The sequence below is a fragment of the Gopherus flavomarginatus genome, chromosome 1, assembly GCF_025201925.1.
Source record: "Gopherus flavomarginatus isolate rGopFla2 chromosome 1, rGopFla2.mat.asm, whole genome shotgun sequence".
Lineage (NCBI taxonomy): Eukaryota > Metazoa > Chordata > Testudines > Testudinidae > Gopherus > Gopherus flavomarginatus.
In genome coordinates, this window is record NC_066617.1 from 331,364,224 (window position 1) to 331,436,312 (window position 72,089).

At 42.2% G+C, this 72,089-nt stretch overlaps 1 protein-coding gene across 1 annotated transcript; it reads right to left on the reverse strand.

Annotated features, from left to right (window-relative positions):
* Positions 1-27,491: 27,491 nt before the first annotated feature.
* FGF9 (fibroblast growth factor 9) lies at positions 27,492-58,917 on the reverse strand. Its single transcript, XM_050937346.1, has 3 exons — positions 57,868-58,917; positions 50,449-50,552; positions 27,492-30,774 (listed from the first exon to the last, which is right to left on the reverse strand). The coding sequence occupies exons 1-3, from the start codon at positions 58,142-58,144 to the stop codon at positions 30,529-30,531; spliced, it is 627 nt and encodes a 208-aa protein (XP_050793303.1). The 5' UTR covers positions 58,145-58,917; the 3' UTR covers positions 27,492-30,528.
* Between the last annotated feature and the right edge of the window lie 13,172 nt (positions 58,918-72,089).

Consider the following 72,089-nt stretch of genomic DNA (forward strand, 5'->3'; position numbering starts at 1 on the left):
TAAATTTGGTGCTTGTTTTCCTAACTTGCCTTCAGACTCTTAATTACTACTGTTCTAAACATCTCAGTGTCATAGTACACTGGAAGTTAGAGACAGAAAACACCTGTTAAGGTCATGCAGTTCACCTCATGCCTGATTCAGGATTATTCCTACGGTACATTTTTGAGCTTGTTTTTTCCCCAGTGTAATTCTAAAACTCCTAAACTACGAGAGTTTCTCCTTTCCCGGTGAAGACTGTAGAAAGGGCACCTTAGAAAGGAGAAGATCATAAAATATTTGAAAGAAAAGAAACAAAGAAAATGTGCTATTTCAACACCAAGGCTAGATTTTGGTTTGATGAAAGCCATAGAAAGATTCAGCAAAAACAGCTGTGTTCCTCTTAGTGGTTGGACTTCAAACCTAACGTATGCAGCATATATGTTATACACAACACATATATTGTTTGAAACTCCAATGTAAATCAATGTATGTATCACAGAAGCGCACCTTGGAACTACATAACAGAGAGACCATTATCCTTGTGTCACTCTGCATCACATTTTCATTTGCTCAGACAGGATGAAATTGCACTCAGTACAGTGGGCATGTGGAAAGCCCTAGGCTTTGCTTATGCTCCACTTAAACAACAAATAGAGCTTTGCAAGGGTCTCCTCCACCAGGTTGAATCTCACCTACAGTGCACACTGGGGCTGGCGGGAGAATCCTAGGGTCAAATTATCCCTGTCTTGGTTTGAAGGCCAGATACACATCTCAACATACTTAAAATGTCCTTCACTAAACAAGGACACTCCACCAGAGAAGTAGATCACATCAAGGAATGGGACACCCAAATAAGCCCTGCTTCAATACAGAAACCCCCCTGCCTCCAACTGCACACCCCAGCTGACACTTACCACTGCACACTGGAGCCCCTGGAGAGTATCATTAAACAATTACTCAATGGGGACCACTTCCTGAAATAAATCTTTCTCCAAACCCCTCTTCTGCCCGTCAAACACCGCCCCACCCCCACCCCCCAGCACATGCCCATCCTCACCAAGCTCATCATCAGAAGCAAACTCCTGGAGATCAGGACACACCAATTCCAAGCACCACTAGATCAACAGATGTAAAACCTGCTCCACTTCTACAACGATCAATATCCCCACAACACACCTTTCATGATCCCTGACCTACATATGCCTATTGCAATCTGTGGTGTACCTCATGAAATGCACTAAATACCCCCCAATAATAATTATGTGGGTGAAACCAGACAATCACTAAGCTTTCAAATGAACTCAAACAGAAAAATGATAAAAGATTAAAAACACCATCTCACCCATGGGTGAACACTTCTCACAAAATGATCACTCCATATCTGATCTCTCAGTCCTGGTCCTCAAAGGAAACCTACACAACACTTTCAAAAGACAAGTCTAGTAACTTAAATTCATAACTTTGCTACACACTAAAAATAATGGTCTTAATAAAGATAATGGATTTATGGCTTGTTTCAACAACCTGTAACTCACTAACCCTCTTGGCTTATGACTGCAGGGGTGTTAGTGGCCATTTCACCTTGAATGGTTCCTTGAAATATGTAACTACTTATGCTCAACAATCTGTTCCGTTTTGTATTTAGCTGTGATGCTCTGGGTATGTCTACACTGCGGTTAAAAACCTGTGGTTGGCCCATGCCAGCTGACTCCAGCTAAGGAGCTATTTAACTGCAGTATAAATGTTCAGGCTCAAGCCATGGCCTGGGCTGTTGGACCATGCTAGGTGGGAGGATCCCAGAACTTGGGCTGCAGCCTGAGCCCAAATGTCTATACCGCAATGAAACAGCCCCTTAGCCTGAACCCCATAAGCTCAAGTCCCCTGCCACAGGCAATTCACAGGTTTTTAATTGTAGTGTAGACATATCCCCTGAGTGCCATTCTCAGACCTGAAGAAGAGTTCTGTGTAGCCTGAAAGCTTGTCTCTTTCACCAACAGGAGTTGGTCCAATAAACAGTATTACTTAACCCATCTTGTCTCTCTAATAGCCTAGGACCAGCATGGCTACAAGAACACTGCAAACAACAAAAACTCAAAACAGTTCCTAATCCAGCATCTAAGGGCAGTCCAATACAGAGCTATGAAGATAAGTGTCCCACTGGCACCTTCAAGCCATCTTCCTGACCCTAGGCTACTGCAGCAATTACTAGCCCCCTGCCAGCTGCAGAATGTGTTTGCTGCCCAGCCTTCTCTCCATAGCCAGCTCCCAGTCTGCTGCCTGTGGCCCACTGCTCTGGATCCCATGCAACCTCCATCTTTCTTGTGAGTCCGCTTCCCTCCAACCTCAGGTTGTACTTCCCTTTCCCATCCTCTGGCAAGAATGGAACCATCTTCTGACCACATATCAAAGTGAAGGATAACACAGCACCAATAATGAGCCAGCAGGTTCATTACAATTTCTTCATTCTGCTCAAAGATCCCAAGTACCACCTTCAAGCTTATTTTTCTTTCTAAACATTGGGTTTAATGCAAAACATGTATTGTAATAATACTGGCCTAAGTCAAGACCTGGATTTTTTTTCTGCCTGGCAGTGTTTGCACTGCTTTGTTTATCTAGGTGTGTTTCTTTGTTTCTCTTTTTATACAAAAAGGTCATTTTAACAGGGACAGAAAGAGTTTTGCAATGCTATTTTGGAACCTGGGAATTTCCCACACTGTAACCAAGTGCATTGCCAGCATTCCACGGGTAAAAAATCCAGGAACAGGTGGGGAGAAATGTGACTGTCGGCAAGGAGTGGGAGATGATTGTGTTTCATAACAGTGTCACCAATGTGCACCACAGCTCTTACTTTATTTTGCACATATACATCTGTGCATATATTCCACTATTATTGCAAGGAGTGTGAGTGAATGGCTCACATTACTGGTAGCTGGATATTGAGTCCTTCACCCTCCAGTAGACTGATTCAGATGTGTCCAAAGTCAGTAGTGACCAAAACATGATTCCTAAATTGTCTTTCGAGGATGCTGAATGGGATTGTGGCTCCTGCAACAACCCCTTACACTGCTGCATGGGTGCACAGGATCCATAAAAGCCTTGCAGCCAATCAGGGTAAAGCACAGGACGCCTCACATGCCCTTATGTAAGCTGCAGGTGAGTATGTGTAACAGTCCCCCTCTGTACTCAATGTGCAGAGGTCATGAGTCCGTTACTGCCCCTACTAGAGAGCCTTGACTAGCACCCACTTATGTGATGGCCACCATCTTGGCAGACATACCAGGGATTGAAATGGGGACCTCTGGAGTTAAGCATGAGTTGCCATAGCTTAAGATGAAGAGTCAAAGCTGTCTAGGTGGGTCTGCAACAAACTCATATTTTCTGTGGATTGGCCTCAGAGGGGTGCCTGTAACACACACTCATCATGTGGGCACAAGGGAAGGGAAGTCCCTGTAATATACAGCACCGCGGGGGATTCCTGGGGCTGCAGAGCAGCCCATAAGCAGCGTTGATCAGGGCTGCAGTAAAGGATAGCTGCCCAGCCCTAGGCCCGGGGCTTCACTTGCTCTGAGAATAGTCTTAAAGCCACTTTTTTCTCCTCACAACCCAGGCAGTGTCTTCTTATGTACAGTTGCTTGATACTTTTTGTGGGGAAAATGTGCAGGTGGGCAGAGGAGGGGTCTATTTTTTGTTCTGGTTGAGAACACGTGTGTGTGTGTGTGTGTGTGTGTGTGTGTGTGTGTGTGTGTGTGTGTGTGTGTGTGTGTGTGTGTGTGTGTGTGTGTGTGTGTGTGTGAAGTGTTTTTTATCAACATATTTTGAAGAAAACACTATTATACTCTTCTTTCATTCTCAGTACAAAATAACTCATTGTAATTGTTTTTGTCAAATAACAAAAAAATATGCATGTAAATGTTAAATTCAGATATGGGGGTGGAGGTTGTTTGTGGGGTTTTTATTTTATTGTTGTGACATACACCATATTTTGGCCAGCTTTGCTTCTGTGCTGTGCCTCTGTGCCATTGAGGTCTGGCCTAGAGTGGCCCTAACCATTAAGACACTGATGAGAGTGTCTTCTCTGATCTCTACATCAGAAGATTTAAGCATCAAGGCTGAAGCAATGCAGAAAACAGCTGAAAAATTGAATCTTCTGGCAAAATCAGAAGACTTAACAGCTCTGGTCAATCCCTATTAGTATCATTATTATATTAATTAATTATTATTTTATTATTGCAGTGGTGCCTAGGAACCTCAATAGTGGACCAAAACCCAGTATGCTAGGCGCTGTACAACCACAGAACAAAAGACAGTCCCTGCCCCCAAAGAGCTTTTCCAAGCTAAGATAAGCATTGCAATGCCTACCTTTTAGGTGCTCTGCCACCTACCAGAATTCACAACCCCACGATAATCCCACCAAGCTCCCCATACAACACATGAGGAGAGTTAAGCCTCTAAAAATGGGATTCACGGAAATCATCAGGCTGAGTGAGGAGCTGCCTAAGCTAGGAAATGTCAAAGAAAGAGGTGGGACCTCGCAGGGAGTTAGGCTAGGGGAGGCACCTACCTGTACTCCTGTGAACCCTCTCGTGGAGTTAGGCACCTAAGCAAGGTCAGCCTTTTCTCCTGAAAATTAGAGAAAGAGGAGACTGTGTCCCCCTTATAAATAATAGCCTAATAGTTAGAACACTCACCTGGAATGTAGTACCATGTTCAATCCCTACGCTGCTGGATTTGGATCGGACATTCCCACCTCCCCAAGGAGTGTCCTAAGCACTGGGATATAGGCTCAGTCTCACTCTGTCTCTGGCCCAGTGACTATTTCAGCAATTACACAAAGCGGAAGAGCCTCAACAGGAGAGACTGAGACCCATTCCAGAGTATTGTAAAGCTGCGAGCTTAGGCACTCATTTGCAAATTGGGAGCCCCATCCATTCCCAGTGTATCTAGGTTAGTCTCAATGGCATTGTTCTATGTACTGAGGTTTTCCCCAGGTAGTGCAGCATTCTCTGATTTGCAGTGCATCTCTCTAGTCTGCATTCCTACTGCATATGGAAATCCATTTGGTGTTCAGGGAAATTCTGAATACTGAGGGAAGAATACACAATGTAGACGTCCCCCTCCTCCCTCTTGCTTCACCTGGATCATGGGGTTGGATGAGACAGGAGTCCCAGGGAAGCAGATAGGAAGTGAGGGCCGGGCCATGATCCCCTCCCCTAATCAGCCCTCCATACAATTTATGAAACCCGATGCAGCCCTCAGGCCAAAAAGTTTGCCCACCTCAATCTAGGTGTTCCTTTTCAACAATACAACACAGAACCGGCTCAAGCCCCCACCCAGTAACTTGGGAAAATTACACACTTCCCCATTGCAAGCACAGAGTCTGAGTGTAGAAAATAAACTTTTAATGAAAGGAGGGAAATCACTGAACACTAATTTGGGGAAATGCCTCAAGCAGGATTCATAATTATAAAACTGTGAGCAGGATGCCCACTCCAGAGTGAGTGGAGCAGTGCCTTCCACCTCATATTCTTGAGTTCTACCACCAAAAGTTCCTTTACTGTGCCCCTCTGTGCTCCCTCACCGTACCCCACTCATAGTGGTTGTCCTTGATCAGTGAGGACCCAGAGTTCAGAGGTGCATCTGTGTGAGTTCATTTTCCACTAGGGGAAGAAGCCACTTTGTCTGCGTCACCATCTGAGTACTTGCTCTGGCTGGCCACCCCCCAGCTGCGGTTCCTCTCTGCTGGTCACTCCACCAGCTGCTCCTTCCACTCCACTGGCCACCCTACCAGTTGTTCATTCCACTCCACTCACCACCCACCATTCTGCCACCTGCCTCTCTGCTGTAACCTCTGAAGGTCAGTTTCTTGAGATTCCACCCAGCTCTTAGTGATTTTCAGCTCTGAGGCTGGGCAGAGATTCTGACCCAACATAAGTGATTGTCAGCTCTTTTAAGCACTTAAAATAACCAAATGCTTCTACGAAGCCTATTCAGCCCAATCTTTGAACAGTAGGGAGAAGTAGGTTAAACCAGCCCAGAGAAATTTAGGGAGAGTCCACCCCTCCTGGCTGAGACACCTATCCCTACCCCTCTCTACTGTCACAAGGGGGCTGGCATTTGAGCCCCTGGCTTAATAAGGTCCTTTCAACTGAGGGTGACCTCCTCATTTGGGACAAGTTAACTCATAGACTCATAGACTCATAGACTCTAGGACTGGAAGGGACCTCGAGAGGTCATCGAGTCCAGTCCCCTGCCCTCATGGCAGGACCAAATACTGTCTAGACCATCCCTGATAGACATTTATCTAACCTACTCTTAAATATCTCCAGAGATGGAGATTCCACAACTTCCCTAGGCAATCTATTCCAGTGTTTAACTACCCTGACAGTTAGGAACTTTTTCCTAATGTCCAACCTAAATCTCCCTTGCTGCAGTTTAAGCCCATTGCTTCTTGTTCTATCATTGGAGGCTAAGGTGAACAAGTTTTCTCCCTCCTCCTGATGACACCCTTTTAGATACCTGAAAACTGCTATCATGTCCCCTCTCAGTCTTCTCTTTTCCAAACTAAACAAACCCAATTCCTTCAGCCTTCCTTCATAGGTCATGTTCTCAAGACCTTTAATCATTCTTGTTGCTCTTCTCTGGACCCTCTCCAATTTCTCCACATCTTTCTTGAAATGCGGTGCCCAGAACTGGACACAATACTCCAGTTGAGGCCTAACCAGCGCAGAGTAAAGCGGAAGAATGACTTCTCGTGTCTTGTTTACAACACACCTGTTAATGCATCCCAGAATCACGTTTGCTTTTTTTGCAACAGTATCACACTGTTGACTCATATTAAGCTTGTGGTCCACTATGACCCCTAGATCTCTTTCTGCCATACTCCTTCCTAGACAGTCTCCTCCCATTCTGTATGTGTGAAACTGATTGTTCCTTCCTAAGTGGAGCACTTTGCATTTATCTTTATTGAACTTCATCCTGTTTACCTCAGACCATTTCTCCAACTTGTCCAGATCATTTTGAATTTTGACCCTGTCCTCCAAAGCAGTTGCAATCCCTCCCAGTTTGGTATCATCTGCAAACTTAATAAGCGTACTTTCTATGCCAACATCTAAATCGTTGATGAAGATATTGAACAGAACCGGTCCCAAAACAGAACCCTGCGGAACCCCACTTGTTATACCTTTCCAGCAGGATTGGGAGCCATTAACAACTACTCTCTGAGTACGGTTATCCAGCCAGTTATGCACCCACCTTATAGTAGCCCCATCTAAATTGTACTTTCCTAGCTTATCTATAAGAATATCATGCGAGACTGTATCAAATGCCTTACTGAAGTCTAGATATATCACATCCACCGCTTCTCCCTTAGGCACAGTTCTGCTCCTCTTTACTCAGACAATAAAGACAACAACATTGATAACAACATTTCATTACTACTGCATTCAGTACTCAAGTGATTTGTAGCCCAGCACCAGCCAAAGTTGATCACTTGGAGCTACACAGTTCCTGTCTGATATATACCCATGCAGAGTAGATGTGTTCATGTAAACACAGTTTGCTCCTGAAGTCTCTCCCCCTCCCCAACTTGCTGTCAGGGGAAAGTTCATTCAGACCCTGCTTACATAAATAAAGGCATATCTTATTTCTAAAGATATGACCAGCTATGAACATTGGTTTTCTCTGTATTTTTGTATGTTTGTATTGGTTTTGTCTCTCTTTCTTGGGCACTTTTGAATAGATTTTTCAGAATTTTGCTAGTATCCTAAGTTAAGTCTTCAATAACTATTTCCAAATTTGTGGGAGAGGGCATGGAATGATCTTCACTAGGCTCAGTCAGATAAGGTGAACAGAGTTTGGCTGTCCTGAAGGAAATTTAGTACCTTCAGAGGCAAATATAGAAGGGTTCTACTGCGCAAGATCTGAGCAATAACAAGAAGCCCCTTCTCTGAAGGAAACCTTTAATAGGGATTTGGGAAAATTTTACCTGCATGCTCTTTTAATGGTATAAATTAATGAGTTTTTAAAATAAATTATACGAAGCTGGACAAAGAAAGAGAGCCAACAATATGCCAGGCACACTGCCATTAAGTTCATATATTATTTTTTATATATAAAAGCAACCTACTATCTACACTGACAGTGTAGCACATAAGCAAGAAGATACATGGCACTAGAATGGGCTGAGGCTGCAGGAGCACATGCTCATCTTGGTCCCATTCCCCTAAATACATCTGAAGAGGCACGGGGGGAGGGGGATCCCTTAAGGAAAAAGGAAGAAACAGTTTCGAGTTTGCTTGAAGGAGGCTTTTTTTAGCCAAATAAGGTCCAATCCTGCCCACATCTAACTTGCATTGATGTCAGTGGGAGTTCCGCACATGGAGAGCAGGGAGGATCAGACATGCAAGCTCCTGGGAACATTTCTGGGTCTTATTCTCCCCGCTCCCTTGTCTCTTGTGTAACTATTTGCAAAAAAAAGTAAGAAACATTGGGGGTGGGAAGTTAGTTGGAAAAAAGCATACAAGCCATAATTGCAGCATCTGACTTGCTTTGCGAATGACTGCATCAGTGCAGGCAAAAGAATAGCAGACCCTCAAAATGAAGCCTAAACCCCATCTCCTAGTGAATAGAAAACTAACAATGCTAATGCATTCAGCCCCTCTCTTTTTAGTCACCTATCTTCCCACTCTGGATAGATATCTCTTTTCATTATGCAGGGCCCTACCAATGTCAAGTATAGGACATTTCACAGAATGACAGTTTTATCATTCCAATTCACAAGCCTCATCAACCAGAAAGGGGAAGATGAAGGAAGGCACAGTTACATGTATTTCCTCTTAGTTCTGTAACCTGAATTTCTCATCTGGCCAGCTGCACTGGAATGCCCTTCCTAGCTTTTTGCATATTATAATAGAATCAATTCACTTGTGTGTGAAGTTACCTTTAATTGCAATTTTAGAAAATAAAAATCAACTGTATCTATATAATACTTACTTGAACTCCAAGAAATCAGAGTTTGTTTAAAATTGTGGTCACGGTATTCTGCATGTCAGTTCAAGTACTCTCTCTTTCCTAGCTTAAAAACTTTTCAATTTAGAGCCCTTTTAATTTTAAAATTAAAGTACCGTAATAATTCAGGACTTTGGAATTTTTACGAAGCTTATGTGTATTAACACAAATAATTCTGTTTATGAAAAGCCTCTTCTCTAAATTCAGAGGCCAAGATCCTGGCCTCCAATACAGGCCCTTTGCAATGTGTCAGTGGTGCAAGAAGACCAAAAAGTTGCCTGAAGCAGGATTTCTACTATCCACTTTTGCATTAACTTCTAGCCTAGATAGTCATGAAGTATCAAACTTTAAAATCACACTATTCTGATTACTACCATGCTTTCTATTCCAGACTTCAATTCTGCATGGATTTTAGAAACAACATTCTCAAACTCTTAGAAGTAGAACCAAAGCTGTACATCATCTAAAACTTTGGTATCCCAGCTTTCAAATGACATAAAGCATTAATCATGAACTCTAGTGGTTAATGAGAATTCACTATCCAAATCAGGCCAGAATTGAAATAGGGGGTTAGGAGTACAAAGTAAGGCATTAATTGGAGTAATCTGATTTTATAGTAGCAAAGAATCCTGTGGCACCTTATAGACTAACAGACGTTTTGGAGCATGAGCTTTCGTGGGTGAATACCCACTTCCTCAGATGCATGTAATGGAAATATCCAGGAGCAGGGATATATATGTGTGCTAGCAAGCAAGATAGAGATAACGAGGTCAGTTCAATCAGGGAGGATGAGGCCCTGTTCTAGCAGTTGAGGTGTGAAAACCAAGAGAGGAGAAACTGGTTCTGTAATTGGCAAGCCATTCACAGTCTTTGTTCAATCCTGAGCTGATGGTGTCAAATTTGCAGATGAACTGAAGCTCAGCAGTTTCTCTTTGAAGTCTGGTCCTGAAGTTTTTTTGCTGCAGGATGGCCACCTTAAGGTCTGCTATAGTGTGGCCAGGGAGGTTGAAGTGCTCTCCTACAGGTTTTTGTATATTGCCCCTCTGCTATGTACATCGGCCAAACTGGACAGTCTCTACGGAAAAGGATAAATGGACACAAATCAGACATTAGGAATGGCAATATACAAAAACCTGTAGGAGAGCACTTCAACCTCCCTGGCCACACTATAGCAGACCTTAAGGTGGCCATCCTGCAGCAAAAAAACTTCAGGACCAGACTTCAAAGAGAAACTGCTGAGCTTCAGTTCATCTGCAAATTTGACACCATCAGCTCAGGATTGAACAAAGACTGTGAATGGCTTGCCAATTACAGAACCAGTTTCTCCTCTCTTGGTTTTCACACCTCAACTGCTAGAACAGGGCCTCATCCTCCCTGATTGAACTGACCTCGTTATCTCTAGCTTGCTTGCTAGCACACATATATATCCCTGCTCCTGGATATTTCCATTACACGCATCTGAGGAAGTGGGTATTCACCCACGAAAGCTCATGCTCCAAAACGTCTGTTAGTCTATAAGGTGCCACAGGATTCTTTGCTGCTTTTACAGATCCAGACTAACACGGCTACCCTCTGATACTTGATTTTAAAGTGTAGGTGTTGCTTAACTTATTAAAATATATTTTTACAATATTATTAAGCTTTAACTGTATAAAATTTCATAAAACATAAAAGAAAGATAATATTTGTGCTTCTGCTTATAAGAGACAGTTTGCTCCTGGCATTACAAGCAGTTCTTTTTTGGTACCTTCAAGAGAAACTAAAATGTTCCAATGAAATATCAGATTTTCTTCTTTTTTTCGGAGCCTATTTTCTCTACTTAACTTCAATTGGTTATTACAGCTCCTTCGCCCTGTGAAAACAGTCACAGCCTGTGGAAACAGCATGCAACTAATAGAGGCCTCTTAAATTTTGCTGAGAGAAGGAGCCACAGCAGAGGTCTGAATATTAATTTTCCTCAGTTCCATGAAACTATCAGTATTTGACGCAGTTTAACATAACAAAAATATTGAAAATATATTTTAATAAATTAGATCACACCCACACTTTAAGGATCAACAAATCAGAACAAAAAATGGTTAGAACCAGTATACTTTTCAGAGACCCGTGACCAAAGAGAAAAACAGCTTTCTGTCATAACACTTTTAGTGGGCAAACGTGGAAGAAAAAAATAGATGAGTTTCATTTTGTTAATTTCAGCAACTGCATTGCTTGCCAGATTGGCGTGCTTTGTGTTAGTTTCAAACGCCTGAGTTATGATTCTAAAACTGAAAATGTGCTCCAAGCCAAGTGGTTTCCACTAAGTTAAAAAAAAATTAGTGTTTGGCCTAATGCTGGAAATCTCTGCACATTCCATAGAACTTGGGGCAGATGTAAACCAAGTTGTCATTCACATACAAAACAAAGTTCCCAACTTACCTACAAAGAGCAAAAGTGTCTGGGAATTTTAAAAGTGTGGTGTTCTTGGAAACTATATTCCATGCCAACTCTTTCTAAGCATAAACTTTCCTGGAGATGTAAATAATGAAGCAGTAATGACATTTGCTGACTTACAGAGAAAATTCAAACAATCAGGTAGGCATTTCTTCAAGAGCATCCATGTTAAGTACTTTGGGTCTGATTCTCTTCTCACAGCAGTCTTACACTGGTGTAACTACTAACTTTAATGGAGTTAATCCTGATGTATGCTGCTGTGAAAAGAAAATCTGGCCCTGTATGTCTCTCCCTATATCTAATTAGTATATTTCACTTCATGAAGTTGTACCACATAATCATCTGTGCACAGAGATTAAACCTGATGGGAACTTGACCTGGAACAGTATAGCCAGTCCTTGGTCTCATTCTCAAGAAAGATATTGTCACACTTGAAAATCATAAGAAGAGAAACAAAATTATTAGTGGGCTGGAACTGTGCCTATTGTGTAATTCAAAATTACTAGGATATCAGGAAGTCATCTAGTCCAACCTGCTGCTCAAAACAGGACCAATCCCCAGACAGATTTTCACCCCAGTTCCCTAAATGGCCCTCTCAAGGAGGGAACTCACAACCCTGGGTTTAGCAGGCCAATGGTCCAATCACTGAGCTATCCCGCCCACCCCTAAATCAACTTTGGTTAGATTTTGAGCTGCAATGATAAACCTCCAGAGAATGAAGAATGGGAGCAGAAGGTAGATGAGTGCAGGCCACATATCAGTGATGTGTGAGCCAATCTGCAGCATCCACTGAGTGCTGTGTGTGAGAAGAATAGTGGCATTGTAATCTGTCCATTTATATGGATGGATCAGGAAAAATATTTTTCTAGCAGGCAGGTGATGCAAGTTTCATCCTAGCTCACTGCCTTGATTGCAACTAAAATGGCTGCTAGGTAGCATACAGACTCACCAATATAAAAGTCATAGATGTACATAGGTGCCATATTCAGCTGGTATTCACCTTGGCATGACTGTTCATACAACTGGTAGGAGAACCCAGGCATGCTCTCTACTCTGGGTTCTAGTTCAGAGACCCTCCAATCAGCAGCCAAGGTCTGCACCATCTTAAACCTTGCTGCCCTTTCCTACACCCACTCCATCTAGTTTCTCTGCTTTCCCTCTCTAATGTCCAGAGCTTGGCTACAGGCTCCCTCACTACAGCCAGCCCCATTCTACTGATAGATTCCTGGCTTTATTCTAGCTTTGCCTGTTCTTTCTCTGCTTGGTTCTATCGTTCTTCAAGAGGTTAGTTATGACAACTAATTCCCCTCAGCTCTGGCCTATCCAGTTAACTGGCCTCTTCTAGGCTGATGTGGGGGTGAACACTCCATCACATGGCCCCTTAGTCATCTCTTTTCTAAGATGAACTGTCCCAGTTTTTTTAATCTCTTCTCATATGGAAGCTGTTCCATACCCTTAATCAATTCCATATCCTCTGTACCTTTTCCAATTCTAAGATATCTTTTTTGTGATAGGACAACCAGAACTGCATGCAGTATTCAAGGTGTGGGCATACCCTGGATTTATATAGAGACATTATGATATTTTCTGCCTTATTATCTATCCCTTTCCAAATGGTTCCTAATATTCTGTTGGCTTTTTTGACTGACACTGCACATTGAGCAGATGATTTCAAAGAACTATCCACAATGGCTCCAAGATCTCTTTCATGAGTGGTAACAGCTAATTTAGACCCAATTATTTTGTATGTATAGTTAAAATTATGTTTTCCAATTACTTCACATTTATCAACATTGAATTTCATCTGCCATTTTGTTGCCTAGTCACCCAGTTTTATGAGATCCCTTTGTAACGCTTCACAGTCTGCTTTGGAATTAATTATCCTGAGTAATTTTGTATCATCTGCAAACTTTGCCACCGCACTGCTTACCCCTTTTTTCAGATCATTTATGATTATGTTGAACAGTGCTGCTCCCCGTACAGATCCTTAAACCACCCTCTCTTAGCTGAGCTTACATGATCATACAAATATACAAATGTGAGAAGTCTCCCATCCAACTGCATGTTCCTTCCTGTTTTGTTCCATGTGGAACAAAAAAATGCATGTAAAATTAGAATACTATTTGTGGACTTAAGTGAGATCTAATGTTGACTCGTATAAATATGAAAGCAGCAAACTTTCATGTTATCCACACTTATAACATATTTTAAAAGACATATTTAAACACATACTTTCTATATAGGCATCAAACTGCCTTGTCACGAGCAGACATTTTCTCTGTGAAGCCCTGATACCATCATTCTTCTACATTAGTGACTGAGACCTCAAGTCCCTTCGGAGATGCTTGTTTTGGGATGGTTGGTTTTGTTTGTTTGTTTTTTGCGGTGGGAGTAGTATTTAAAACCTGCAATGAACAGTCCTGCCTGTTTAAGAAGACAGACTGAATGGCCTAATAGGTCTTCTTCGTCTCTAACTTTATGTTTCCTAATTTAACCTACCAAATCTGTGACTTTCAGAAAGTCAGACTAGATGATCACCATGGTCTCTTCTTTGTGCCTTATTATTTATGAATCTATGAAAATGGAAAAACTCTCATTAACTTAAACAGGACCAGGATTTCATCCTGAATCTATACTGTAAAATCATTACTGGCAGCCTCTGTCAGGACTGAAGTCATAGGATTGTTGTAGTCAAGATGGAGGGATATTTGCAGAGCTGTGCAGGGCATCCTGCGAAATGCTGCACTTAGTACTAATCCTTCATAAATATTATGTTTACACATTTTTAAGAGTGTATGTGTAGTAGTAGTAGTATTTTATTTGCTAAGAACAGGCAGGATGTTCCCTGGTCCAGGGAGCTTATCATCTAAACAAGTAACAGAAAGAAAGGGTGCAATGAGGAGCCTAGATGAAAGATAAACTTATCAACATTACCAGTGCAGTTAGCTATTGTATCTCTCTATTTTATCTCTTGCCCAGAACACTTTAAAAAGATTTAGAAGAGGTGAAAGATCTGTTAGAAAAGGCTTTGGGAAAGGTTGAAAATAGATATAGTATCTAGAGCAATGTGAGTGTGCAGTTTATTACATTCATCTATTTTTCAGAAAAGGAGGAAGTGGAGTTGACAGCATGGTCACTTATATAACAGCAGGGAACCTGCTTGGCTGAATACTGACTCATGCTGCGGGTCTTGCCTGTACTCCACTGCTATTCTTTTGCTGACTCACTGCAGCATCAGTAAAAGAAAATCAAACCCAACACTGTAGAAAAGACCCAAGGTCTGCCAGGATGAGCTGCATATCAGCTGTTTTTATACCAGCCTGTCTGAGCCAAATCATCAGCTGTGCTGAGCATTCCTTGCTGAGGTTTAGGAAGGTGACAAAAAGGTACACTTTCAATTTCTCCCAAGCCTAGAGCTACTATGCACCAGGCTATATCCATAAACACATTTTAGAGCAGCCTCAAGGCTCCTATAATCTATGCCATCCATCTGTCCTCAAGCTGTTACATCAGCCAGGGATGACTCAGTCACTACAATCACCACCACCCTGCACTGGTCTCAGGGACATGGAGTGCAATAGGAGTCACTATAGTGGTTCTATGCTCCTTAAGGATCTCTCTGTGCAGGGGCACTCTTATAGAGGCTAGATCTGCATGGTTTAAAACCACTTTATGCTGCTGGATTGGTGCAAAGTGGTTGGACGGTGGCCTAGGATTGGGCCCTGTGACACAATACAGTGCCCGTTCTGTGCTCAAACCACTGATACATTCAAATAATTTTGCAAGTAGAAACATAGCCCATCTTGTTGCATGATAAAGACAGGAGTAAAACTCAGGAGGTCAGTGCTTGGACTCCTGTGCTTAAGCCATGCTGCCTCGTCAGTAGTTTTAAAGTAAGTGATTAACATTATGCAATGTTCAAGCAATGGGAACTGAAAATATATTTTGATATATTGCTTTTCTTAGTTTTTCAGCTATCTCTTTTAATGCAGTTCAGTCATGATTTGGTTCTGTGTTTAACAATGTATGCTTAACAAACCCCATAAAACCTCTTCATGTTAAGAGTAATGAGAAGAATTCTAGTAAACCTCTGTCAGTCAGATTTCCATGGTAAATTATGGATATTTCCACCTCAAATATGCATTGTCATTAACACAAATTAAAACCAAGCTGGATAGCCAGCTAACTGTAGATTAATTAACATTCCAAGGTCATGTTTTTGTTTTCAAAGAAAGGATTGAAGTAATCAAGGTCACTTTGCTCTCGAGCAGCTGGGAAGAATGCACTTTGCTACACCAGACTTTGCAGGTCTTGCTGACGTTTAATAATGTGAACAAATGTTTTTGGCAAGTTTCAGAATGTTTAATGCACATTCATAATGATGTTGCATGATGCTTTGATCTAAAAGTTAAACCTAATCAAATCTAAACCTGGAATAGGGTTAGAGTTCAGTCTTCTTACCCATGTTCAGGTAAGTAGAACTTATGCAAGACAGTTGTCCCACTGTACTCACTGTGCCTACTTGCTTGAGCAAGGGCTGCAATTCAAGTTCCTAAGCTAAAAACTGCCTGCTTCCATTCAAACCAATGTGAGTTTTGCCTTTGACTTCACTGGGAGCAAGATTGGGACTTTTATTGCTCTGAATACTAATATGCTGCTGCTATGTTTTAGTGTAGAAGATAGTAGTAAATATTGTCTATATGGCATATATTGCATTGCTAGCCATTATAACTTGGTGTTTTTCATTAACATTCAAATGCTGACTCAATAATTACTGTTCTAACACCTTCATGAGAACTTATCTGCTGGAATAACAAGCAAACAAATGACTAAAGTGTTCAGGCAAAAGGCCACCTGAACATGAAAGCCCATATGATGGCCTGACAGTCACTCTAGGTGGGCTTTTTTAGACTATGCTAAGTGCCAAGAGTGGGAGCACTCTGTCACTGGCCCTGGATAACTTGAACTCCAGGCACAGACAGCTTGCACAAATGTGCACACACTTACATGCTATTGGACTGCAACTGCTTTGGCAAGATCAAAAAAAAAAAAAAAGAGAGAGAGAGAAGTAATAAGGAAATGACCACTGCAGATTCTTCCATTGCAAGTGCCATGTGGCTGGAAGTAGGGGCCTGATTCTTCACTTCCTTGTGGCTTGGGCCAGATGCTCAGCCTGCAGTGCAGAACCTGCCTTCCTAAGGATTCCTCCAGCAAGGGGTAAACCTCTTGGTGGCATAGAGCAGGTATCACCAGCTTAACCCTGCTGCCTAGTGCAGGGTCATAGAATATCAGGGTTGGAAGAGACCTCAGGAGGTCATATAGTCCACCCCCTACTCAAAGGGATACCAATCCCCAGACAGATTTTTACCCCTGAACGGCCCCCTCAAGGATTGAACTCACAAGCCTGGATTTAGCAGGCCAATGCTCAAACCACTGAGCTATCCCTCCCCTCACAAGACATGAAAGGTCAAAAGAAAGGAGGCATGGCCAGAGCACCGTACACTCCAGTGCTGCTTAATGATCTCTTGAGGAGCCATTACACCTGGTGCAACTTAAAGCAGCCCATTGGGCCCACATAATCTGTAGTTCCATGTCATTCCTAGATTTTATGCATTGTGCCTAATGATACCCATCTGTACTCTCCACAACTGATCTTGACTATCTCCAGATAAGTGGATTAAAAAGGAGGGAGATATTGCCCCTTCACCCAGTTGTTCATGTCCTGGAGTGTCATATGGACATATCAGGAACAAATGTCCTTAGTGTAAATTATTTCCCAAGCCATCTTGTTTAGCTAATCTCTAGTAGGCAACTGTCTGGCTATGAGTGATTTTACATAGCTTTCATGTGATTCTGAGGCTCTTCAGCCTTAGTCTAGCCAGGGCAGAGCTCCCAATACTCAATACTCTGTGTAAAACAAGTATGACCAGGCAGCTATATTGTACCATTAGATTTCAAGCAGAAGTCCCCATTGAAAGTCAAAGGTGAGTTCCACTTAGGATCTGATGGCATGATACAACTCAGGATTTGTGTCAAAACTAAGAGTTCCCTGCAGAGAAAAGGAGACTTTTAGATCAGTTGCAAACAATACCAGCCACAACCCATTGAGCTAAAATTATTATCCATTTGCTAGTCTGTTCCCCTTTGGACGCCCTTGTTTGTATTTGTTTGAGATGTTTTTTGTTTTTAAAGGACAAATCCAAGTGAGCTGGTAACATTCTTATTCTCATTTATATTGCTTTTTCTTCAGTGGAGTTAGTCTGGATTTACAGTGGTATAAGTAATCTTGTGCCTGATCTTTCACTCTATAGGATGCTGGGGCAAAGAGTGCTGTGGAGGCAATACACTCAGCAGCTGGGAAATAGAAACCACAAACTCCTTTGTGTCTTTCAACAGCAGCCTCTCTAGCCAAATAAGGAACACCCTTGATCCGCCTCAGAGGAGCCCTGTCCGCCTCAACCAAAGATGTGTTGACAGCAGTATGGGCTTCAAGGTTAGAGCATGAAGAACAGTTTTCTCCATGTGTAAGAGTCAGTCAATGATGGCTATGGGAAGGTGAAGGGAGGAGGAGGATGAGCATGAAGCACTGTAAGATGCAGCTCCTAATCAGGGGCATCGTTTCAGAAAAATGCGGGGTGGGGGAAGCTGTGTCAGCATAATGAACAATATATATGATGCTATTATGTCCTGCAAAGTGTGGGGGATGGGAGGGGCACAAAAAAATGTAAGACATAATGAAACATATAGACCTCTGAAAAGTTGGGGAGGGGGGTGTCAGCTGCCTCCTTTTCCCCACAGCAAGTGACACCCTGCTCCTAATCAGAAAATCACATAAGAGAATGTGGCCCTTCAAGATATTTTTTTTTGATCAAATCATGTGGTACAACAGAACTGAGAAAATGAAACTAATTATCTGGCACTTCCATAAATGTCACTTATAAGAACAGCAGATGACAAGCTGTGCTTTTCAGACATTTTCCAAAATCATAACAAATATCTGTTACAGGGAACAAGTGAAAGGATACTCCCTCCCTCCCCGATGGAAGAGCCAAGTAACAAATGGGGACTAGAAGACTCAACCATGATTTATTGTCAATGTTTGAAGACTTTGTAAACATGATCATTTTCTCCCTTGAGAAAGGTGAGGGGACTCTAAAGTATCTGCTCTTCTCCTTTTCTTAATCTGCTGTCCCTACTTCCTTGACCTTATTGTCCTGTTGCAGTGATTCTCCATTAGGTTTCAGCACTATGGCCACATGATTAGGGCCTCACACCTGGAGTCATGTGAGGCCATCAGAGTCTCACAGGATGGCTCCTTCCTGCTATCCCTGCAGGGCTCTGTGGAGGTTGTTGGCCTGCACACACAGATTATGCTGCTCAAGTGTATGAGGGCTGAGTCTTTCTTCCTCTGGAATGGACCCATCTCACATGAAGACAGGGAGCAGTGGTCCAGAGTGTGGGGAGTCTCAGTCTGCCCAGAGGGGAGGGGTGACAAGTCCACCACCAGATCTCTCTTGTGTGCATGGTCCCACCCCTTCCCTAGTAGGACTACAGTGAAGGGAGAGGGCTAGGGTGGCCTTTTTGAGGCCAGAATAGTTCATATACATATCTGAATTTCCACAGTACACAGGAGTGTTTGGTTTGTGGTTTTGGTTCAGGCCCATCTGTAATTAAAATGGCACTTTCCAAAGGGAACTCTCTTGCTACATATTTCTGCGGCAACACTTAGGCCTAGTCTACATTAGTCAGTTATTTCAGAATTAGCCGAATGAATTCGAAAAAAAAATGATTCCATCCACACGACCAAACCATTTTTTTCTATTTAAAGGGCTCTTTACTCCGATTTCTGTACTCCGACTTGGCAAGTGGAGTAGCACTTAAATCGAGATTGCAATCCCGGGTTAAAGGCATTGTGGACGCAATTCAACGTTATTGGCCTCCGGGAGCTATCCCAGAATGCTCCCTTGTGACCGCTCTGGACAACACTCTCAACTCCGATGCACTAGCCAGGTGGGCAGGAAAAGCCCTGGAAACTTTTGAATTTCATTTCATGTTTGGTCACCACCAGCACAGGTGACCATCAGCACAGTCCACCATCACAAAAGACCATGCAGTCCTGGATTCGCAGATGAGCTCCAGCATGGTCCGAATGGGAGGTACTGGATCTCATCACAGGTTGGGGAGACGAATCAGTTATGGCAGAACTAAGTTCCATAAAAAGGAATGCTAATAGGTACGCTAAAGTCTCCAGGGCCATGAGGGAAAGAGGCTACTCCAGGGACACAGAGCAGTGTCGTACAAAAATCTAGGACCTCAGGCAAGTGTACCAAGAAGCCAGGGAGGCAAATGGGTGCTCTGGGTCACAGTCCCATACATGCTGTTCTACAGTGAACTGCATGCAGTTATGGAGGGTGACGTCACCACTACCCCACCACTGTCTGTGGACACCTGCAAGGGGGGAGTTGCATGCAGCAGCAGCTCCAGGCACCAGCACTCCAAGCACGTGCCTGGGGCGGCAAGCCGCAGGGAGCACCCTGCCGGTCCTTGAAAGGGTGGCAGCCAGGCAGCCTTTGGTGGCTTGCCTGCAGAAGGTTCACTGGTGCCGCAGCTTCGGCAGCAATTCGGCAGCGGGTACGCTGATGCCGCGGGACCGGCGGACCTCCCGCAGGCAAGCCACTGAAGGCAGCCTGCCTGCCCTGCTTGGGGCGGCAAAAAAGCTAGAGCCACCCCTGGTTGCACAGAGAGAGGAGGATGAGTTATTGGAGGACAAAGAGGAGGAGGAGGACAGTGCATAGGCGGCAAGTGGGGAATCCATTTTCTCCCCTAGCCAGGAACTATTCTTAACGCTGGGCCAATAGCCTCCCCCTACTCCCAAGGTTGGCTCCTGGGCCATGACCCTGGAGAAGTTACTTCTGGTGAGTGAGAGCCTGATGGGAGCCATGCGGTGGCGGGTGGGGGAAACCCAGCCGCGTTGAGCTGTTCGCGTTTAGTTTAAAGGGCTCATCCTTGCTCAAACCCTCATCAGAGCCACACGGTGGCTGTGGGGACGGAAGGGGGGGTTGTGTGAAGTGATCATCCCAGAGACCCTACTGGTCCTCCTTTTATATGGCAAACCCACCAGGCATCGCTTGCTATGGGAAAGGGGGCCCGGCCCTTTGAAAGCATTGAAATGAATGCGGAAGAAGCAGAACCCCACCTGCCGCTAGGGCTTACCATGGCTGCCTGCAAGCTGAATTCTGTTGCCCAGCCATGTGTGATGGCTTACTCACACCAAAGTGGCAGGCACTTCAGTAGAAGAGGCAAAATACTAACTTGTACAGAAAGAACATGTGCTGTGTACTATGAATCGCCTGTTTCACTGAGAAGGAGTGTCCCCTTTGTTCTCTGAAATGTATCTTTTAAAATATTACCCTCCCTTTTTCTCCTCCCACAAGTGCAAATGTTTCAACAGGGCCCCTATCTGCTCCGTCCCTGAAGCTGGTCCGGATTAAAAGGCAGAAAAAATGAACTCAGGACAACATGTTCACTGAGCTCATGCAGTCCACCCACACTGATAGGGCCCAGCTGAATGCATGGAGGCAACCAATTGCGGAGTCCTGTAAAGCATTACAGGAACACAAAGAGAGGATGGATGCTCGTGATGAGAGCAGGCAGGACACTATGGTCAAGCTTATGGGAGAGCAAACTGACATGCTGCGCTGTATGGTGGATCTAATGCCGGAAAGGCAGCAAGACCACAGACTGCTGCTGCAGCCTCCCTCCCTCCTCCCCAAGTTCTGTAGCCTCTTCACCCAGATGCCCAAGAACATGAGTGGGGAGGCTATGGAGACTCACACACTCAACCCCAGAGGATCGCCCAAGCAGCAGAAAGCTGGCATATGCGAACTTTTGATTTGGTTTCTGGACTTGTCCTTCCCTCCTCCTCCACACCCCAACCCAATACCCCTACCCCCCGGTCTACCTTCTGATTTCTCTCAATGTGTCGTGCAACAAATAATAAAGAACGATTTTTAAACAATTGTGATTTTATTTCCTTTCAGATATATAGGGGGCGGGTAACTTAAAGAGAAACAAACACAACTGTCACACCATACCCTGGCCAGTCATGAAACTGGTTTTCAAAGCTTCTCTGATGCGCAGCGCGCCCTGCTGCACTCTTCTAATCGTCCTGTTGTCTGGCTGTGCAAAACTGACCACCAGGCAAGTTGCCTCAACCTCCAACCCCGCCATAAACGTCTCCCACTTACTCTCACAGAGATTGTGCAGCACACAACAAACAGCAATTACAATTGGAATATTGGTTGTGCTGAGATGTAACTGAGTCAGTAAACTACACCAGCATGCTTTCAAAGATCCAAAAGCACATTCTACCACCATTCTGCACTTGCTCAGCCTATAGTTGAACTGCTCCTTACTACTGTCCAGGCTGCCTGTGTATGGCTTCATGAGCCATGGCATTAATGGGTAGGCTGGGTCCCCAAGGATAACTACAGGCATTTCAACATCCCCAACAGTAATTTTCTGGTCTGGGAAGTAAGTCCCTTCCTGTAGCTGTTCAAACAGTCCAGAGTTCCTGAAGACGAGAGCATCATGCACCTTTCCCGGCCATCCCACATTGATGTCGGTGAAACATTCCTTGTGATCCACCAGTGCTTGCAGAACCATGGAAAAGTACCCCTGGCGGTTTATGTACTGGCTGCCCCGGTGTTCTGGGGACAAGATAGGGATATGTGTTCCATCTATTGCCCCGCCGCAGTTAGGGAACCCCAGTGCATTAAAGTCATTCACAATGGTCTGCACATTTCCCAAAGTCACTATCCTTGATAGCAGCTTGTCAATGATTGCATTGGCTACTTGCAGCATAGCAGCCCCCACAGTAGATTTGCCCACCCCAAATTGATTCTCGACTGACCAGTAGCAGTCGGGCGCTGCAAGCTTCCATGGTGCTATGGCCACTCGCTTCTCAACTGTGAGGGCTGCTCTCATTTTGGTGTCTTTGCACTTCAGGGCAGGGGACAGCAAGTCACAAAGTTTCATGAAAGTGGCCCTACACATAAGAAAGTTTCACAGCCACTGGGAATCATCCCAGACCTGCAACATTATGCGGTCCCACCAGTCTGTGCTTGTTTCCCGGGCCCAGAATTGGCGTTCCACAGCATGAACCTGGCCCAAGGCCACCATGATCTCCCAATCACCACATGCCATGCTTCTAGGAACGTCTGTGTCCGTGTCCTCATCAATATAGTAATCAAACTGTCATCGCTTCCTCGCCCAGTTTTGCAGGTACTGCACTTATTGCTGGATAACGCGTGAGGTATTTACAATGGTCAAAACTGCAGTGGAGATCTGAGCAGGCTCTACGCTTGCCGCGCTATGGGGCCTGCACAGGTAATCCTGGAAAAAGGGCACAAAACGTAGGAGAGCTGTTTGGTTCAAGATGGCCAATAAAAGGCAGGAAGTGGTTGCCTTCTGTAGCATCTGCCATAGCTTTCACAGAAGGACGAGCAAGTGACGACAAACATCGAGAAACACCCATGAGAATGTTTTTGCCCCATCGTGCACTGGGAGCTTAACCCAGAATTCCAGTGGGCAGCGGGGACTGAGGGAACTGTGGGATAGCTACCCACAGTGCACCGCTCCGACATTCAATGCTAGCCTCAGTACTGTGGACGCACTCTGCCGAATTCACGTGCTTTAGTGAAGACACACAACACCGAATGTATAAAATCGATTCCAAAATTTCGAATAGAATAATCTGCATACTGTAGATATACTCTTAGGCTCACATGCCATCGTTTGCTTTCAGAGTTCTCTATTGAAATACAGCTCTGTACAATTAATCAATACTGTCAAAACCGTTGGGAGGCATTTCTCAGAAAATGACCTCACTTCTGTGGGGAGCCACTGCAATACCATGAATAGGCATGAAAGAAAGGGAATTCCTGGTTCAGGATTATCCTGTCTTCTCTAAGAAATAAAATCCATTCATCATTTCATTGATTATACTGAATTTCTCTATTTTAATTTTCCCCGCAGATAGGATTTTGCTACAAATGTCTTTATAAGAACAAGTTCTCCACAGCATTCTTCTCTGCCTCCATCCTGCTAAGCATTGCTAAAAATCAGCACAGACATGCAATGGTCCAGTTGTTCCACAGGAATTCCTCTTACTCACCCACTACCCTCATTATTATAAAAACAGGCCTGTGTACATGTAGTTCTGGCCAGGTTTTGAATTCCAGACCTGATCCAGACAGGTCAACTGAAAGAATCCCATTGACCTAAGTGTTGATAGAAGCCCCAAAGTTGTTTGGCCCTTGGTCTGTAAAGCAAAAACCCATAGTGTGAGCTTGATCTTTTTGGTGTTTTTTGAAATGTAAAACAGACCAGTTATTCATTATTAGAAAGATCAGCTATTAAACACACAATGAGGAATCATTATAACCTCGCTAACACATAGGGCTTAAATTCAGCCGGAGCCATCTGGAGTGGATCTCCGGTAAATATTTTCAAACCCATGGGAGCCCCAGCGTGTTCCACTGGGCTGAAGCCCCAAACCCTGGCACCTCCCTGCAGCTGAAGGCTGGGGCCCTGAATGGGGTTGGGGCATGGGGGCCTCCAGGAAATAGTCTCTGAGACCTTAAGCCCAGCTCACACACACTAGTTAGCTTCACAATAATGTCCATCTCCACTACAGAATGATAAGGGGACACAATGAAAAGAGAGTTGCTTCCAGATTGTATTCATTTAATCTAAATTTTCCAGGGAACCCAGGACCAGCTCTTCCCTGCACATGCTGAAGTATGCCCCCATTAACCCAGCTCCTTTCCTTGCTAACTCTTCTTCCTTTGTTCTCAGAAGCAACCTATCTGGCCCTTTTTCAGAAGGAAGTTTCTTGTATAGCTGAGTAGCATCCTCTGAGGGACTTTACCTAGCTCCAATGGAAGTTCCATCCATGCTCTCAGCTGAGTGCAGGAATTGAGAAAACTGAGAAAGCCTCTAGGCTCCTCATGGAGAAATATTTTTGTAGCAAATGAACCATGCCCAATTTTATCAAGCACTGAGGTCTCAGTACACCTGTGTAATGACTGAATCTGATCTGAAGACTACATTTCTGCCAACAATCCCATTTTTCATCAGGAAACAATCATGTTTTAGTTGGTGCATTACAAATAACAAGGCTTGAATTTATTAAGTTTCCATCCAAGAGTAACTTGATTAATTTTTTTTAAAGCTGCATGTTCAAGTAATACAAAAACAGAGGGGAAGAGGGCCAGTTTGATGTACATTTGTTCTACTTCTCTGAACTTTATTTTTTCCCTTTCTTTTTGTTTTGGCATGGCCACCCAAAGTTTGCCCAGCAGAGGGTCTTACAGGCAGCCTGCTGGGGCAGAAGGACTCTGCCTACTTGGCCTAAAAATACTGTAGATGCTCTAATGTTCAGGCCAGAGGCATGGCTCACAGAGAATACAAGTCCCAGCATACAGTGCTGCATCTTGAGCTGAATAGCTTATCTATAGTTTGTTTCAAAGAGCTGGGAGGCTGCAGGCTGCATTTAACCTTTTCTGAACTAGGCTTAAACAAAATAAAGTAAAAGGTTATGCAATTTTTTTTATAAAAGTAAGCAATGTTGCAAGATATACCCAAGTGTTAGCATGGTAATTTGTTTATGAAAGGTCATGAAATGTTGCAACAATTTCCAAACTATACAAGAGTTATTGTGGTAGGAAGTTTTACTGAAAGAAAAAATAAAGGCCAGGGTGGAGTGGCAAGGAGGGGAACCACTCATTAGTGTCTTCACAGAAAAACCATACGAAAATTAGTACAGCCAAGGAGGACAATAACATAGAACTGGCTACAACTGAGTCACAGTGTGCAGAGTACCAACCTACAGTACAATTTGAAAAAAAGAAGTAGGAGTTGGGTAAGAGAAAAAAAAACACAAAATAAAGAAGTAAGCAAGGAAGAACACAGCTTCAAGGAGAGCTGGTAGAGAGAGGTTCAGGGCACTCCTTCAATATTTAGAACCATCCTCGAAACAATGTTTATCAGCAATTGCCTGTGTAGCTACAGAAAGCCTAGGCGTTAATGAATGCCCTTTTTAAGAAGATGCATGAACGATAACGCTTGAGAAATGCTCTCTTTTCATAGACGTATTGCCTCCATTAATAGGACATATATATAAGACTGTGTTTTGAAGGATGGAAATGATTTATGGGTCATGTTTTGCGCATCACCTCAATTTGATGGTCTGTGATTTCTCAAGCAAACATAAAAACATGAAACACTGACAAGTGAATTCACTTCTAAGCTTCTTTCAATAGCTCATTCATAGTCACACCTCATAAGACTGCACACAAAAAAATAATTTCCCTCTACCCCAGCAAAGAGTTTTGAAAGAGGTGAAATTCTTCTTTTTACTAAGCAATATACAACTAATTATTACTTTATTGCAATGAAAACCAGATAGGATATGTGTGAGTGTAAGAGGGAGCAAGAGATACCTATTTAGTAGCATCTTATAGAAAGACTGTGTACTCTTATTCTTCAGAACCGTTTCAGGAGATCTCATTCATGATCAGCCCCAACATGAAACATGAAAGAATAAATAAATGTTGTTGCCTCACATGTGCTGGCTATAGTGAGACAGGACATTCATACAAGGTACATCAGCAGATCAGAGTACAACATCCTTTGCAATACATACAGATCCTTTCACCTCTCCAAAGATGAGGTGTTGGATTTTCTGAATCCTTCAGTGGGAGATTAAAACAGATAATGCACCTCAAAAATGATGAGCGGGGGAAAAAAAGAACACTGATCTGCAAGGATCAAGGCCAGGTAAAGGAAAATGCAAAAAAGCTATTTAAAAAAATACACAAGCACCAAAAAAGGTAACAAGATTGGATTTACACAGTATGATGCAAATGAGACATAATCATCACAGTCCAGGTTCCATCCTCAAGTTTTCCTCTCACTAAAAACAAACACATTTTCTACTCTGATCAAAATCTGTGGCCAATGCAGGATTGATCTGAACTGCAATGACAAAGTGTAGCGAGGACAACATGTACTGTTACTTCTTTGTTTTTGACTAATTTTCTTCTCATGTCTTTGATGGGTGAAGACAAAATAATCCTATATTCTAAATATTAAATTAATTAGCAGTGCCACAACCACTGCATTCACATCCACTCAGAGTATGAAGGAAATGGACTCCCTGTAGAACACGAGTGTATGGTGAAGGAACAGATGTTGCTGGCATATCTTCCCCTGCATCCTGCTATGTTCTGTTTATAGAGGAAACCTAAAGACTATCTTAGAGGAGTACTTCATATTGTCATCTCTCACCAACCTGTGTTTTTATTAAACACACTTTTACCCCCATTCACAGACCCCATTGTTAATGCTCACTCTTTCTCCAATGATTGCTGCCTTTTCCCCTTCCCCATCTCCACACACTTTATACCCAGTCATCAAACAAAAATGTACTTTTCCTCTAAGTAAAAGAGTGGGTAAAATTCCACTCTGATTGGTAACAATGGAAGACTTTTTTTTTCCTGAAATTTGTCTTCTTACCCTCTGCACCTTTCTTCTTTGCCAAGCCTCCCACCCACTCTTTGCTATTTTTTGAATACTGCTGGTCACATACCAGGCTTAGATCAGAACCAAGAGATGCATCCAACTAAATTTGGATCTTAACACATTTTTTCCATACTGACTGCCCAATAGGTTACAGGTTTACTTGCAGTGAAATCCCCAAAACAACTCCTGTCAGAAAGAAATTTTTCCTCATATCCCAAATTAGCAAAAAGATATATACGTTCATGATTTTGCTCTGTGTGGAATTTTCTCACGTCTCCTGTAAGAGCTAGCAGAAATATTATTAAACGCCATAATTACATATATGCACAGTTGTAAGAAACAATTCTAATGGAACATCAAGTAAATAATACCAATTTTCAAAATTCTATAACAATATATTTATACAAATTACATAATTCTGTACGTATTTACACACCATTACAGATTATCAAGTAAATAACACCAATTTTTTTCAGATTTTTCTCCAAGTGAATTTTAGTGCTCAAAAAAGATGCCAGACTGACAGCACTAGAAAATGAAGACTTCTCTTTGTCCACAGCACAGGAACAGCAGTAGTGCAAGCTTCCCCACTTTGCCCCATCAATTATCTTCACACTTGATTTAGAAGGATCACATGAGGAATGGAAGGGCATTTGAGTCTCCATGCCCATTTAGTCCCTGGCAAGGGTGCTAACTGGCACCCATGTAATAGTGGTTTTGTTATGTGAACCTCGCTCCATTAGAAAACAAACATTTTACATAAGTGACTGAACAAATTTTTGTTCACTACTTGACATGAGCTGAACCTGAGAAGAAAGGCTCTGTGGCCCACTGCCAATCCCCGGACAGTCCAGTCTCACAATAATGCCTATGTTAAATTCCATATTTCTATATTTACATAAATTCAGTATTTACACACCATTATGGGTTACTTGAGTAAATTGGTTACATTTTATTGTATCGACTGCCATAAACGCATAAAACATTTTTTCTTGGTTTTTAATCCTTTCTTTAAAAAAATACAAAAAATAAATTAAATAAAAACATGTTAAGTGATATAAATGGTCTGACTATGACTAAAAACCCAAGGAAACTCAATGTTAAGACTCAGACTGTGGTCTCAACTCATGACATTTTCAACTTTTGTCATGAATGTCTTACGTTAGTGGATTTAGTGTACATTCAGTTATAATCCACCTTTTTGCAGTTCAATTAAGTTAACCTCTAATGTTGAATGATGAACCTGGTATGTCCTGGAAACTCATTCCTCCATTTTGACCAGATAAGTTTTTAATACCTTCTGCTCAAATGATTCAGTGTTCTGTCAACCTGCATCCAGACTCCCTGCCTGTTTCAGCAACAGTGAAGAGGGTTAAAAATAAACAAATGAATGATCTTATAAGCTATTATAAAATGCTGTAAATTCTTAAATGAGAACATAGTCCCTACACAAATAAACAAACAGGCAATGCCTAACTATATCTTAAATCAACTACGTTAATTTAGATAACTTTAGCATTCAAAAACAATTATTATAAAATGCCACATTTTTATTTGATTTAGTTTACTAGTGGTGTGAGTCAAGACACAGTCTCTGCTACCTATTATACCTGGGAGCACAGAAAAGTCATGTGTCAATGACATTAAGCCATATGCTGTTCCATAATAGATTTAAGTTTCAAATTACATAGTTTTATACCACATAGACAATTATGCATCAGAGCAAAAAAAAGATTAATAATCAAAAGTGAGTTAGAAATGATAAGTATGGCTACTGCAAAATATGTCTATGATCACAGTCAGTCTCTGTATGAAGTCGGCTAGGAATATTAAGGCCATATCTCTCTCCCAGTGAATTCAGTGGCAAAGTGAAGTAAGGTCAAAACTTAAGTAATACAAAAATTATAAATTCCATTTTGTTAAATATGCTAACAATTTTGCTCCTTTTTCCTCAGAGTATTGTGAAAAATAGTCTCTTTCCTAACAAGAAGTTCCAGAATTATTACCAGTAACAATATATGTTTATGTGCTTAACATAAAATGATACAAAATCCATATAAAGTATATTACATATTGTAATCTCATTTATAGTTTATGAATATTTGAAGGTAACTTCAGGGAAAAAAAACAAGTATAATACTTTCCCCCTCATTGTCATTACTGATAGAGATTTATTAGTTTCATTTTGCAAGTTTGACTTTAAGAAGGGTGCTAATATCATGTATTATGACAGTTCACATTGAAAGCAATTTTCCATAAAAGATGTTACAATGACCCCTATGGAACTTGTATAATTTCATAGCAGATAGCCAAGTGCACAAATAAATATGTTTACAAGAGAGATCCTGTTACCTGGTTCTTGCCCTCTTAAACCATTCTGTGCTATCTGTGATAATCTTAATTAGTACAACCGTTTATATTAGTTATGTTGTTTCTGGTGTTTTGCTTAAAAAAAGCATATTTATCATTTAGCTTTGGTATAATCTGCAATAGGTTTTAACAAGTAGAGTATATACCAACCCCTATATTTTCCACAACTGAAGTTTACAATGATGGAATAAGTCACTTTATCAGAGAGGAAATATTACAAACACAGAATAAAAGTTGAAGACCCAGTTTTATCTTTAATCCTCTTGGGGTAAGCTATGAAACAAGCAGTCAGAAGAGTGAATACTCAGTGTCATGAGTGGTGTGCATACTTTTACAATAATATGGGCACAGAATAGATTGTCACCTTTAGTACATTAGGGTCACTAGATTGTTTTTGTATCCATGCACCTTTTATATTTACTTGCATGAATTTACCACAGGTTCATAGTGGCCTTGGCCATTTTAATGCTTACAGAGCCTAAAGCTTCCAAAATGCCTATCTGGCCTGTACATATTTCATTAAAAATAAACTCTCTATAATAAATAAATATATAAAATAAATAAAATGTTGCCTTTGGAATTTCTATAAATAAATTTAACTTTTTAGTTTTTCACTAAGAGGTCTTTGCTTTAAACTCAAGGGGACAATACCCCGAGAGCAGTTAACTGAAAAGTCTCTTGTTTAAGTAAGACTGCACCCTCCATGCCTTTGTAAATGCAGCGTACACTTGAGCAGGCCGCCAGCCAAAAATCCTGATGAATCAAAGTATGGCAGCTATACTGATATATGATGAAGTACAACTGATCAAAAATTTAAAAGCGTGTCTATTTCCCAGCATGCATCAGTCCTTTTTCCTCTTTGCTTCTGCTTCTTTCTTTCTCTTTCATTCTCTCTCACTCTCTCTCACACACACTCTTTTCTCTCTCTCATAATAAATCAAGCAAGTGGGCATAGGCTCTCCTCCAGGAGGAGAAACCTTTAAGTGCAGAACAAAATCAGCATGTTCCATCCAAGCCTCCATCATACATTATGCATGCGACAAAGTTTGGCAACAGTGGAGCTGATGTGATGGCACAGCTAATCAATAAGAACCCACCGCATTAAACCTTTATAGTGGTTACTTTTTAAGGGCTCAAGTGAAGGAATTGTCTTTGTCAACTTTGGCTTAAAATATCCTTATATAGTTCAGGTACTTTCTCAGGGTCCACGGGTCTAGGTAAAAAATGTGTAAATTTTTGATGCCGTTTAGTCCTAGTCCCTTCTCTTGGAGTCCCATCTTTATTTAATGCAACATAATATCGTCTTCCAGTGTCCACATGTTTATATAGATTTGATGAATATGTATTATACCAGTTTTCTTCAAACTGCTCTCTGAATACGCATTCCTGGGTTAATTTTTCCTGAGAAGACAAAAGAAAAAGAGGTAAGAAACCAGTATTAAAAATAACTAACTTTCTATCCATTTAATACATGTATTACCATATTTAAAGGAAACATTACAAGATTATCTTTACTTCTCGATACCAGTGACTCATTGCAAGTATAGTGAAATGTGCTAGATAACAATTCCTAATGTCAACTATAGCAAAGATGCAACAGAGCTCTATTATTTCTATGTGTTGCCTAAAGCAATCACAACTTAGACAACGGTGTGTGAAAGCTAAAAAGCTCTTTCAATAACCTGTTTTAAAAAACAATAAAAATAGCAATGCTTTCACTACCACTCATTCTAGAGAGAAAAGCAGCTCACAGCCAGGTGATGTTAATGGACTTTTTATCTTAAAAATCTTTTTTTTTTTTTTTTTTTTTTTTTTTGCTGCAAAGGATTTGAATTGTGAGATACAACAAAAGGAAAACAGAATTCTTTTGTGGGTTTCAAATATAATTTAATGCCTTAAAATCCAAGTGAGTTTGTTCCAAAGAGTAATCGAAATATTGAATTGAAAGAAATACTATTTGAATATCTGTTACTTGGCTTATTAAAACAGAATTTAGGGTCTGACCAATTTACTAAGCGATAATTCTTCATAGAGGTATGTAGGATGCCTAGGTTTGTCTTTTGTTCCCTTTGCACCTGATCCTCCTGTCCTCAGCCTAGGCATAACTCACATGGGCAACAAAACAAAAACTCCAGGATCTTGTCCTTCAAAGGCTAAAGTAAGCAGAGCTGTAGAGCCAATGAATTCAGAATTGAGGGCCACTGCTCAACACACATTGTGGCACAGAGTTATCAAGTCCCTGAGAGAGCCTCATATCAGAACACAAGACCTATAGAGTGAGGGAAAGAACTTAAGAGAAAGTGAAGAAGAGCCTCTGATCTTTATAACATGCGAAGAACTCTGAGCCTCCAAGAAGAAAAAAGAATTTAGAGCCACTTTTTGCCCTAGATTCATATGCCCAGTTGTCAGTTAAATGAATAGAAGGGACACCTATCTATCGGCCAAATTCTGTTTTCAGCTGTAACACCAGTGGAATCACTCAGATTATTCTGGGTTTATACCACATAAGACTGAGACTAGAATTAGGTCCTAGGGGACAGATCTTCAACTGTTGTAAATCAGCATAGTTCCATTGACTTCAACTCAAGCTCTGGCCTTAATTATTATAGAACTCCAATCATTGTAATATTTTGCACAAATGATGATAATGCTTTGTATGTTACATGCATTTATTACCGTAAATCAGAAGATCTCCAAGCGCTTTGCAGACATTAACAAATTAAACCTTAAAAAACACACCTGTACAATAGGTATTACATTTTTACAGATAAGGAAACAAAAACAGAGTGACATAAGTGAAATGACTTGTCCAACGTCACAAAGGAAATCTGTGACAAAGACAGGAATAGAATCCTGACTCTCAGCTCTGGTCTTTAAGCACATGACCATCCTCTCCCACGTGTGTGCATCCTAGATCACAATTTGTAGGCAACTTTTTAAGATGGTTGTATTTATCTTTTTTTTAAGTATCAGAGAGGTAGCCATGTTAGTCTGGATCTGTAAAATCAGCAGAGAGTCCTGTGGCACCTTACAGACTAACAGACGTATTGGAGCATGAGCTTTCATGGGTGAATACCCACTTCGTTGGATGCATGTATAAGGTGCCACAGGAGTCTTTGCTGCTTTATCTTTTTTGGCGCTTTTGATGGCAATTTAGTGAAATATTTTATACATAGCAACACTGCTCAGGTTTTTGTTTCTGTTTAGAAAATGAAGAAAAAAATATTTATTTTCAATAAATCCTCAAGCATCAGTGGGACCAATTTGCAACCTGCTACTTGTGTAAGATTTAATCACACAAGATGCCCCATTGACTTTGAGAGCTGGGATTGCACCAATAACACATTTTTACTGAATTTTTTAAAAAGTTGAGAATTAAATGTGTTCTAGTAGCCTCCCACAATATATATAGAACATTACACATGCATCTTTAAGATCAAGATCTTTCTTATACTAACTAAATAATCTTTAAATACTGATCTTGTCTTAACATTTCTTTTACTTTGGGTGATTTTTAAAATTACTTCGTATTTTTTAACAGCAAAAGCAGATGCTGATTGGTGTTGTATGCTGTGCCTTTAGCTCCACAGGGGACATGAAACTAATTCAAATTAAGTTTTCTGCTCTCTGCAGGGAATCAGATCACATGACACGCACTGCAGAATGAGTCCTTGTTAAAAATAGAGATCTTGATAAAATGTTATTCTGTCCTTTCTTGAATCCATTAATTATTTATTCACTTCATCTACATTTCATACATACTGAGATATGGTCTTTTAGTACTATCAAATGTATAGTTTTATAAGTATTTTCCCATACCCAGGTATACAGTTTACAATACTCTATCCCTTCATATGGAAGGCTTAATCAATTATGACAACACTACAGTATACTTAATCATCAGACCTTGATTGATTTTATTTATTATACTGCATTCTGTATTTGTTCCACATATTTTTCACCTTACAGTTTCAATATCTATGTTATGAAGAGTTCCCAATTTTCCCATATTTTCCTTCTGGAACATAGCTAGGCCTTTTTTGTACCATATCAAAATAATTGATTTAGGAAAAATTGGTATGAGATCTATATAGTACACACTGTAATATTTTTCTTCCCAGGATATGGGTGATAATTTATACATATATAAACAATCATATTTTTATGTGAAATGTGTATTTAAAATATCATGAACTGATATGGTATGGCAGTCTCAGACAGTTGGGAATTTGGGGTTTGGTCTACAGATCACTACAGTAAATAGACTGCCATTGACTTCGATGGACTTTGGACAAGGTGCTTTGTTAGCTAGTGATGTAACACTAATCCACGACCAAATGTGGACTGCATCTGATTTTCCCCTCCCTATCCTCTCCCGACATGGCTGCCACAACAATAGAGGCCATATAAGTTCTTAGATAGATAGAAATTGCTATAAATCAATATTGCAAAAAGCTGCAGCAGTTTACACCCATATCATGAGTGCTCGTGCATCTTATTCAAGACAGAAGCACACATAATTTAGGTGGAGGAGAATACATAGGAGCAGAGAATGATGCATGCATGCAGTAGTTTTGAGCAATAACATACGTGAACCCATCTGGAATACCCTTTTGTCCTTCCAGCTGTGTGTGTGAACCATTCACAAAAAGCCAACCCTGAGGTTTTGGGAGGGAATATTATTGGTAAGTGTTTCCCCCTTTGGCTGTGATTTTCTGGAAGTACATTGTGCATAGCCTGAAAGCAGAAGTTGGCGTTAGAATACTCCATTGCTTCTCTGTGGTGTGATCTGTAACTTATTTCATTTTTTTTTGTAATTACTCATCTGTGCATACTTTACAGTACAATGTATTATTTAATCTTACTAGATGAATTCTGCTAGAGATCGACACATACACCAAGCATATCAGTGGGATAGCAGTGGAAACTCTAACCTTTACTCCTGCGAGAGAAAAGGCTGTTTGCCTTCACCAAACTGTTCAATTTGGTGGCCAAATCTGGAGGTGCTAATCAAGTAAGGCTCTGCTCAAGATTTGACCTTGGAACTATACAAATCAGATGTTGCACAACACACCATGTTTCCAGCTAAGACAGTTTATAGAGTATTCCACTATAAAGCGATCAAGTCTCGTTTTACTGTATTTCCATGTTTTACCTCTTTTAGCTTATTTAACTGTAGCTGTTAATATAATATGTATCTTTGAACTATTCAATTATATCACAGGGCCCAAGTGATGAATATGGATTTAATTCAGAAGTCTGCTAACCTGGTGCTTTAGAAGAAAATCTGGTGAACATTAGCTACTATGGAAACTCCTTCCTCTTTTTATATATTATCCACTACTTAGCAGGGAGAAAACAGTAATTACAACATCAAAACTTTCAGCCAGTCCCATTAAAAGTAAGACTATGAATTAATAAAGTGTAGGACTATCAGACACCACAATGGATGCCTGACTAGAAGATTTTTAAAATATATTCTTGTGGAGCAGCTAATGTAAAATGTAGAATAATAAAATAAGAAAATGTTTAAGTTTAATCCATATAGATATTACTCTGAAAATGACTTCATTCTAAGGCTAATTACTTTTATTGGACAAATATTTCGTATTATATATTTGTGTTGCTTAGTAAATAAAAACAAAATATAGTATCCTGTGCAAAAATATTCAGTATGTTTTTTTCCCTTTTAAGGCCTGTTAATTGGGACTACATTTAAAGTTGTATAATTGATTTTGAAAACTGACCATTTACCCCATCCTTACTAAAATGACAATAAACATGCCATCTATCCTGCTTGTTGTACACTCTTATTTCTGTGCAACACATCATTTTGTCCTTCTTCACATGGACTACTACATTATTCGAATCAAAGAAGACACTTTACATGTAAATGCTTAATCCAAAAGTCCCAGCACATTATAAAAATAAGTAAATTTGATTTGGTCAAAGCTCTTTCTATATCTACTCTACATCACAACCATGAGAGTTAACTCTCTCTTAAGAAGAGTTATGTTTTCAGACATATTCTCCCCTAAATATGTGCTTGCAATGGTTTGAGCATTGGCCTGCTAAACCCAGAGTTAGGAGTTCAATCCTTGAGGGGACCATTTAGGGATCTGGGGCAAAAATTTGTCTGGGACAGTACTTGGTCCTGCTGTGAAGGCAGGGGACTGGATTCTATGACCTTTCAAGGTCACTGCCAGTTCTATGAGATAGGTATATCACAATAATGAAAGGTATGTGTTCAATGAGAGGAAAGCATAACTATACAAAATGTAATGAACAGACCCTTTTAATTTTTAAGCACTTTTCCTCACTTTTTTACTTGTAAATTAGGGCATTATATATAAAATTGGTCTCATACTCAGTCTGAATAGGCTATTAAACATAAACATATTACATTATTTACTCTAACTGAAGAGCTATCATAAATGTTACAGAAGCCATACACAGGGCTACTTTCTTGTCTGATCTCACATATTTAGCAAGATTGGTCCCTGGTTGGATGGAAGACCTCTCGGGAAACCACAGCTATTATTGGAAGAGGTACTGGTGACTGAGGAGTGTCACTTTTCTTTCCGAATTTGTGAGCGGAGCTGGATAAGCACTTTAGTTGAATATATTATTTCCTGCACATTGCCATTTTTCTCTGACAAATATGTTCAAGCAATAGTTTTGGCAATATTCACCCAGAATGCTATCATACCTAATACTATTTATTAAATCATTTGACAAACGATGACAAAAACATTATTTTTTTAAACTTTTATTGCTGCTGAAAGAATGCATTATATAGCTGAAGGAGACGACAACCAAATAATGCATCAAACTGAAATCCAGTCCAGCTATGATTATTAAATATTCCATGACACTTTTCACAAAAGCAGGGATGTTAGGCCAAGTGCCTTGGCTGAATCCCAATAGGGTAATTACATTTTGTCTATCTCGAGTCACTTTGTACTTTCAATTGGCTATGGTTTTAATCTTAGCTTCCTGTTCTAAAGGGTTGTGTACTGACAAACAATTGCATTGTGTTACATGTGTTAAGGTTTTATTATGCATACACCTTCACTTACTATATTCTGCGTTTGTTTATCTTCAATCATCTGGAAGCATTTTTCAAGCATTATTGTATCCAACATCTTCTATCCAAAATGATCCTACAATTACCAACATAGCTGGTAAAACACGGTCTGCTTGTTGGCAGTATGAGCAGAAGGGCCAATGACTGACTAGACATAGAAACTATGGTCTCTCTAGCTCAGAGATGAGACATATTGGCAGGGCAGTGAAACTTGCTGTCCTTTATATAAGGAGAAGATTTCGGCATTGATGGTTAAATCCTGGGAGTTTTGCCATTAACTTCACTAGAGACAGAATATCTATTGGGGTGCTGGAACAATTTTCACAGTGGGGATGCTCAGAGCCATTGAACCAAACTGTAAACCCTATGTATAATAGAAACCAATTCAAGCAGCAGCATCCCTAGTTCCAGGACCTATAATATCTATCAAATCAATACATCACTCTCTCTCACACACACCCACACACACCCACACCCCTCCACAAGACAGTCTTTCATTTTACTGACACTCACTCTATTTGGATTGCAACTTTCCTAAGGCATTAGGGAAGTTGTTAATATGTACTTTCACTGGATATGTAATCATTTATTTAAACATTTAAAATAACTCCAGTGTGGATGGATTTACTTCTGCCAGCAGTGACTGTGCACTGAGTACATCTGTTTACTTGTTCTAATGTATATATAGGAACACTTTAATTATAGTCAGTTGAATGAAGTAGATAACTGCTTTTACTTCAATGTTTGGATACTGAGATACTTGCAAACTCATCCACAGTGAGATGATCATGCTGAAGGCCTCCACAGGCTTCCATTGAAAGCAACTGCAGAACTTTCAGGGGAGAGCCTCAGCTGTATAAATTGTCATAGATCTATTGACTTTAAAAGTTGAAGATCTGCTCAAAATTTACTTAGGCAGGATTGGGACTTGTGTTGATTTCTTTACCAGCATTGCCCAACAAAGTCAGTCTGTAAGGAAAACAATCAAAGGGCCAATTCTTGAGTGTTTTCCCATTGTCTTCAGTGCCAACAGGATTGAGATTATTCTGTGCCATATACTATTTACACCACTGACTTCTTTATTTTAGGGTTGCCTTCCATACCCAAGAGTACAGCTGCCAACATGATCAGTGCATCTGATTCAGAACACTTGGCTGAATGAGTCTCAGGGAGCCCTTCCAAGAATCTGAAAACAAGGTTTACATGTTTATATTATGCAAACTGACATCAGACCCAGCCCAATTTCTACTGAAGGCAGTAGAAAAATTCTCATTAACTTAAGTGGGAGTTGGATCAGGCTTATAATGATAACAGGAAAAAAATCAAAACACTAAGTGAATCATTTCAGACACATTCAGATTATTGAAGAGTGTAACTTGACCCAGGCCATCCTCGCTCCCCACATTCTATGGGGTCAAAGGATATCAAATCAGGTATATTGCCCTGCAATCATACAATATATTCAGAATACTATACTATATACTATGTTGTAAGACACAGTAATATGAAATAGCTTTTTTAATATATACAGAAATATTATCGTATATATTCATTCATAAGCCAAATTTTTTTTAGTAAAAAAGGGAAGCACCAGAGACGGGGGTTGGCTTATGAACAGGTATAGAGAGGGAGAGGTGGGACCTAGCCCCTCCCCCCCCAACAGAGGGAGCAAGGAGAGGCAGCAGAGCCAGAAGGGAAGAGACGGCCCCAGAGTCTCTCCACTTCTGGCCACGCTGCTCTGCCCTCAGCCTCCAAAGCAGCTCCGGGGCTGGCAGGCTGCAGCTGTGCCACCTAGCCCCACCCCCAAGAGCAGGATGTGGCCACGTCACCAGAGCACTGGAGCACGCTGCAGCTGTGCCGCCTGGCCCAGCCCGCTGGAATATGCTGCAGCTGCGCTGCCCCGGTCCGGCCCACCGGAGCAGGCTGCAGCCACACTGCCCAGCCTGATGGAGCAACTCTAGTCAGGTCAGGAGATATCCTCCCCTGACCCTCCCCAGATAAAGTGGGAAGGGATGGAATGGGGAGTGTGGGGTACGTGGGCTAGGGGTGGGGTTATGTGGGGGGTAGTCACAGGGTTTACTCCCCTGACTCCCAGCTTCTCCCCCCAAAAATTTCCCCACTAGTTGCTGTCTCAGCCCGTCAGGGTAAGTAGCTGGTGCGCCGGGACACTTTGTTTATTTAGGTTTACCTGCGGATGCTCGAGGTAAACAAACCATCTCTGACCACCAGTGGCTTACTCTGATGGCCCAGGAGCCAGATTTTGCTGACCCCTGAATTATAGGGTTAGATTCTTTCAGTAAAATAGTTTGTTCAAGCTCGGGTAAATTAGATTTCTAGGCCCCAATCCTTCTACAGGCTCTTTGGTGGCTTACCCGCACATTATACAGGATTGGGATCTTATAACACTATAATTCTAGAATCAAAACTGTGGCTGCAATTCAAACTCCTGTGTTGGACAAGATTTTACGTCTATTAAAAAAAACTCATACTATTAATTTTGAATAGATCTAGTCATGCAAAGCCTCCGCTGGAGTCTGGGAAGATCTTTCTGAGTTTGCTGGGTACTGCGTACCCGATGCCATATCTAATGTTAGTCTCCACAGAATCTACTTGAGGCCATTAAATGTAACCCTTTCGTTGGTCAGCTAAGTAGAAATAAATTGATATTAAGGCCATTGTGTCACACTTGCTCCCTAACCCACCGCCCCAAACCACCATCACCACTTTTACCTGGCAGGACTCATTATCTTCTTACATTTTAGCTATTTAAAGATTATGGGTCTGGGTTTGTCAGCATCCCACTTTTTTGGTCTTATACTTTGGTGACTTAAAGACCCAATTTAAATATTTCAGGTAGCAACTACTGAAGAAAACTAATTATATTTTTCCCTTTAAGACAATCAGCGATCCTTTTTCAGAGTAGCAGCCGTGTTAGTCTGTATCCGCAAGTGATCCTTAACATTCAAAGGCTGTTGCTTCTAGTTTTGTTTTCCAGATTATGCACTTTTCACTTTGTCCATTCTGAGTTTCAATGAAATAATTTTGCCCTAAGATCACTTGTTTCAATATTGTTTGTCATTCATTTTCTAAATAGGACATATGAGATTTAACATCAGAGTTCTCTCAGAAAGGCCAGGAATATCTTCTGTGCTGTTGTGATTTAAGTTAGGCTCTAAGAGGTGCAACTGTTTCAGCCATCAATGATGGCATAGGGTACGTCCATACTACCCGCCGGATCGGCGGGTATTATTTGATGCATCAGGGATCGATTTAGGGTTAGGGTCTGGACACAATAAATCGATCCGCTAATCAATGTCTGTACTCCATCTCAGCAGGAGTAAGTGGAGTCGATCGGGGAGCCGCGCCAGTCGACTTGCCGCCGTGAGGACAGCCAGGTAAGTCAAACTAAGATACTTCGACTTCAGCTACACAAATAGCGTAGCTGAAGTTGCTTCTCTTAGTTTGAATCCCCCTGCTAGTATAGTCCAGGCCTTAGACAAGTCAGCTGCCTTGGGTGTTTTGTTAACTACACTCTCGCCCACCCCCCAACCCTGAAAAAACAGTGGAATCCATCTTTAATTATTCAAAATTTATCCAGGCAATTAATTGCAGAGTTGATGACAGAAACTTTCTCTGGTAAACTTTTTATAAGACCTACTGTACAATTTAGCATAATTAACATTCCTTGCTTCAGAAAAGTTTGGGATTCAAATAGCTGGGGAGCAGCAAATCAGGAATGCGTTATGCTTTAAAAAGGTACACAGGGAAGCTCGCACACTTGCCAATTTCTTTTGGCCCCCAACTTTCATGAGCATCCAAAATTTGAACACATTTTTTAAACAACAAAGTGGGGGAGGGGAAAGGTCAGTAAATCAAGGATTAAGGAATGTCCTGCTTTGGTATATTTTAGTTTATGATGTTTCTGTCATTTAACTAAAAAAAATAATGCTACTTCTTCTTTCATATGGCTTGGGTAGGTAGCAATGATTACAAATCTATATCTAGGTTTGATAGTCAGCATGTTGCTGCAGCAGTGAGCTGGGGAATGTCCTTGAGGTCTCTGGTGAAAGAATGAAGGGGACACTCAGATATGATGTGCTCCATTGTTTGTGCCTGGTGACAACAGTTGCATAAAGGTGCTTGCCTCATTTTCTATTTAAAGGGGGTTTGTCCACATCTCCAATGAGATGTCCTGATGCAATTCAATCTGCACCAGTCTTTCCAACATAAGTCAAAACCCAGTGGTTCCTCAGCAGGGTCAACAACGAGCTATTTGTTTTGAGTTGTTGAAATGTTCCATGTGGCTCTCCATTGAGCCTCAGCATCAAAGTTGAGTGTGAGGGTATTGATGCAGTTCTGCAGAGGGTTGCAGGATTTTAATCTTGTGTTTGGTGGGTTCTGCAGGTCATCGTGCAATGGGATCCTTGCGTTTGCATTGACATGGTTGAGAAAGCCAGATTTTTGGGCAGCTTTTCCAATCTGTGGAGACTGGATGTGTGATAGGACTGGGAGCCAGTCTATTGGGATCGATTTGAGCATCCCTGACACTATACATATGGCATTATTCATTCAATAACACTACTACATGACTGGTATGTTGCATTGTAAGAAGTTGATCATAGAATAGAATCACTTATGAAACTGAAAGGGATAAGACTGAATGACCTAAGACTATGCTGAGGCCTTGTCAATATTTCAAGTGAAGCCCTATAAAGAAAATCTAGGTGCTGTAGGTAGTAATGCTGGTGATTAATTAGCGCTTCCCTTTAAATCAATAGTGAACCAATGTCCCTGCACAGTGTCAAGGATTATAAGTGAATTTTAGACAACACAACCAGGGCCAATTTCCAGTTTTACTAAAAAAGTTAATCTGCCCAGCTGAACAGAGAGTATACCCACATTCTCTAAACTAGGTATACAAGTTCATATGCTGATTTCAGATGGCACGGTATCCCCACACCCCAAAAATCCCCCTTTCTTTTCCATATAGATTCCTCAGTACCTTTTCTACCATCTCAGTTACTGGCTGAAGCATCCTTCAACCTGCACCCACTCCCACCCCTTATATCCTGGAGGAATAGCACTGGGCTGATAACACTACTGAAGTTTTAACAGGGCTGCCCCATACAAATCCTAAAAGGGTCATCTGGGAAGCTGAAGGCAGACTAGAAACCTTAGGCAGGTTTTCCCTACCTACAGCTACTGAGGATCAGAGGGCATCTTTCAGGCCTGGAGCCTCAAAGATGGAACCAGCAGCAGGGCAGGCTGTTTCCTGCCCCACCACAGACGGAGAGAGAAAGGCTCAAGCTTCTCTTCCCTTCCCCTCCAACAAAGACCCTTTTAGAACTGGGAGTCAGAAGAAAAGTGGCCACATCCAGGGCTGCCTGGGGGGGGGGGGCAAGTTGGGCAATTTTCCCCAGGCCCCGGGCCCCACAGGGGCCCTCATGAGAGTTTTTCGGGGCCCCTGGAGTGGGGTCCTTCACGCGCTCCAGGGGCCCCAGAAAACTCTTGTGGGGCCCAGGCCCCGGAGCATCTTCCACGGTAATTCGGCAGCGGGGGGTCCTTCCGCTCCAGGACCCGCCGCCGAAGTGCCAGGCCTTCAGCGGCAATTCGGCAGCGGGGTCCCCCCGCTGCCAAAGACCCCAGGCCCCCTGAATTCTCTGGGCAGCCCTAGCCACATCAACTCTTGCAGAAAAAGAGATGAGATAATGAGCACCTTTGGTTACACCAGAGTGTGGCGGAAGGCAGTAATGAAAGCCGACAGGTCACTGCCTTGAAAAACACAAAAGAAAAGAGGGGATTCCTGCAGGAGGGGAACAAAATTGCAACACCTGTAAATTTCAGATGAAACCTGTGAATTTCATCCACTTTTGTGTGAACCTTCAAGCAAACTTGTCCAAATGAAACCTATCAGCAAAAGTTCATAACCAGAGATGCAAAAGTTTTTGATGAAGACTGGGTCAAATTTGTCATGATTAATATGAATATGGGTACTTTTTTCCAAACTACTTCTATTCCTATCACTCTCAAGCTAAAGACACCAGCTTCCACGTGATTAGCCCAAGCCTGGCATTGCCTTGTGAGTCCCGAGCATCTATTGCTATTAAAGATTACATGGCACTTTTTAGAAGCATATGGGTGTTAACCCGAGCGTAATGGCCAAATTCCAACTTTGATAATTACCTCTGTCTATTTAAAACAACCCCCTTTCCCCAGGCAGGAAAGCTTCTCTTAAATTTGCCTCCTGAAAGTGCTTTTAAATCAGCAGGCCTTCCAGGCCAGTAAGCCTAACTTCAATAAGAGGCAAACTAGTTGAAACTATAGTAAAGAACAGACTTATCAGACACATAGATGAACATGATTAGTGGAGGGAAGAGTCAACATAGCTTTTGAAAGGGGAAATCATGCCTCAACAATCCATTAGAATTCTTTGCGGGGGTCAACAGACATTTGGACAAGGGTGATCCAGTGGATATAGTGTACTTGGACTTCCAGAAAGCTTTTAATGAGGTCCCTCAACAAGGGCTCTTATGCAAAGTAAGCAGTCATGGGATAAGTGGAAACGTGCTCTGATGGATCAGTAGCTGGTTAAAAGATGGAAAATTAAGGGTAGGAATAAATGGTCAGTTTTCAGAATGGAGAGGGGTAAATAATGGCATCCCCCAGGAATCTCTCATGGGACCAGTGCAGTTCAACATATTCATACATGATCTGGAAAAAGGGGTTAAAAAGATGGCAAAGCGTGCAGATGATACAAAATTACTCAAGATAGTTAAGTCCAAAGCTGACTGCAAAGAGTTGCAAAGGGATGTCTCAAAACTGAGAGACTGGGCAGATGAATGGACAGATGAAATTCAATGTTGATAAATGCAAAGTAAGGCACATTGGAATTACATACAAATGATGATACAAACACAAACAAAATGATGGGGTCTAAATTAACTGTTTCCACTCAATACTGTGTGCAGTTCTGGTCTCCCATGTTTAAGAAGGATGAATTCAAGCTGGAACAGGTTCAGAGAAGGGCTACTAGGATGATCCAAGGAATGGAAAACCTGTCTTATGAAAGGAGACTCAAAGAGCTTGGCTTGTTTAGCCTAACCAAAAGAAGGTTGAGGGGAGATATGATTGTTCTCTATAAATATATCAGAGGAATAAATACCAGGGATGGAGAGGAATTATTTAAACTCAGTACCAATGTGGACACAAGAACAAATGGATATAAACTGGCTATCAGGAAGTTTAGACTTGAAATTAGATGAAGGTTTCTAACTATCAGAGGAGTGAAGTTCTGGAACAGCCTTTCAAGGGGAGTAGTGGAAGCAAAAGACATATCTGGCTTCAAGACTAAGCTTGATAAGTTTATGGAGGGGATGGTATAATGGGATAGCCTAATTTTGGCAATTAATTCATCTTTGACTACTAGTGGTAAATATGCCCAATGGCTTGTGATAGGATGTTAGATGGGGTGGGATCTGAGTTACTATAGAGAATTCTTTCTTGGGTGTCTGGCTGGTGAGTCTTGCCCACATGCTCAGGGTTTACCTGATCGCCATATTTGGGGTCGGGAAGGAATTTTTCTCCAGGGCAGATTGGCAGAAGCCCTGGTGGGGGGGGGGTTGCCTCTCTCTGTAGCGTGGGGCACGGGTCACTTGCTGGAAGATTCTCTGCACCTTGAAATCTTTAAACCATGATTTGAGGACTTCAATGGCTCAGACACAGGTTTGATACACGAATGGGTGGGTGAGTTTCTGTGGCCTGCATTGTGCAGGAGGTCAGACTAGATGATCATAATGGTCCCTTCTGACCTTAAAATCTGTGATTCTAACAAAGGAATCTTGGAGTTACTGTGGATCATAAATCTCTGAAAACATCTGCTCAAAGTGCAGTGGCAGTCAAAAAAAGCTAACAGAATGTTTGGAACTATTAGAAAAGGGATAGATAATAAGACAGAAAAGATTATAATGCCACTAGATAAATCGATGGTGTACCCACACCATGAATACTGCATGTAATTCTGGTCACCCCATCATAAAAAAATAAAAAGATATATTGGAATTGGAAACAATACAGAGAAGGGCAACAAAAATGATTAGGGGTATGGAACAGATTACATATGAGGAGAGATTAAAAAGACTTGGAAATTAAAAAGACTTGTTCATCTTGGAAAAGAGATAAGTAAGGGGGAATATGATAGAGGTCTATAAAATCATCACTGGTGGAAGAAAGTGAATAAGGAAGTGTTATTTATCCCTCCACATAACACAAGAAGACAGGAGTCCCCTAATGAAATTAATAGGCAGTAGGTTTAAAACAAAAGGAAGTATTTCTTCACATAACACACAGTCAACCTGTAGAACTAATTGCCTGGGGATGTTATGAAGACCAAAGCTACAACAGGGTTCAAACAAGAACTAGATAATTTCATGGACTATAGGTCCATCAATGGCTATTAGGGCTTCCTATGGGGCAGACACTCCTGTGTCCCCCAAAAGGGAAAGAGACCCTGATCCAGATGTAGGCTCACAGCTACCAGCTATGACAGACCTTTCGCTGGCCAGCAAAATCCTCCCCCTTTCACTCAGGCTGGGTTTGCTTCCAGATAGAGTCTTTGGGGCTTGTTCCCACCGCAGTAGTCACCAGGACCCCAACTTCCAGCTCCAGGATATATGTCTCTGTGCACCTCTTCCACTCCATTACAGCTAGTTCCTGCTTCTGGGTCTTAATTGCTTTGTCTTTTAAGTCCAGGCTGGTGGGCAGCCTTTTCTTTTTCCAGGGCAGCCTTTTTCTGGGCAAATTGTACATCAATTTCTATTTGTCTTCCCTTAAGACCATCACTCGATGAGCTGGGATACCACAGAGGATCTCCTCCTGCCAGAACAGGCACTCCTCCACTCCTGTCTTGCTAAGTTAGACATTCCAGTCAGCTTCAGCACAGACACAGAGGTTGGGCCACACCTGTCCACAGTTCACTGAAACTGAGATGCACTCAGCTCAGGGGCTTTTTCGTTAACAGAGACTTTCCCAGTGCCTAATGCTCAGCCTTTCTGGGCAATTTGCAACTTGTATAGTTCTAGCTTCTTCTGATCTTCAATCTTATTTATTTTGCTTCCTTTTCTATCCCTACTTCCCTTACCAAAAATAAGCAAATAGAAAAACAAACCAGTAACCACTTTGTCTGTTCTCCAGCCACCACACTTAAAACTCACTTAAAATCACAACCAGTACCTCAAAGCAATCAGCTGTGCACAGAGCGTGCGCGACTACGCCACTGTGATGGGTTGGATCACAGTTGGGAGCTGCCACCTGATGTGCTAAGACTACTTCTACCTCTGCCTTCCCTGCCAGCTCGGGACCCCAGCACCCTGTCTTGCTGAGCCAGACACTCCTGTCTGCTCCAACACAGACCCAGGGTCTGAATTACTTGCCCTAAAGCTGAGGTTTACCTGAAAGCAGCTAACAGAACTGTTCCTGTCTTTAACACTCAGATGCCCAACTCCCAATGCGGTCTAAACCCAAACAAATCCATTTTACTCAAACTGTTCACCCTCTATAACTCTGATAGAGAGATATGTACAGTTGTTTGCTCCCCCAGTTATTAATACAAACTCTGAGTTAACTAATAAGTAAAAAGTTATTTTATTAAATATAGAAAGTAGGATATAAGTGGTTCCAAGTAGTAACAGACAGAACAACGTAAGTCACCGAGCAAAATAAAATAAAATGCACAAATCTACGTCTAATCAAACTGAATACAGATAATCTCACCCTCAGAGATGCTTCAGTACGTTTTTTTCTCAGACTGGACACCTTCCAGGCCCGGGCACAATTCCTTCCCCTGGTACAACTCTTGTTCCAGCTCAGGTGGTAGGTAGGGGATTCTTCATGATGGTTTCACACCCTTTGTTCTCTTCCACCCCTTTATATATCTTTTGCATAAGACAGGAATCCTTTGTCCCTTTCTGAGTTCCCACCCCCTTCCTTCTCAATGGAAAGACACCAGGTTCAAGATAGATTCCAGTTCAGGTGACATGATCACATGTCACTGCAAGACTTCATTGCCCACTTGCCAGCACACACTTATACAGGAAGACTTACACCCATCTGCAGACAATTGTCCAGGTTAATGAGTCATCAAGATTCCAAACCACCATTAATGGCCCACACTTTGCATAATTACAATAGGCCCTCAGAGTTATATTTCATATTTCTAGTTTCAGATACAAGAGTGGTACATTTATACAAATAGAATTATCACACTCAGTAGATTATCAGCTTTGTAATGATACCTTACAAGAGACCTTTTGCATGAAGCATTCTCCAGTTATGTTATATTCACTCATTAGCATATTTTTATAAAACCATATAGACTGCAACGTCACAGCTAGATGGTCCATTATGCTGTGTAGTGAGGTTGGTACCTAAAGACTTCCCTGCTCCCCCTCCCATGAAAGACTACTCTCACAGTGGTGGTGAAGTGAAGTGAGTCTAAGGTATTTGGGATTTTTCTGGATCAAAGATGCTAAGTGTTATTGCAAGGTGACATTATTTTCCAATAGTGTTTTTTCTGTCCTGTTTTTACATATCTGCAGTGATGCTTTGACTACTTACCTCGCCCAATTGCTCTTCAGGTCTTTTTTCCCTAACAAATAGCCTAAACTTTTTCTCACTTCATTTCCTTGCTCCTTGTCCTACCATTTGAGAGACCAAATAATTCTCTTTTATTTACATTGTAGTCTGAAAGGTATTTATGGAATGTGACATTATGCCATCTTACCTACATCAAGTTATTATTTTGTGGACTATGAAAATCTCTCTTCTCAAAATGTCTTATTTGCCAGTCTTTGGATTTCTTGTATATGTCCTTGCAAATTTACAAGAACAAACCAGAAGTGCATATAATATCACAGATGAAGTACTGACAAGATGCTGTAGCAAGGTATCATTTACCTTCCTAAGCAACACACCCACACTATAATATCTCTCTCTTCAAACACACACAGTACTTTTGTCGGGCAAGGTCATGCTTAGTTTTCTATAGATTATTTCATGTAGGTCTTAATCAAATTAGCTATTTTCTAAACAAATAATTTACAGACTGAAACACAGATATTCATTTCCTCTTCCAGTAAAAAAAAACAAAACTTAATTATATTTATATTAAATCTCATCTTGTTGCATGTGCTCTATTGTGAAGGGGAATCATACTGAGTCTTCTTTGCATGCTGAAAAGGGGAGTCAACATGAGTGGACGGGACAAAGTAGCTGCACAGAAGGAAAAGTTACTGCAAAGAAGCCTCCCAGTTATGGCCACTGAGAAATACCTCTGGCCTCTTCATGGATGCAACACAAATACTGAGTTTTGCATGGCCAAAGCCAGAACATGGGGGTAGAGAGGAGGACTCTGAAAACAGCCACTCTACATAGCATGTTCCGACCTGAGAGCAGCTTGTTACAAAGAAAAACAATTGTACAGGCATTTAAGATTTTAAATGTTATAATGATGGAGGAGCTCCTCCTTTTGAAGCTTACATATTGTGAAGAGGGGAGGACGAACAGCTAGTGGAGATCTACCTAATAGGCAGTGCTTTAGGAAAGCCCGGAGGAGCATGGATGGGTCAAGATTTGCCAAAACTGACACTGTTGCTCCCAGCAATCTCCTGCCTTCTGTGAGAATTGTCAGTAGTCACATACCCTGGGTGTTCTACTCTGCCACCTATCCCCTCTCCAGTGGTGCTAAAGATATCTCAGGATAAGGCCTCAAATTCCATGCCTTTTAACACAAAAAAGGGAGGATATGTGTCTTAAGGCAGTTGATTTGGAAGTACTGGACAAGTCACACCTTTTATAATATTCACCCAGAGACATTACAATGTAAATACATATTCTTCCCACTCACTGCATCTACACTGGCAAAGTTAGCACCTGTTAACAGTAACAACCAGCAGAAATGCACCTGCTCTGATCCTATTACACTAATGTAGACTAGGCACTTTTGACACTGTCATAAAAACCTGCTTTGAGCCCTGTCTTCACAGTAGCTGCAGTTGCTGAAATATGGGTACTAATTTTGCTAGTGTTGACAAGGCTTTGGAGTATCATAACACTGAGTAGCCATTACATCTTATGTTTCATTGAAAGTAATACAATTTGATTACCAGCAATCTTTGGTATGCTGCATCTCTGTCATGCATTTAAAATCTCTTGTCATGCATTTAAAAATGGAACTCCCCAGTCTGGCAATCCTCCAATCTGAAGGGCTCCATTTTTTAAAATATAACTTTGAAGAAATATTTAACAAGGAATATTTTCACTAGTTCACTGTGACATTATAATACAAACATAGAATACAAACCTAACATGGAAAAGTTCTGTCATGTTACTAAAATTAACTTCCCAAATACATTTATTAAAGCCTCATCAGTAAAACGGAGTCATTTTTAAATTATTTGCCTTTTGTTATCCTTAGATATTTGCTTTAAATAAAATCTGAAAAGTGTAGCATAATTTAATTGGTTCATGGGACATATGTTTATCTGCTTAAAAAAATTCACCTCATGAACTGAAAAATTAGTAATATTACTGTTGTTTCTCTGCATAATTCAGCCATATAACTGCTTCATAACTTAACTAGTTCTTTGGATTATTGATCCAATAATTGCACAATAATTATTTCTTAAGATAGTCCCTTTTAATCACTTCTGTCCTTCTGGCCTCTCCTTCCGCACCCCTCAAGCCCCACTTCTCTCATCCTGCTCCATCTGCAAAAAAAGGGCAGTCATCCTTGACTCCTCTGTATCCCTGCTCTCACAGAGCATGGTGTCAGAGGACAGAGGATGAAACCTGGCTCTCCCTTGGAAACTGCTCTGCTGGACCTCTCCCATGTGGAAGCTTCTCCTTCTCTATGCACTCCCCACCCCAAATCATCTCCAATGGAACATGTGTTGGGGGCACTGGGCTTCTCCTCTCCCGCTATTTGTGCTCACAGCCCCTCCCTCGCTCCTTCAAACAACATTTCCTCTGACACTTCTCACCTATCCCCTCCCTGTAGCTGTCATCTACTACCCACCTCACTCTTCCTCAATCCCTTTCTCACCAACTCCTGACTCTCCTATCTCATCCTCACTGACTCCCTCCATGCCAAACTCTTCACAATTCCTTTCTCCTTCTCATTGCAAGGCCTGTCCCTGCAATCCCTAGCTGTTGCTCATCACCAGTATCTCCTTCCTCCTGCCTCTGAAGGAAGCCCAGTGACATGTTCTCTCCTTCGTCAGTCCTGCCACCCTCCTTCTCCAGGAGCACTACTTCTTCCTTCTGACTCTCACACTGGAAATCCCTAGACACCATTTTTGTCCCTCCTCAAACCCTTCCTGCCCCTCTCTCTCACAATCTTGCCAAGTTTTCAAACACAAGAACAACAAACTTCTTTTCCTCGCTTTTAGGGCCCTGCATAATTTAGCCTCTCCCTACCTCTCCATTCTTGGAACTTCTGTTGCCCGTTCCAAGAACAATAACTTTTATCACTGGTTCTCCATACATCCCTTATGCCTGAAAAGAGCTCTCCCAATATATCCACAAAACTAGCCACCTTGTCCTAATTAAAATCCCTCCTTGTGACTGACTTCTACTATGATGCCTACTGTAAATGGTCTATTAGTCATGATCATTTATAAGCAAGGGACATTAAAACTTCCTGACTACTATCATTTAAAAAAAAAAAAAAAAACCTTGAAAGTTGTAGTCTGTCTACATAATCACTCTTCCCTGCCACTATTACCCTTGTTCTCCCCGCTTGTTTGTTACATTGATTTGCTCCATCTTGTCTTAAATTAGATTGTAAAATATTTAAAGCAGTGGCTATGAGTTTGTACAATGCCTAGCACAATGGACCTCAGATCTCATTAGGGCTTCTGGGAGCTACTGTGACACTAATAATAATTAATGCAATCAGATGAGAGCACAATTTTCAAAACTGGTAAGAAACTTACCGAGCCATACAGTTCTCCTTTTTCATTCATTCCAAGGTACAGTCCACTGTCTACCCCTCGAATGCTGACCAGGCCCACTGCTATACTGATAAATTCCAGTATACCTGCAAAATACAGAACAAAAGAAATGTACAGGTTGTTTCCATTTGAAGATCATTTGCTTTTGATTGATCACTAATTGACAAGGAGATATTATCAAAATTGTTCTTCCACTTTAGGGTTGTCTCCCCAACAAGTAGGAGAACTACTGAATGTGTTATTTTAAAATACACAATATGTGAAACTGTTAACACTCCTAAGCCTCTACTAGAATGATGCATTGCAGATAGCATAAGGGTGTCAAGCCAAGATATTATTCTCAACCTTTCCCAGCATTTTTTAAACAAAACTCTACAGCGTGATCATATTACACAATGTTTATCAGTATCCTGATTTGCACCACAAATAATAAATTCAAAGAAAAAAAATTTAAAGTATTCAGATAAATTCCTTACTCATGTTAATTTTGGCTACGAAATTTGTTTTGCCAAATAAATGCCTAAAAACGTGTTTTAATAAAAACTGCAAGAGGAAAATAAAATGTTATGTGTTTGCTATGAGAAGCATTCATTTCTAAGCATCATCCGATGAGGAATACATACATGGAAAGAAATCTACTCACAGCACAGTCCTCCAAAAACTTGAGAAATAAAAATCTGAGGTGCAGTCCAGAGCCTCACACACATTTGTCTACAAAACTATTCATCTAACTCTCTGGGATGATATTTTTACTCATCCTAACTTTGAAAATTAAAACATTCCTGCTCCAGATAAATGTGCATAAATGATTTTTGTACATTTTACATTAATCTCCCAAAGAGGCATTTGTGCACTATAGATCAGAATGTTCTGCAGAGAAACACTGCTTCTGCAAAGTTCCCAGAGTTCTACGTGCATGGTACAGCGAATAGCTGCATCATCAAGTCACCTGGTTCTGGGGTTTTTTCCCTCCCTTCCCTGCAAATTGCTTACCTCATGAACCAGGATGCTACCACCCAAGACTTGTACAAATCTAGAATTTCAGTGGAACAAAATAGACATCATTTTTCATTTTGCATTATTGGTGCAAGACTACAATGATCTCATAATAACTAGACTGCAACATTAATATAAAAGAAGCATATTGCTGCATTAAGCTACTTTCTGAGCCATACGATAAAATGTAGAGAGGCATTTTCAATAAATTGGTAAAATATGTATATCTAAAAAAGCTTATTGGAAATTATATTTACATAAAACAATAAAATAGTGTAATATTGCAGTGTTGAGTCTTATCTGGCTAATAAGTACTTTCATGGGATTTATGAACACTTAATTTTTCATATCTCACAAAATAGTCTGTGCGCTAATCAATAATAGGCATGAGCCACATAAATCTAATAAAATATAAGTCAAAGCCTATGGGAAAATTTTCTAGCCAACATAATGTTAAGATGAAATGTATTCCCTATAAGGGACTATTGATCGTTACTTTATATAAGCACTACACTGTATGTTTACGGTTTTTATAACCCTGACATATTAAGGCCTACATATTTTAAATTGTTTTGTACAATGTAGTGGGGAAATATTTGGTAATTATGGAATTTTGTCTTTGAAATAACAAGAAGAGAGGGTATGCAACATCCAGTATTTATGGTGGTGTTTCAGACACAATCAGCTCATTGAAACAATTAAAACTTACCCCTTATTGTTGCATATATAATACTTCCAAATCTTGTTAATGAGGCTTCTTCTGTAAGGCTTTCATTGAACTATCATATTACTTGATATACATTATCAGGGAATTTTAAATGAGTCAACTCTTATATTAAGTGTATAGCATTCCATATTGTAGCTCTAAGTTAGTAATGTTGAGCATGTATAAAAGCGGAGCATAACTTTAATTGCCACTCTAATTTCAAATATTTAGGTGCACATTGCTGACTGTCTGGGGGGTTGGGAGGAAGTGCTGTCATATGTTCTATTGAAGCACAGTAGCAGATTTTTCAAGGTAACTGGCAAGGAACACCCACATATTTGAGATTACAATAGAGCCATCTGAATATTTTAAATACACAAGCCCATTCACAAGTAGTATTATATGTTACACACCAGAGTACTTCAAGAGATTATTTTGGGCCTACCCTGTAGTCCTTACTCTCAAGCAAAACTCTCATTGACTTCATTGGGAGTTTTGCCAGTTTAAGGATTGCATGATTTGGCCTTATGCCCTTGTGAATATTTTCACTTTATAGTTTGTGTAATATACACGTAGTACTTACAAGTTGAACCAGATAGTAAATTAAAAGGGATATTTTCCCTTCAAAATTAGAGTAGTCCAAACTAAAATAACAGGACAAAACACCTCCGTACTTTGAGGCTTAGGTCCCATTGTAGTCAAAAATCTGACAGCCTCCAAAATGAAGATATAATTTTCTAAAATGTGTGAGCATCTTATTCTCAGACACTGAGCATTTCTGCTTCAAGGCAGAATCCAATTTCTCCTGTGGGAAGGTTACTCCACAAATGCCTGCATCAGTGTTTCTTGCACCTTCCTCTGAACGATCTAATACTAGACCATGTTAGAGATACCGGACTAGACAGACCATTTGTCTGATCATGTAGAGCAATTCCTATATTCCTACCAATGTCATGGGAGGTGAGTAGGTACACCTTTTGCAGAATAAATTCAACTTTTATCTAGTCTAATACACAATAATAAAGACTGGAACTACAAATGTATTTTCTTTGGCCTTAAATAATGAATACCTTTCAGCTAGGGACTGTGTTTGTCCCACTCTTTGTACATTTCTGTTTTTCACTGAATATAGTTATTTATTTTTCATATTGCAGGACTAAGGCATATGTGGCTTCTACTTAACACCCTAAAATGTCATAAATCACCAATACACTAAATAAGCATCATTACCATCAGTGACTTATTTGTGAAATTTCCAGAGAGGAGGTGATGAGGTGTCCAGCACAGAGGAGGGAAGCCACAAATGACCTGGAGCCAAAGAGCTAGGTAAATAGCACTGTGCTGTATTATATTTAGCAAGTGATAATGCTACCACAGAAAAAATAGAGAGAAGGAAAAAAGATACACTCCCTGGCTATGAAGTTACTGAAGTTCAGACTCATGAAACAGATAGCTCAAAATGGAGAGGGGAATACAGGGAAGAGAAGGACAGGGGAGAGGATGATTTCCCAGGCTTTCCCCCAATCCCTACAGATCACTGCTGGAGCAGCCCTGCTTCTGCAGCTTCTTTCTGGAGACCTACTGTCTGCTTTTGGAAAGCTCTGATTTTGGCACTCAGCTGGAACAAACATTTCAGCTGGGAAGTACTGCCTGACAGTCACAGCTGTCACCTCTCTTTTCCTACATGACCACATTAGGCCAATTAAAGCACCAGAGAGCAGCTACAACTCCCCAAGAGGCAGGAGGGCCCCTCAGGCTTTGACAGAGCATATTGACCCTAGATAACTTAAAATAGCTGGCAAAACTGCTGGTTGTGTTGGTCAGTGGCAACTGCAACTCAGCTGCAGTTCCAAGGATGCTATGTTTTGTTGTAGTTACTGCATCCAGAGGTGCTACAACGTTTCTGGGGGTGGTGCTGCTGCATCATCATCACCACACTTGCAGAGCAGCAGTCACTAACAGGGAAGGGAAGAGAGAAAATGGGAACTTTTTTTCTTAAAGGACACCAGAGAGAGGAAAGGAAGCCTGCATTTCTCATCCAGGCCCTTGGAATGTCGTCCTCACTCAGGCTACACACCCCTGAACGCAGTGAGAGTTGTCCTTGTGCAAAGACTGGAGAGCCACCTGTCTTGGATGATTTAGACATAACATCCTGCATATTGGAGGAGGTTAGACTAGATGATCCTTGCAGTCCCTTCTAACCATATGGTTCTATGATTCTAAGGATAGAGCTAGCTACCTGCATTTCATCTTTACAGTGCCAGCCCTCTCCCCAGCCCAGTCCCTTCCAAGGAGACAGTGGAAGGGCCGGGTAAGAGAGAGAGAGAGAGGAGATCACATATACACAGCACCAGAAGGAGGAGGGGAAAAGTGCCAGAAGCTGTTTCTGCTGCTGCTGCTTCCACTCCAGTTTCTGGAGCTATTGTCTGCACCCCCCTTCAGCCGGGCGGGCAGCTAGTCGCATACACACTGCAGCCACTGCCCAAGGACTGCTGCAGAGATGCTCTCGGTCAGGCCATGCAGCACCCTGTGGATCACTGGCCTCCACAAGGGGAAAAAAGCCCACTAGATTTATTGTTCCCCGCTTTGGCGAGCACCTCAGCCTGCCTCCTCTCTCCCACAGGCTCAACTCTGGCTGGTCCCGAAGTAGCTCTGTAAAACACACTGCGCCCACACACACTTTCTCCTGAATAAAACTCGGATCCCAAGCTTAATACAGGCTCGCAGCGGTCACGGGTGACTTATATAGACAGTCGAGTGCGTGGTTTGTAGGAGCTTCCTCCTTCCCTTGCTGCCGGTACAGATGCTGATTGCTGCGCTTCTTTGTGGCTGCGGGTCCCGAAGCGGAGGTCACCTCTCAGCAGCTCCCACCCCCCTCCGCGCCCCACTGCATATTCCTGGGTTTTTAATGCTGTGCATGCAGTGCGGTGCTGACGCAGAGGGCACGCCTCTCACTGTCCCAGAGTTACTGAATTTACAATGACTCCACTGTCTACCAAATGCCCTAGACCAAAGGAGACTGCATCAAAAAAATCCTTTGTCACCCCAGAGAGATAAGGCTTTGATCACATGGGATGGCATGGGGGGGGAGCTAATTCTGCTGTCACTGCGCGATTTTTAAGGTGTACGTTTGGCTGTAAAAATGCATACTATTAAGGCTTACGGAACACAGGCGAGCTGGATTCATGGCATGCCATAGGCACGCCTCCAAAATTGCATCCCAAAGTCGACTTTTTAGCTGTAGGCTCCCAGGGCCAGAGCGCACAGCGGGGGTGGGTCACAAATAGCCTCAGGTCCCCTTTGTCCTCCCTTTTCCTGAGGAACTGCCTGGCTCTGCCCTGAAGCCCCCGCTGCCAGCCCTAACCCCACAGCTGCCCCAATGGGGTCCCTCTAGCTCTGGAACAGGAAGGGCCTGGCTGTACGTGCGGCATAGGACGTCCCTGACCTAGAAGATGGAAAGGAGACTTCAGGTCAGCGCCCGCCCGCCCGGGCCCCGGGGATGCCATCCAGCCCTGGTACACCTGCAAGGAGATAACACCGCCTCACCACAAGTCAAACCAGGACCCCCTCCCAGCACCTGCACCCCGGGACCCTCCTTTGCAAGCCCCTACGGCGCTGCCTGCAAACGGCAGGAGACCGGCCCCGCGCTTTGCTTCGGCAAACTGCCGGGAAGGCAAAGAACTCCTCCGCCGCAGCGCTAGAGCAGCAGCCCCCTCGCAACGGCTCCGGTTGGCTCCCCAGCACTACGGCGGCAAAGCCAGGCGCCGGGCAGGAAAACAGGCTTCGAACAACGCGGTCCCCGCCGCCGCGCTGCCTGGGCAGGACCAGCTGGCAGCGCCCCTCCGGAGGGGGGGGAACCCGGAGGGGTCTAGGACCCTGCAGAGTCCCTGCTGCTACGGCCCAGGCCAACGCGCGAAATAGCAGCCGCCGCCGCGCGGCCGCCGTACACCTGCCAGCGGCGTGAGCCCCCTCGCCTCGGAACGTGTTCGAGCCGCCTGCTGCCGCTGTCTGGCAAAGTGCTCCCCGGTGCTCCGCAAAGGCACCAGCTCAGCTCCGGCCGGGCACACACAGCCCGCTCCCGGGGTCTGACACTAACCTGTGTGCGCGCCCACGGCAAGGGCCGGCAGCCCGGGGAGAGTGCAACCATCAGGCAGATATTACTGTCAAGCCCTCAACTTTCCTCCAGAGTTTCGCCTAGGCTGGAGAGCCCAGCTGCGCTCTGCTGCATTGCCCGCATTCTTTTATTATACATTTTATTGTCTTCATCCTAGTTTCGGCCAGACAGCGGGTGTTCCTTCCTCTGTACGTGCGTATGTTTATAAGATTGCAAATCTTTTAGCAAAACAATCATAAAGCAGGGAAAGCCCTGCCAGTTTCCCTGTCAGCTGCTGTTCCGAGCTGTGTGCTGCTGTCTGTGGCTGCAGGAGGGTGTTCGGAAACAACGTTAAATTATCAGACAGAAAAGTCTGACACGGGCTGCTATACGGTGACTGTGCACGTTTTAATCCTCTCCGCCCACCCTCGAATACCTTTGGAGATCATCCCTTACAACACGGGTATTATCTAAACAGACCCACCAAGCAATAAAATACAATTTAGATCTTGTTCAACATCTGGCATTAAAACATGAAGGGGAGGGGAAAAAACCCACCGCAGGACTTTGTTTTTACGACCTGATTTAAGTGCTGTCAGGTGGGTTCACTCACAAGTTAACTCCTTCCAACAGCCTGGAAGCCCGGATAGCTATGAAGGCACCACCCTCCTTAGAAACCAATAAGTCACTCCATCCAAAGTGACTCGGCTACTTTTATATATGCACCCTACAGAGTCTTTAAAATTACACTGCCAGGAGGGTAGCTCCAGGCCCATTTGACTACGTGTGCGCGCACAGGCTCTTAAAAGTGGATGAAGGCATAAGCCCCCAGTCGTCAATGCTGAGTCACAGATAGTGACCTCTGGAATTGAAATCCACGGAATGCTCTTTAAAATTAGCTCCCAGCTCTACACGCATAGCTCAGGGAGCCCACATTTTGCTGTATGCTTATAGAAAATGACAAGCACCGGTCTTAACTGGATACCTGCGAGCCCTATAATTCCTACTTCTTACAATGTATTGTCATTATTCTTATTTCATGACTAAGATCTTGTGTTATGCACGCAGCGATCATTCAGAGAGAGATCTTGTGCGGACGTGGAGGGTCTGCCAGTGGATCCCTCACTGAGAATCAAGACGATCAGTTTATAATTCAGGTAGTTAACTTACTAAAATATATTTTTTTTAAATCCTTCCATAAAAGTGGCTACAGACTGAGAACCACTCCCTTCAGGAAACTCAGTGGATTTTTAAATTGTAGTAGTTACTGATTAAAAACCCTTTAAACTCCTGAAATCAGCCCATTCAATAGAAGCGTCCTGAACAATAAACAAAAACTCCCAATCTCCCTCTCTCTACCGTAAGGCATAATTTAAAGCTAGAAAATATTACTACTGTACTAAAAATTCTGTAAGTGCCGCTGCTTTGGCTGCTGCAGTTGTGCCACCCGCGTATCTGCATTTCCGTACACATTTCTTTAGCTGGTCCGTCATAACAATAACAATAAATCATTCTCCTCCCGTCTCGTTCCCCCCTCCCGTCTTTTTATTAGTTCTAGCACATTATTTCATCACATGACCACTAAAGGGTTAATGATAATACCTACCAAATCTGCTGTGGTCTTGCCTGGTTCCCTGGATAGTACCATTGGGGAAGATTTCTAAATGAAATCCAGTCCTGCAGTATAGCTGCCTTCGCCTCAGGATCCCCTTTAAATGGTCCAAGTCCGTGACTGCAGGCCCCCTGGGTAGCCCACCTGCCTCAGACTGACCCAGGTGGTCACTTAACAAAACCGGACTATCCACCGGCAAAACGGGCACATTCCCAAAAGGTACTGCATCCTGCACACCGAAATAGTTCCCAACTTCACCTAAGGGAGCCATCAGAAGATTCTGTTTTTAGAGAACAAGAATAAACAATAATGGTGCCAAACCCAGGAGATACAAGATTGGGTATATCCACTCCACTTCCCCTCCCTATTGCAGTTACAGAGAAAATGTTCTTTCTTCAATCCATTAAATGCATAAATAAAAGTAATATTCTGTTTTGACTGGTACAGGGTCAAGGTCAAACCCCTGTTAGTCTAAGAAACCACCACTTTATACTCACACACTGACATATTTATAAACATATATACGTGTTTATCTCTCTCTATATGTATATATATCCCCAGCTCTTAGCAAGCAGTAAGGTCTTCAGCCCATCCAACTGTAATAAGGAAAAAAATCCGTAGTTTCTCCATTTGGTTTAAGATAAGAATGACCATAGCAACTTAAATACCTAGGCGTTATAGGGATTTTTTTTAAGATGCACAGGCTACGTCAGGATTTATGGATTCTGACTCCAGAAAGGCATGCGCTGTTTTTACTCTATAACAGACTGCATACATCAGCATGAATCCTGCAAGGGGGCGGGGGAATCTCACGTTGTTGGCGGAGATAAATCCGAAAAAGAAAAAAACTTTTGACGTCCAGATCTATTATCCAGAATTCTCAGGAGGTTCAGCAGATGTCCGCTGGTTTAGAATTATTGACGATCCACAAGCAAAGCAGAAACGTACAAGTGCTTGTGTCTTTCTTGGCTGGCTCGAAACAGGTGTTGCTTCTGCAGGGCTCCCTGTGAAATGTTGTACTCCGGCACTGAGCTGCAGCTCTTGACTGTGAATCTCCATCCAGCACGCAGAGTGGCGCAGGAAGAGGCATTGGGCTGGGTTTAAGGTAGTCCTGATTGCTACTGGGAGGATTCTCCGAGGTCCTAGCGCTCAGCTCTACCTGCTGCAATACAGATACGGTTCCAGCTCTATTCACTACTTAAAGTATGTCTCTTACTGCTCTGCGGCAACATATGCGTGCATATAATTAAATAAATGGCCAGAAACTTTATGGTATAAATGAAGCACATGCTTAATGTATAAAGCCACACTGCTGGCTGGAAGCAGGATCTTTTTGGAGACCCCTGCAGAGCCCTGTCCACCATGGCACTGAATAAAACAGCATTATCATTGTAACTGGAAAACTACTCTGAAGGTGGATTTTGTGACATTCTCGGTGTTATTTGCGATAGGGGATTTAGAGCCTGGTCACTGACGGTCTGGAAATCAACCCCGCTCTTGCGAATGTAGATAGAAATACCAGCCTCTGTGTCAGAGCAAATCATTGCTGGTTACACTGACAATTGCATGCCAGGTACATTGAATGCCAGACACCTGTCCCCATGAAGCACGGCGTGGAAATTCGATCGGTCACCTGGAAGTTTGTGAAACACTTTTATTGGAGCCCCATTATTCTTCAGCTGTACCACGTGGATGTTTTCCTTCGCTGGAGCCTGACCCCCTTTCAGCGCTGTCGCATCAGACAGCGCATGGGAGGCGAGGGGCGCTGGGGAGCCGCCGCAGCCGGGAGTAGTTCAACTCGCACTGGAGGGGGCACTTTGGGACAGCTCTACCCTGCCTTTCTTCTCTACTGTTATCTACAGTACTCACACGCCAGGGAGATCCTCGCTCTTTGCTCGGAGGAAGCTGTAGACTCCTGCAGTTCAGAATCAGGATAAGAACGTGGGATTATAAACGGCTTTTAAGGCTCGGGAGCATGCAGTGGAGAATCTGGACAGTGTCCCCGTGCTGCTTCCAAAGTCTCCTGCAGCAGCCGACTCCCTTAATGCTTCATAATGAAATCACTTCTCTGTGAACCAGACTGTTCGACGGGTTTCTGCGAGCAAACTACAGTCCAATGCAATTTGAAAGTAAACTAATCTGCAAACCCAAATAGTTTACAAATCAGTATTGTCCTCGCAACAATAACACAATGCACTGCAACAATCTGTTGGGGGGAGAGGAGGGCGGAAGGTTGCTAGTAAATCTGGTGGGTTTTTATTTATTTGTCACCAGCCATATCACCGCAATGAGAAGGAAGTCACCAGAAGGGTCTGTTGTATTGCCAGAAAGATTACATTACATCAAGGTGAGGTTTCAATGGCATGACCCTCTGATGGGGCAGGGCCCAAAGAGGTTAGTGGTGGAGGCTGGAAACATCTCTGAGAGGAAGAATTTTGCAAGCAGATGAAAAATAATGTATTTGGTGGTTCTTCTATATGGGTGGCTATCAAGGAGCTGGTGTGACCCATCTCACCCTTCCCAGCTACAACAGTCTGAAGTACAGAATGGACTATATTCAGTTTTGGACTAGCAACAGATTTAAAATCCAATATCTCACTGCATAACGGGACTAGAAATTTGTACTTTATGTTCCTGGAGAGGAGCTGAGAGCCACCTTCCCACTTGTTTCTAGCCCTGATAAACAACCACATATCAGATCACTTTGTTATATTACCACTGCTGTGTCAACAATGCAAACCTTCATTGCCCATTAGTCCAATTTTCTAACAAGCAATTTCAAGCTGTCTCATGTCACCCATTACGTATGGAAAAAGCTTCCCAGTAATATCCCAAAAGCCACTACAGAACAGTCTTCAAATATGTTAATAGCTATTATAGAGAGGACGGTTCTCCATGTCCACTGAGGTTCTGACAGAAGCAATGGGCTTAGTCTACAGCAAGGGAGATTTAGGTTAGATATTAGCGAAAACTTTCTGACTGTAAGGGTAGTTACTTTCTGGAATAGGCTTCTAAGGGAGGTTGTAGAATCCCCATCATTAGAGCTTTTTAAAAAAGGTTGGACAAACACGTCAAGGATGGTCTTGGTTAACCTGGTCCTGCCTCAGTTCAGGGGACTGGACTTGATGATCTCTTGAGGTCCCTTCCAGCCTTATGATTTTATGATTGTTTTCCTTAAAATCTCTCCTTAGAATTCATCTCTGCCAAAAACACTTGATGTTGGCTAGGCCTGCTGCTTTTTGTGCTAATCATGGCTGTTTCACTGTTTTGTTATCTTTCCCCCATGACACACCGGTTGTCTTTCATCATGGGGAGACATTTTTTAATGACCTATGTCTCCCATACCTCATATAATGGATTTTGGTCTCTGACTTGGGCCTCTGGGTGCTACCATAATACAATCTACACCAGCATTAGGTGGGTGTTTGAAAGCTGTTCAGAAGGTTGTAATGTCAGCAGCAGAGAAGGATTAGTGGGCAGAGTGCAGGTGAAATGGCTACAAGGTTATCACATGAATAGCAGCACCATAGTTAAGAGAAAAAGAGATGCACATACACACATATGGGATATAGAAGTTTTGTGGCGTAAAGGTTTTATCTAACTTGAGGCTTTGATGTCTGAATTACTCATAAATATCAAAGCCACACATGAATTATGCAGGACATCCCAAATATTATACCCTCTCTGTAAGTAAGTGGTGTTCCAGCCTGGCACAAAATCTATACAAGATGCATAATGTCAAATGCACCCCCTCACAAAAGTTTGCCTTTATTGATACCTCAAGCAATATTAAAAGCCTACACTTTTATCCCCAAGACATCCATGTGGAAATGTCTCTACCCCTAGTTCCCTTTAACCAGAATATCATGCCTACCTCTCTTATATCCTGGTGGACTTAAAAGGTTGCATCTGCCACTATGAGTTGTCAGAAGTTTCTTCTCAGCTTTCTACAGGATTTTAACTCCTGCTAACAGAGTGGATCACCACAATCTTGCATCTCCATGCAGGACTGTAGTTCCTGGCACCCTGTTGCACCACTATATAAACTTCCTATATGTTCCACATAAATGTGATATTTTTGAGATACAGTGCATGTATCATGCACCTTTTACTGCTTCACCTCCACTTTGCCCACCAGTTCATCTCCTGGCTTATTTCTAACATATCAAATTCAGAGCAATTTCTTATAACCACCATCATAAAAAAAAACAATTTGCCATGAGAAAAAATTCTTCCTTTCCCAAAAACATATGGAGATTCACCCAAAAATGCTTGGGCCTCACCCCTAGTATGAGCAATACTGAGTCCTGGATCAGTGTTAGGTTTAAGATCCTGTACTTTGTAGAGAGAGAACTGGAAGATTTATACCATTGGAAAGAGAGGATTCTTAGCTTTCCAGAGGGACACATAGCATTTGCTTCTGGGCCTAGAAAGTCTTGAGTTATCAGACTTTAAATAAGTGACATTTGTCACTATTTTAGGAGGCTGTGTGCCAGAGAAGCAGCTACTCTGTGTGTTATGTTCCCTTAATCTGTATGGATATTTACTCAGATATCTACACGAGTTAATGCTGCTTCAAACAACATTAACTCTTATTTTGTGCCTTCAGCCCCCTAAGCAAAAGGAACTGTTTAACCAGATATAAACAGAGGATCCACTGGCAACTTAGAGAAGTCACGCTGCCATGAAGGAGAAGGGAGCCAGTCATCACCATGGAGGGATCAGCTCTCAGTGGGGCTCCAACTTCTTTTTCCCCTGGGTACCCAGGATCTGCAGAGTTTGCATTCTGTGTGGTCCCACATATAACCCACCAGGTGAATTTAGGGGAGTTTTGCAGGACATCTGTCACCTTCTGCAAACTTCACTGCAGGATGACATTATACTGGTAATTATTATTACTGATTATGGCATTCTAGGTGCACATGGAATTGTGCAATAGGACTGTGCTAAACATATACCCATGCCTTGAAGTCTTTACATTCTAAGACAATGACCTGGTACAGTGCAAAATGAAGGAAACAATACATCAGAGGTATCATTGAAAACATGCTTGTCAGATGCATGCATAAAAACTGGAATTTAGGCATGTGATACTATTTTCAAGTTCTCTCCCAGGAGGGGAGGGATGAGAATTGAATCAAGGCAGAGAAAAGGTTGTTAGGATTGTGCGCAGGGGATTCAATTAAGTTGAAGAAGTAGAGCTGGTTAGCAAGGAAGATGGCAGAACTGAAGGAGGAAAGAACAAATTTGTAGTGGAGGTCACAGGATTTCCACCAGAGATGCTCCACAGTGAAAGAGCAACAGCAGAGGAAGCTGAGGCAGGGGGTGAGCCACCGTGGACCTGACTGTGGGAGAAAAGGGCAAAGGAGTCACAAGTGAAGGAGAGTGAAGCATGGAGAGACTCAACAACCATATCGTTGGAACAGAGGTCTGAGAGGAGATGCGATGTTATCAGTGCTGATGGACTGGAAGTCAGCAGAATGGCTAAGAGACAAGGCACTGGGGAAACGGGGAGGGCTGATGAGGGCTGCTAAAAGAGACCATGTGATGGTTGGGGAGAGGGAACTGAGCAACAGAGAGATCAGAGAGATAGCAGTGCTTGGTAAAGACCAAGTCAAATAAATGGCCTTTTTAATGAGTGGGATAGTTAAACCAGGGCTGCAGGTCAAATGAAGGGGTGACTGCGAGGAAATATGCAGTTAAGGGGCAGGATAGGTCATCAACATGGAAGCTTAAGTCACCATGGATGAGTGTGGGAGATTGTGAGGAGAGGAAGAGAGTGTTTCTGCTCCTCTCCAAAATGGGTGGAGAGGGAGCTAAGCTATTAACGTAGATACACAAATGAAACCCTAAAAGAAACAAATATGGAGGCAAATGCCACTTTGTTCCAGCAGTTCAAGACTACTGAAACCATATGACTGAAGTAGGTTGGATTAATAAAAGGAAATCTCAGATGGCAGAAGAGTAAAACACACAGGAATCATGTTTATCCTGTGCTGGATAATATCACATCATACTTAACTTTTCAGGCAAGAGGATTATAAACCACACTGCATGAATTTCCTATGACATGATATTTTACCACTTTTAGGAAGTAGTGCATGTACCCATATAGAGAACTGGTTCGTCCTCATATTGACAAACATGGCCAAATATGAGAATTCTTCCTGTCCTTGGGAATTAACTGATTGTGTGATTTCAAATGTCATGCTTTAGGTACATACAAAATAATGCTATTATCAATTAGCCACAGCAAACTGCATTATTATATGTATTAACATGGTCTTATCGAACCTATATAGCTCTAGGCCAGTGGTTCTGAAACTTCTGTACTGGTGACCCCTTCCACATAGCAAGCTTCTGCGTGCGACCCTCCCCCTTATAAATTTACAACACTTTTTTATATATTTAACACCATTATAAATGCTGGAGGCAAAGTGGAGTTTGGGGTGGAGGTTGACAGCTCACGACCCCATGTAATAACCTCGAGACCCCTGAGGGGTCCTGACTCCCAGTTTGAGAACCCCTGCTCTAGGGGATATCTGAGGTAGATAAGGTGGAAGTATGCATTAAACTGCCAAATATGTTTGAAATTTCTCCCACACATTTCTGTACTGTGATCATACACATATGTTAACTGTTGGCTCATATCTGTTGTTACTTATGAATTATTTACCTTATGATGACTAAATACACTGAACACATAGTATAAACTACAATAAAATGGATTTCTTAGATATGCTAATAACCTCAATATATGAAACACATGCCTGAAAATTGAAAAGAAGAACATTTAAAACTGCCTGTGAGAAATCTTTGAAGAGTTACTCCAGATTACTAGATTTTCATTCACTTCATGTTAATTATATTCACAATATGGTTCTTTTTCACTTGCATACAGCTGTGCACTAAATAGCTATTAGCTGGATACTATAGGAACATAGGAATTGCCATACTGTATCAGACCAGTGGTACATTTAGTCCAGTAGCTATTCTTCAATAGTGGCCCGTACCAGCAGCTTCAGAAGAAGGTGCAAGAAATCCTGAAGTAGGCAGATATGGAATTGCCTGCCCAAAAGGAAAGTTTCTTCCCAAGCTTCACTTGTTAAAGGTTGGCTTATGCCTAGAAGCATGAGGGTTTGTTTGACTTGCTTGTAACCTTTACACCATTAGGCAAGAGAGAGTGTGCTGGTTTATACCAGCTGAGAAATTGGTCCACTGTTGTGTATGCTGGTAAATAAAAAACTGCACTATAACCCTTCTGCCAGTCTGAGTTGGCAGCAATAAGGGCTGTGTTCAATATCTAGGGGTTCCTTTTCAACAATACAACACAAAACCATCTTGAGCCCCCACCCAGCGACCTGAGACAATTACACACCACCCCCTGGGCGCCTCTAAGAGGCAATACTTCCCTTCTCACAACCACAGAGTCTGAGTGTAGCAAAAAACCTTTAATAAAAAAAGGGAAGTAACTCAGCATTAATTTGGAAAAACACTGCAAAAAGGATTCAGACACATAAACCATGAGCAAAAGACCCATCCCCAAGGAAGTTGGACAGTGTCCTTTTCCCCTTAGGTTCTTAAGTCCAGCAACCCAAAAGTCCCTTTAACGTGCCCATCCCTTCTCTGAACCCCACTCATAGTTGCTGTCCTTGGTCAGTGCAGACCCAGAGGTCAGAGGAGCATCTGCAAAATTCACCTCCCACCCTGGGTGGAGTAGGGGGTAAGGAGGCACCTTACTCACTCCGCTGCTTGGGCACTCGCTTGGCACCCCTCTCTACCAGCCATCCTGCCAGCTAATCACCATGCCTCTCTGTGGGGCTCTGCCCTGTCCCTCTCTGCCAGCTGCCCTGCTGGCCACTCACCGTGTTTCTCCACCAGCCACCCTGCAGGCCGCTCACCAAAATGCCTTCACGGCCCACCACTTAACATGGCTCTCAGTGATTTCAGCTGTTAGTGTGGCAGCTTCTTGCATCAGAGACACTGTCCCAAAGCAAATCTAACACTTAGACCTAGATATCAGTGATTTCAGCTCTGCAGCATGGAACAAGACTCTCAATTGAATGTAAATTACCTCTTATATTACACAGTAGATAGAGGAAGGGCCTACACTACCAGGTGCAAGTACAAGTGCTAACCTCTTCCCAGGGCTTTGGAACCTATGTCCCTTGACTAGCAAGTGCTGTTTAGTTGAGGGTGAGTCCCTCCATCGGGGTATGCCAGGCACAGTTCTGCTGCCCTCAATTCATACAACAAGGATAACAACACTTTATTACCCCTGCCCCAATAATAAGGACACTGGGGATCCAGCACAGCCAAAAGTGATCATTTGGGCAAGCAATCCCATCATGCTGAGCACTTAGGCAGGGTAAGTGTGCCCATGCAAACAAGATAAGGTCTTCCACAGCTCATCACTAGATGTCAGGAGAGAGCTCATTCAGACTCTGCTTACACTGGTAAGGAGATTAATTTATTGGATGATTGGTTCCATCCATCCACAAAATCTACGTCTTTATTAAATTGCTAATACTGTGTATGTGTGACAAGAAATACAGTATCACACAATACTTTATATGATACTCTAGAATAAAACCGTGCTAACAGAAGGGGCAGGACTGATTACACTGGAAATAGACTCATAGACTCATAGACTCAAGGACTGGAAGGGACCTCGAGAGGTCATCGAGTCCAGTCCCCTGCCCTCATGGCAGGACCAAATACTTTCTAGATCATCCCAAATAGACATTTATCTAACCTACTCTTAAATATCTCCAGAGATGGAGATTCCACAACTTCCCTAGGCAGTCTATTCCAGTGTTTAACTACCCTGACAGTTAGGAACTTTTTCCTAATGTCCAACCTAAATCTCCCTTGCTGCAGTTTAAGCCCATTGCTTCTTGTTCTATCATTGGAGGCTAAGGTGAACAAGTTTTCTCCCTCCTCCTGATGACACCCTTTTAGATACCTGAAAACTGCTATCATGTCCCCTCTCAGTCTTCTCTTTTTCAAACTAAACAAACCCAATTCCTTCAGCCTTCCTTCATAGGTCATGTTCTCAAGACCTTTAATCATTCTCGTTGCTCTTCTCTGGACCCTCTCCAGTTTCTCCACATCTTTCTTGAAATGTAGTGCCCAGAACTGGACACAATACTCCAGTTGAGGCCTAACCAGCGCAGAGTAAAGCGGAAGAATGACTTCTCGTGTCTTGTTTACAACACACCTGTTAATGCATCCCAGAATCACATTTGCTTTTTTTGCAACAGTATCACACTGTTGACTCATATGAAGTTAGATCGCTCTATAAGCAGCTACAATACAGTGTTCCCTATCAATGCATCTCAACTGTGTTTCAGAAAGGCCTCTTGTAGGGTAAGGGTTCAGTCCCAGGGCCTCCAGTCAGTTCTGGGATTCCCTACTGAGAGTGTCCTCTGTTGTCCTATTCTTTTTCTTCAAAACACACACACACACACACACACACACACAGAGAGAGAGAGAGAGAGAGAGAGAGCTATATATAGAGAGAATAAAATAATAAAATAAAGGTACATAAATAAATTAAGTTCATCGTACTAAGTGTTGTGCATGTCACAATGGGGATTACAACACAGGAGTATCTGGCTTTTAGTCCTGGGGTGAGTGCACTCCACTGTCTCTCACGTTATTGAGCTGTTGCTTCTTCTAGTCAAAGGTCAAATTGACTACTCAATAGATGACCCAGCTCCAGCAAGGCAGACGGAATAGTACCTTGGCCACAAATTGGTCAGGAGTCTACCAACGAATCCAAGGATCAATGGCTGTTGGTTACACAAGGTGGCTGTAGGTGGGACTGTAAATAGCCCATACATTATTGGAAAATTCATCCCAGATTTTTTAATTCCAGTGATCAGTTTACATTTTCAAGGCTATCTTTGCAACCAAAAAGGGCTAGAAACTTCTTTTAAAAAATGAAACCTGAGATTCTCTCTCCCATTTGTGGAGTCGCTGCAGCCATGCGCCACATTATTCCCCAAATCTGGTACTGTTTATATTGGCCCTGTCAGGAAGTTTAGCTAATTCTTTGGGACTTAGTAAATCTGTTGCAGATAATGTTGCAGAACCTTTGTGCATCCAGTGAAGACTAATGGTGAAATGCAAAGGTGGTACAAATGGTAGTATAAATTGCACCCATTTAACTAATGTATAATTTACATGCTGAAGGGGCAGAAGGGCAGGGTTGCAACAGGAAAAGCCCACACTAAAGGATATATGATGAAATATGGAGAAAGCTATTTTATCTTATACCTTCTTACACCCTCCATTTGGCTACTTTTCCCGCTATAATCTGACCTTCCATCCCACAGAACATAAATTACACCCATTTAGCAATGTGTAATTTATACCATGTACACTACTTCAGGATTTGGCCCTACGACCTTGTCATCTGATGGACTGGGCAATATGCATGATCTAACAACAAATAAACATCTTTCACACAGGGACCTTTTCTCCCCGGGCTGGCTTTTGGGATTTAGGGGGCACAGGTGCAATCTGTGTTGTTCTATTCAGGAGGTCAGCCAATGATTATAATGGTCCCTTCTGGCCTGAAAATCTACGAAAAAGAAATAAAAGGCTTTCCAAGAAGAAAGGAACCAGCTTAGGCTTCAAACTACCCCACTAGCAACTGAGTGTGACTCTTCAGAAGAATTAAATAAGTTCATGGAGGATAGGTCCAGCTATTAGCCAAGATGGTCAGGGATGCATCCCCATGCTCTGGGTGTCCCTAGCCTCTGATGGCCAGAAGCTGGGAGTGAATGACAGCAGATGGATCACCCGATGATTACCTGTTCTCTTCATTCCCTCTGAAGCACCTGGCATTGGCCACTGTTGGGAGACACAATACCGGGCTAGATGGACCATAGGTCTGGCCTAGTTTGGCCAGTCTTATGTCCTCTCCCTCTCTGACTACCATGGAGCTGTTTCTGTAGAGTTAACGAGCACACTTCTGAGGGGCTAACTGGTCCTTCAGTCCTTGGCCCTGTGTCATTACTTCCCCCATGGGAGGTCTGAACATGCAGCTAGCTCCATTCACACTGGTATTTAGTCAGGGTCTCTGTACTCTATAACCTTGCATCTCACAAGAAAAGGAGGGCCCAAAAATTCTTAAATGACAAGATTTTTTTGACTCTGCACTATTTGCCTCTGTAGCTGTTCTCAAAAATAAAAGAGATGGCTGAGCCTGTTTCAGTTTGGAGAGCTCATGAATTCATGACTCCTAGAAAACCATTGTGGGGACTGCAGTCCTCTCCATGCAGCTGTTCTTCCAAGAGAGCTTTATAAACTCATAACAAGAGGGTCTGAAAAATGCAGCAGCAATGGGAATCAGCAACTTGGATTTCAATCCAGAAATAGATGCTCCCTGAAGAACTGCTTGCTTCTAGGCACTGCCTTGAAAAGGTTTACAATCAATCTTCAGGAGCAACTTTTTTTCCTTTTTGTACTTCCATCTTTTTAAAAATTTGTCATGACTGAAACAATGTTAAAAAAAGAGCACTACTCCAACCAGTGAGGAATCTCAGGGATTGGCCTCACACTACCACCAAGTACTGAAAGTTTATTCATTCTGTGGGTATGCATAAACCCAATTACTCTGGGTCTGATTCTGTCTCCGTTACTCCCATGGATAGCCCCATTATAGGCACTGGAACAATTTACAGAAGCCCTGCAATATTGGGTGGGTCTTCTAATATTACATACAAGCCCTTCACTTTTAATAGATGCCATGCCTATAGAGAAATATATAGCAAAAATGCAGGAAAATTCTCCAGGAAAGCCTCAAGTTATGCTCCTCCATAAATTGCAAATAGATTTTAACTGAACTTTGTTCATGACTCAGAAATATTTTATATAACATTTGTTCTTGCAATTTTCAATTTTGTTTCATTTCTGTAACTTCAAACCCAATTCTGCTAGCCTCCTGGGTGCAAAGAGAGTTGGTGCACAGACAACATGCATCATCATGCCCTTATTTAAAATGTATGCATTGCCACAGATGGTCACCAAAGACTGTGTGCCCTAGGGGGTTAAGTATATAGCATATTGTAAAATTAATAATTTCAAGTCACGAAGAAGCATATTCTTATTTTTAAAGTCTTTACAGTAGGATCCTCAGCTAGTGTAAATTGTCATAGCTTTATTAAAATCAATAGACCTATGATCATTTATACCTGGTGAGTATCTGCCTCTTTCTGTCTTATTTTCTCACTGCAGAATGGATCATTACAATTTCATCACCATCCCCAAATACTCTGCACTGGCAAATCTGGCCCCCAGCAGAGCAGGCAAGGGCGGAGCAGAGGCAAACCAGAGGAGAGGAAGGAGGATGGGTATTTGTAAGGGTGCAGAGGTCTATTTCAGCTAGCAAGTTGGAGTAGTCTCTGTAAAGTAGTTCTGCAGGCTGCTGGGGGAAAGACTCCTCACTCTCCAGCTACTCAGAAGATTCAGCCCTTAATCAATTGACTAAGCATGAAGATTTAGCTCTTATTGAACATGTCTGAATATTTCTTTTTGTAAATCTAATTGTCATGAACTTTTGCATATTTGTAGATTTTGGTTCAAAGAAGGGAATATATTTTGGTTATGTTTTAAAGTCAATATATCCTGCTTCCATTATTATTTTGTCTTCCAATTTTTAATATATTTCTATAGTATTCAGAGAACAACAGGGGAGCCCTCTTGAAGCTAATATAACATTTGTAATTTCCCATGGGTGTAATCAAAGTCTGTATAATTTAGTGTCTACTTTATATTTCAATGTTATTGAGTTCCAATGCTATTAAAGAGTTGAGACTTTATTACAAACATCTATGAACTTTTCATTATCAATGTGATTGAAGATTATGTCTTTCTTTCTAAAGGAAAAAACAATAAAAGTCACAAAAATAAAAGCCAAACTAAAAAAAGAATGTGACATCTACAACAACAGTGTTTGAAAGGAGTTAGTCATTTAAAGGGACATTTGAAAAAGGACACAGTATGAGCTAACTTGGTCCCAGCAGCTGGACCTCTCAGTTGTAGAGCAGGTTATCAAGTTACTTCCAATACAGTAATCTTTGAATGAACATATCAACAGCCAATCTTTTGCAAATATGATATTTTTATGGGTATATTGGCCAAGATTTTCAAAATGTCTATTGATTTTGGATGTCTTATTTTTGGGTGACCAATCTGGGATATCTTAAAGGGACCTGATATTCAGAAAGTTCTGAGTGCCGGCCCTCAGAAACTCAGGCCCCTTTAAGATGTCTCAAGTTGGGCACTCAAAAATTAAGACACCTAAAATCACAAGACATTTAAAAAAATCTAATTAGTTAGAGCCTAATGGTGGAATGGGCTCCCACACCAGCCAGGAATCGTTTATAAGCTCCTCTGGGCGCAATCATCTCCAACCCAGTGCACTTTTGAGACCTGCTGCACCTGAAAAAGAGTGGCTCCTTAAAAGAAAGGATCCCAGCTTAGTAAGGTGTAGCACTCAGTAGGAAGCTGAGTCAGACTATAGAGCTCCCTGAACCCACAGAGTGAGGACTGCTTGTTGGACAAGCTGCTGAAGATCCTCTGCTGCCTGACTCTCTGAATAAGAGGAGGGATTTTCTTTAGTTTTCCAAACTTAGCTCTATCCTGTAGACAGTTGACCTGGTGACCTTGCAAGGAGAGTGGGTGAACCTGGACTGTAAGACTACTCAGCCTTGCCTTTTTCACCTGGACTATTGTTAAATCCCAGAAGCGGGGAGGAAGAGGAGAACTGCCTCCCTGACACTTGAAGCTAGAATTGCCACCTTTCTAATGGCTGGTAACTGGACCCCTGAGGCCCTGCCACCTGCTCCACCTCTTCCCCCTAAGGCCCCACCACTGCTCTGTCTCTTTCCCCCAAGACCCCCATCACTTGATGGGTATTCTCCAGCAGGCTGCAGCTGCCTTGCCCACCACCTGTGGGCTGTGCAGAGCTACACAGGGCCATGCACTGCCATGATCCACACAAGCAGCCTGGCCCTGGAGGCAGTAACTGCTGCTGCTGCGCTGCCTCCTTTCTTCCACTTAGGGTTGCTACCTTTTCCACAGATCAAAAAAACTGAACATCGGGGCTTGTCAGATGGCACCTGTACACACAAACCAAAACCTGGACTGTCTGGGTAAAAACCAGATGGGTGGCAACCCTACTTGCAGCTGAAGAGACACAGCCC

Bases quoted from the DNA above. Each gene is read 5' to 3' on its own strand.
- FGF9 (XM_050937346.1), bottom strand. From the start codon at position 58,144: ATGGCTCCCTTAGGTGAAGTTGGGAACTATTTCGGTGTGCAGGATGCA. The intron at 50,553-57,867 runs GTAGGTATTATC...TGTATTTTGCAG, and splicing joins GCAAGACCACAGCAGATTTG to GTATACTGGAATTTATCAGT. The intron at 30,775-50,448 runs GTAAGTTTCTTA...TTGTCTTCTCAG, and splicing joins AAGGAGAACTGTATGGCTCG to GAAAAATTAACCCAGGAATG.